This window comes from Spodoptera frugiperda, chromosome 27 (genome assembly GCF_023101765.2).
Source record: "Spodoptera frugiperda isolate SF20-4 chromosome 27, AGI-APGP_CSIRO_Sfru_2.0, whole genome shotgun sequence".
Taxonomy (NCBI): domain Eukaryota; kingdom Metazoa; phylum Arthropoda; class Insecta; order Lepidoptera; family Noctuidae; genus Spodoptera; species Spodoptera frugiperda.
The window spans coordinates 11,668,816-11,740,904 of record NC_064238.1 but is presented as its reverse complement, the minus strand read 5'-3'; the positions used below and the strand labels follow the sequence as shown (position 1 = coordinate 11,740,904).

Below are 72,089 nucleotides of genomic sequence, written 5' to 3'. Positions count from 1 at the left end.
CTTTTCGTTTAAAAAAGTCAATTTCAAAACATAGTTATTCGAACAAAAAAAAAGCAAATCTATTTTACGAATCAAAATTTCGCAAAATGACGCATCAATTGGTCGCGGTACGCACCAATAATCGATTGATCAATTAGTAGGAGACCCGGCGCCGGCGCTGGTATGCGGTGCAACGCTTTCTATGACCACACGAGCCTAGATGCTATGTGGAGCGGTGGACTGATGTAATGTTTTGTTTTTCGCTATTTACATGTGCTAGGGTTTAAAATAGTTTGTTTTACGAGTATAATATATAACTTTTTTATTAACAGACTATCTGACCTGGCAAAGTTTGTACTGCCTCGTACATTTCTTACCCGACTGCGCCAGAAGGAGGGTTATGTTTTTCAAGAGTATGTATGTATATATGTATGTATGTATGTATGTATGTATGTATGTATAATTGTTTGGCACGCCCTGCAGCCTAAACGACTTGATGGATTTTGGCTTGAGAGGTGTCGTTGGATTCGTATTTACTGTGAGAGTGACACTATTAATGTGTTACATTTCTTTTCTCACCTTTTAAACCCTTCTTGAACTTCCACAAATAATATTCAAGAACAAAATTTGCTAATTTGCTAATACTAGAGACTAACGAATAGCAGATCAAAAGATGGCAAGAAGAGATGAAATACCTAATCATAGTTATTTCTGCCAGTAACGCATTAGTTTGCGTATTTTTGTAATGATCAATATCTTCTCAATTTTTATACTCATCTCTCCAAGTATATCTATCTCACATAATCTCTCATTATAATCTCGTCTCTCTACAAATATACTGGTACATTTTTAGCTTACGCAAACTAAAAAAAAGTGTGTTCATATTACGGTGTTTAAAAGCAATTGTCTTTTATTTCATTTACAATTAGTCATGCCAGTACCTACCTAATTATTTTAACAAACAAAGGACACACTCCCTTCCAAACACAACAAGGATACATGTATTACTCACTCCAATATATGGATTTACCCGTAATCCCCGTAAGTAGAACGCGGGCTTTTACCGAGGTAATCAAGTGGTAATCGAATAACTAAGGAGTTTACTAACTTAGAATACATTATCGTAATGTTTCAATCAGGTATTTGCATAGCTATGTCGGTAGTTGAGTGATAAAGGACGATCAATCAAGTAGTCGAACACTGAAAATTCTTCAAGGAAAAAGATACAGCACACATTGGTTTACCGGGGCTCCGGCTCGAAAAGCAGCAGTAGGAACGGGGTGGGTTTTAATCAGTAAGAGTCTGACACTGATTGGATAATTTTCTCCCCTTTCTTTCTTTTTTTTATATTCAAACATTTAGTAGACTATATAGCAGTCGATCTCATTTTCTATATTTATTTGATTAAATTGTGGACTGTTAAGAAAAATAAATAAAATCTTAATATTTCGATGTCCAACCGAATAAAGAGCCATATCGCATTTTTTTTGTAAAGTATATGACACTACATCTTAACTCAGTAACCACACATGCGCATGACTAGATGATCGAGCCACTATCCAGTCAATTAGCAATCGCTTAATTAGGCTCTAAATTAAGTGCTTATCCAGTCGTCGACTTCAATGTAATTACTCAACTCATACATAGATACATTTGTGTAGTTGCATTTTGCTCTGGAATCGCTGAAATCCATGGAGAACAGAGATCGCTTATGAATTATGCTTATGGGTCCTGTCACGCATTGAAACTAGTCAAGTAGACTCGTAGAACAATTACGATATGGGGGTAAATCATATTATGTGATGCATATTATTGTTTTGCAATTGGCGTTCCATTGTCTCTGCCTACCCCCATGGGAGACAGGTGTGAGGTTATGTATGTACGTATTATTGTTTTGATTAACGGCTTACATAATCAAGTACTGATTTAGCTTATCCGGATTAGTACCGTAACTAAACAGAACAGACTATAATTACAATCCACTAAAATACAAGCCAACATGGCCATCAAATAAACGTGAGCTGCGCATACGCATGCCTATTGTCAACTATTCAAGTTTGGAATTAACAAAAGATAGCGATCGATCACAGCTGTTCGAATAAAAAGTTTTTAAAACGTAGCGGTTAAATAGACAAAGAAACTGCAAAAACAATGGGTACTAAGGAAGTAGGTGGATTGAATAGGGATAGCTTAGTACTATAGTACAGACTGCCTCGATGGTCGAGTGGTTGTAAGTGCGTCTGCCGGGCAATAGGTCTCGGGTTCGATTTCGAAAACGACATCCATTGCTTTGTTATGTCAAAACTAAACGTGTAAAGGTACAGCTGTCAAAGATTTATAAGTGAACAAAATCAACTATTTATTAGGTACAATAAAATTACACACAGAATTAAACTGAAAACCTACCACACAGCACGGTTGGCGCGGTGGCGAGACAACTTGCAGCCGCGCAACGTATAATGAGTTAGATTCCCGCACGAAGCAACTCTTCTTGTGATCCACATATTACTGTTTCAAGTTTGGATGTCATGTGCATGTGAAATTGTATGTTTGTAAACGCATCCACGACACAAGAGGCAATCCTATTGTGTAAAAAGATTTTAAAAAAGTAACGTCGTACTAACAACATCTACAGCAACAAGATTGTCGAAATAACTTTGAAATATTATCACGTAGTACTAGAAAACGTTATTACATTTTATTGATTACATCCAAGTAAAACGAAGTGCGATCATAATTATATCAATTTGTGAGTAACAGCCTTACTCTTAACACTTTCACTGTTAACTTTAAGTGCAGGACAGATGCATAGGTAAGAAAGAGATGGATAAACTACTATTATAATGTAGATTAAAGATAAATATTGTAGGAGAGAAAGAGATAGTTTAAGTTATTGGGACGATAAAAGTGCAGTTTGGTATGTGCGAATTTGATGTTGATTGAAACTAATTATTTATGTGTACTACCACAATTGGCCACAGTGCCTTAAGATACAGTAAACAGGATAATATCTTATTTGACGAGGAACTCGACTAGTTTCAAGCCATGCTAAAGGCTCATATTTATGAACAGTATTCTGCTACACACAACGCGGCGACTGTCGAGTTTAAGTTCAAGTTCTTCGTCAAATAACCACGTGAGTAAGCCGATAACATAATACTTAATTTAGTATGTCACAAGAAAATCATTCTGTCTTCAAATTCCTTGATAAACATCAATCATTCACACGAAAGTAGAGTGCCTTTCCGTCACCATTAAGTAGTGACCGAAACGATATTAAAATTTAATGTATATCTGGGACAATGCACATTACTATACAAGAATTTTTGCAACGCCTTACGTAAGTCGAGCCGATCGGTCCGTTATACATTTAACACCGACACCGTGACGAACGCGTTCGGTGCGGAAGTGTATTTGTTTCCATTGATTGATACAAATTAGTTGGTGTTTAATTACTGGTTTGCTGGTTCAGTGGTCGGAAATATGTTTTAGTATGAGGTACTAAGTTATGTTTATTTGTGTGGGAAAATACTACTTTCTTCAGCGATGCAGGTCTATAGGAAGCAGTGTTCCACAACTTTATTTATGTTATAACTTTAGTGAGGCATACAAAATTAAGTATTATATTATCGGTTTACTCACGTAACTGTTTGACGAGGAACTCGACTAGTTTCAAGCCATGCTAGAGGCTCATGTTCATGAGCAGCATTCCGCGACACACGACGCAGCGATTGTCGCGCTGCTACTGACAATTACGTGTGTAAGCCGATAACATTATAATTAGAATGATAGTGTGTGATGAACAGTCTGTCAAGTCATTTAATTGGCTGCTAAATCAATTAAGACTTACAGAAGATATGGCAATAAGTGTCAATTTAGCATATCAACTATAACAAAAATGTCACAATCGATCTTTAGTTTCTTAGAACTTAGTTGTTTGGTATGCAGTCTAAAAACCTTGGCAGGCTGTACTTTTTGTTGATCATGATTTAAATACTAATTTTAAGTACCTAAAGAATAATATATACTGAACAAAATTCTTAATGACATTGATCCAGTTTCGACATTTTACACTGATCACTGATTTTGATTCCCACATCGGCAGTGCGCTTTGGGGATTACTGATGAGAACATTATCAATAGCAACATGAAACTTTTTTTATGGGTGAAAAATCATCCAATGACTTTTCCCGCCTTGGGCGAGGCGAGAGGTAGTGTCAGGCTCTTACTGACTAAAAACCACCCCGTTCCTACTCCTGCTTTTCGATCCGGAATAAACCCACCAAATAGTCCACAGCTCCAGATCAGAGCAACATGAGACTAGAATTAAACTCAGCAAAAGGTTACGTAAAGCATGTCTTGGCACTATTAATTAAAAATTCTCAGATCTGTACAGCGACAAATCCCACGTTATGTCGCGTGCTAACATTAAGGTACACAAGTATTGAACAATTGTCAATGCAACTGAACGGAACCGGAATACCGGCAAATGTCACGGACAGTGAGCTCGGAACTTAATATGTTATTAAAAAGTATACACAAGAGAATATCACGTGTCAAACGCAACGCTGTCGAAGTAGGAATTTATTGGTTGCTTGAGATTCGTTTACACTTGTGTGTTTTGTTAGAGCCTATACCTAAGTACATGGCTAATACAAAAATAATGTAAAAGGAAAATTACATAATATCTAACTAAAACACGGTTTGCTTACGTAAATATACGGAGAAAATCTCTACTAGTTTCAAGTCACAGAGGGACGTACTTATTAAACCGTGATTTTTAGTTCATTAAGGTAAATTTTGTTTTAGTAAAGTGAAAAGTGAATGAAGATATAATATGAAGAATTAGGATCGATCATTTGGTCACATATTTCAGATGTAGTAAGAAATGTACACTAAGTTTATTTCGAGTTTCAAAGAGTAAAGATTTTCGAAGATGTAATATCTAAACCTCTAAGCAGATATAAGATTAGCAGATATGCTATATCAATATATACAAGAAAACAAAACTATAGAAAACTGTAACAATAAGAAAATGCACAAACATTTTAATTACATAATTAAAAATGATAAGTGCACATTTCACTCCTATCTCTACCATGAATACTGCGTACCATCTCTGATACTAAACATTTTACTTACATTGTTGCATTCATGTAATTACTTAGATTAATCATGTTACTACTATTTTATTGTATGTGTTGTAAAATATAGTTATTTAGTTCAACTACAATACTGGTGAGAGTTGCAATTGTATGAGTAAGAAAAATTCCGATTTGCACTGTCTAAAATTGCACATACGTATTTACCCCAACGCAGATCTTATATACCATCTACGAGGGGTTAAGATTCTATAAAATTATAATCTCAAACCCACCTCTAGTCCACTGGACTATGAGTCGCCTACAAAATAGGGTTTATTCCAAATTCAATACAAATCTATACGTTTGACGAGCGAGCTGGTGATTTTATTTTATAAGTTCACATTTGTCAGAGAGCGGTGCTGCCTGGTCTGAGTCAAATTGTATGTATGTAGTAATTAATAATTGTTTTACTCTTTTTCTCTTAAGAAAAATTGGAATTGATAAATGAATTTATCACAGCCGCGTAAACTTGACTTATTTGATTGTATCATAATGCTACAGCAGTTTCAAACTTAGTACGGACATAACATACATACAAATGCACCTGTCCAACACAGATTACAAGAAACGTTTCATTACATTGTCCACAGACAATGTTTTCACTTCCCTTTGACGATAAGATTACCAGTTTTTTGGAAATGTTAAAGTGTTAAGTAGATGTTCAAGTTTTCACCTTTTTGGTAAAGGTTGCGACAAATTAAATAATTTCACCTTATACGAGTATTGTGCAGCTGTTCTTCTGCCTTACAATTTGGACCTGAATTGCACAAGAGTACTCAAAGATGGACCGAAGTTTTAATTCCAACTATATTTTGTGAGATATGACATTTAATAGTAGCTTCATCATCATCATCATAATCAGTCACAAGACGTCTACTACTGAATATAGGCCTCCCCCAATGACTTCCAGATAGGTTAGGACCTCATTGCTGTGGGAAATGTTGAGGAGAGAAGGGCAAGAGGACGATCCCCAACTAAATGATCCGACCAGCTAAAGGAAAACCTAGTATCGAGGATCTACACCAATAAAAATGTTTTTCTCTATTAATGTACGTGAGTAAACCGCGATTTAGTTAATTATCATTAAGGTCATCGTCCTCTTCCTCATAAACCGTAAGTTATCCACTGGTGAACGAAGATTTCCTCCTCTACAAAACACCGTCTTTACATACTACTAAGAATGTAATAGCAACAAATTATACATTTTGACTGACTTGCAAATGAAATTTAAAAGCCAAATGCGTTCGCAACCACAAGCTTTAACACAATAACTTTTCTTTTCTTTTTAAAAACCACAATTACTTTCTTCGGACACAATTTCTTGCGATTCGCTTCGCTAGTGGACACGTAGCTTAATGTAGGTACGCACATAGAACTAAACAAACCAATTTATCATGGTCTCGCTTTGTATGAGCTATCCACACAATAGACGGTCAGTTTATACTGGTTTTGCATAACTTGATGTGTGCCTAATGTACATAGGTATATACTTATGTCGGCACGGAACATAGTCGGTGTCATTACAATTAATTGCATAATTATGAGCCCCATGACGACTGTTGTAGTGTTAGTGTAAAATTAATTAGCCATCAGTAATTCAGCAATTATTGTAATTTACGGCACGTCGCCGTCGGCATGAGAAACGCAAAGATAGGCTCATTGCGTTTGTCGAATTAGCTTTGATGATGTTATGTTGATGTGGGTAATTAATGATTAAGGTACTCTAACGCTAATTTGGTTTGAGGATAAGGTTCTTTGATGGTAATCATTAGTTCTGTTGGATTGGAAAACTCTGAACCTGACTTGACACTTCTTCTAATATTCCCAACAACCCTTAAATTCCTTAGTGTATAAGTGGGTTGCGGGCCTTTTGCCCCCAAAAATTTCGGGTGTCCAAGGAAGACACCGATAGCCTAGCAAGTGAAAAAAATGTCGGTTGGTTGGTTTTTTGGCTACTGGCGTTTATCATGAGCTCTCATGCGACTAGCAAATTACGTTAAACCCCCACATTAACATCAACCGCTATCAAAACACCCATTCAACTTCACAATACAAATTATCGCAAGTACTAAGCTTAGCGTGCTTATCCATAATCAGATTAAATATGCAAAACCATCTCCGACCAGCCCTAACAAATTACTGAACGCCTTGACCGAAACACCGGACCATGCAAAATACTTCCCACCAAACACAGATGGTCATCTGCCCTGTAATTTGCTACTAAATTAGTATACAAATCTACATTCTATAACCTTGTGAGATGAACTGCATTTAGTTTAAGTAGTGCATCAAAAATGTATCTACTTTTTATAGCAGTAAGGTGTATTTATTATTGCGATGATGCTATAAATAGGGGCCCATGCTGTACCTATATGTTGGTGTTGCAATTAAAGTGGCTAGAATATTCTAGCCACTTTAACTCACTTAAAGAAATTGGCGCCAGTATCGATATCGATACTGTCGCCAACTCACTTAAATAAATGTGTTAATACTATAACCTGTGTAAGTACCTGTGAACCTTTGCTGTTCTTTTTACAGCCTTAGTCACTTTCCCATTTTTATGGAGCGTATATCAAATATAGAAGTCATAGTAGAAGGCAGTGACGTCTAATGGCTTATACGTTGATGATGATGATTTCAAATATAGCCTAATATCCAAAAAATCTATAGACAGAAAGATTATTAAGAATGTCTATTACTAACTATACTTAGATACATACCTACCTACAACTCTCCTAAAATTTAATAAAATATAGTACAACGTCTAGCTAAATCTAACAACTTATACCTGACCTAGCTAACACAAGGTCAGGGGAAAGAAGAAGATCATAAACCTTGCACGTACATACAAACATACAATATATAATTACACTAATCGCCTGACGTATGAAGAATTGAGATCAATAAGATAATCTCAAGTCATCAGCACGCGTATTGTTCTAAAGATCAGATAGGAACTGGTAATCTGTGTTTGTTTTATAATAATGTGTTATTTTGAAGGCGTTCTGAACTTGATTTTGAATGGTCTATTTTGGTAATGGAGTTTAATTGAAATTGGGGCTTTAACTCGACCTACAAAGAGCTATTATGATGAGTAATACTAATGTTTGACATTTGACATTTTTGTTACAGTTTAACAAATAAAAAATATCACTCTAGATACAACCGAAGACAAGATTGGGGCCTGAGAAAAAAATTGTGAATCTAATTCGTAACAGACTAATAATATTTGTTTAAGCAAAGCCAATTCAGCGCAAAAACAGCAAATTAACTATTTAAAACAAAAAAAAACTCACCTGAACTTTTTGTCACGACAAAATTATACCAACGTTTTTATAAATATCTAGATCGATCTTAGCATACCAAGTAACACTGCAATAATTTTACACCAGTTTAGACTACAAGATGATTGCGCTTCACAATCTGCACATTCGATATGGTTACAGTGTCAAGACCTAAAATAAAAATCCTCTGACTGATCGACACTTTAGCAATATCTAACATTTACGACAATCACGATCGTTAACTTTCATCATCGTTATGGGTAAAGGATCCCTCCTCCCGAATTCACGATTGTTACAATACAAAATACTTTCTATTTCAAATCGTGAAAGGTTGTTCTCTAGTCTGAACAATCCTTTTGACACTTTGATGTGTAGTTTCTATTATAAGTTAAGAATATGTAGAGATACTTATGAGTTGTTTCATTATTTGGGTGGTCGAATATATGATTAACAATATTCTATGACTTATAAGGAGGAAAGAATCCTATCTGTATTTTACAAGGAGTCTGCTACATGGAGTACCACAGGGAAGCGTGTTAGGACCATTTATTTTTACTTTGTATTATTAGTATAGTATCAGTAATTCTATTGAAAGGGGCGAAAAAAGTAACCACTACTTAAAATATATATTTTTTCATACACCAAAATTGCATACAAAACATAACCTTGACTATGACGGATGTATAGTGTCTGAAGACTAGAACAATTCTTCAGATACGAAGATAATAAGCTATTTGACACTTCAATTATAACAGGAGAGCAACAAGGTGGGCCTTTGTATGTTAATGGGAGCCAATCTATGTAACAATGCAGGAAGGACTTATGACCTTTTTGATTTGTGCTATGATTGAATAGCTAAAATATTATAAGCTATAATTATGTGGCTAGTATTATGTTTGTTTGTTTTGGGGATAATTTATTATATGTTACCGCGCCTCAAATATCGCATACAATTTCAAGGTTAGTTGGCTGGTGCAGCGATAATCGAGTTTGCTGCTCAATTCCCATTATGGGCCCCTAGAATGGCTTGAAACTAGTCGGTCTATTGAACAGCTATATAAAAAAACCGTACAACTTAAAATATCCATAATATTAAAAAATATTGAAGATGGAAAACTCTGCAATAATACTCTATTTACTTTGCAGTTTCTGCGAGACAAGGGTAAAGTAACGCTAATATTAACATATATTTATTTATTTGTGGCAATATTATAAACATTATTTATTTATTTAATTACAAACAAAAAAATACTATAAAGGCGGACTTATGTTTTTATATTATATTAAATATTTTTTTTTATTATCACGTGTCACAAGTTGAGTGCTTGATGCATGTTTGAAGTCGTAGTCCCTAATTAGGCGCGAACCATTGACTCATTAACATATAGCGCGTGAATGGAGGTTGTATCCATTAACCGAGCAAGGAGGTTTGAAATGCGGATGTCGTTCGCTTTCCTGGCTTTTCCCAACTGGTATGGTATCGATACTAGAGGTTAAGTAACTTACTTTTATTTATTTCTTCTGTTTGCACAAAACGGAATCTAATTCTTGAGGCATTTTACCTATTTAACCTTTTGAAGTTTAAAACAACTTGGGGACTTATTTTAGCCGAAAGCAGTAAATTATTATTCTTTATACTTTTGTCAATCAATTCAAGTGTTGAGAGCTCAGTTACACTATAATGGAGAAGCCAGCAAGGACGAAAACGAGACAATAACAGGATAAAGGTATTGATGATGATAAAGTTATTGAAAACGTCAATGTAATACAAGTATTACACTGACTTTTATACACAATACTCGGTCCTACTCCTCCTAAACTCAGTACCTTACTTATATACTAGTGAATAAATGACCAATAAGGTAGCCCCAATTTATCAATTATTCTTTTTGTCAAATATTCAACTTCCTTATATAACAATGAATAAAATTCACGACAATCTAATTTATCTGTAGAAATAACACAATTCCAAATACATATAAGTCACGGATTACTAAGTTCGAAGCGTACCTAATGAATTCCGCCGCCGTTGGCAGCTGACTGGCGATAAATGTAACCGCAGCGTTAAAACTAACTGCTATAGTTATAGTTATTTGCAGTTATCTGCAAACTTTGTGTCGATTGTTGCAATTCTTACCAGTTACTTTAGTTGTTTATTTGTTTTGTGGCTTTGTTATAATTTTATGAGTTTTACTACGTCTTACGTCCTTAATCGAGGTCTTTCTATCTCTTTGCTAAACTAACTACATCAAAATCTTAGTTTAAACGTTAAAAGAAACAGAAAAAAGAGGAAAATAAATAAAAAGCTAACTTACAGCGTCGAAGAAATAGTCCTCATCGGAGTCGTTTAAATAGATAGATAGTAAATAATGTTATTAGAGAAAGGTGTGTATTGAAAGACGATGTAGTGACAAGGATTGGAAAGGAATGTTACGATGGTTTGGACAAGTAGAGAGGTGATTGAAAGTAGATTTACGAAAGAAGTATACAGAGTGGATATGAGTGGGGCCGTCGGTAGAGGGCACATATTGACCAGATTGGCGATATATTAAATAAGGGCCAAATTAAAGAACCCTTAACCAACAAGCATATATGAAAAGACTGATGACTGTTGATGAAGCGTAAGAAGTATGTAAGATTCATAGCTATTGGAGTTCCCTTGTCTCTGCCTACCCCAATGGAAGACAGACGTGAAGTTATGTATATATGTATGTAGTAATAGACAAACGTATATAAAAACGAAGGTAACCTTCGTATTTATAACATTAAGTTGGACTTTATGGAAAATTGTATAATGAGTTAGGCTGATTTATTTGTTTAGGTGTCGTTAATCTATAAATGGATCCATAGTGGGTGGCGAATGAGAGATGACGAATGTTCTACCAGAACCGAATTAACTCAATGATGACCTTAAATTATATAAGTTGACAACAAGAAATACTTGTAATCGGCGACGTTTGTACCCAAAATCTTTTAAAGAAAGAATAGAATCTGGCGTTACTTTGCCGAAATCGATGCTACATTAACAATACAATATTTTTATAGTTTTTATTCCGCTTGTAGATGTATTTTCAGCATGCGGTGTGCAGCACCACCCTCCCACCCGCAATTAAATGCTCACGCAGCAGGAATAAAAACTAAAAATGTATTGCAATGTTAGTGAAGAAATACTAACTTTGATTTTATAGTAACTTTCGTGAGACATACTAAATTAATTATTATGTTATCGGCTTACTCACGTAATGTTTTGACGAGGAACTCAACTAGTTTCAAGCCATGCTAGAGGCTCATATTCATGTTGCAACATTCGTCAAAACATTACTTGAGTAAGCCGATAACATAATTTAATACTAACTTTAAACAATTTTCACTATAACCACAAAGTATTTTACTATGACTGTTATATAGTTACTACACAGGTACACAGCTAGTTACATCACGTTTTTCCTCTATAAAACCATTTGATCTAAAAAACGTTACAAATAACGTATAAACAGTAATTAACGCAATGGAATGTCCAGTAATCCCAAACGAGATCAGTAACGTTGTATCTTGTAACGTAAACGTTAAGTTACATCACGTTTTTCCTCTATAAAACCATTTGATCTAAAAAACGTTACAAATAACGTATAAACAGTAATTAACGCAATGGAATGTCCAGTAATCCCAAACGAGATCAGTAACGTTGTATCTTGTAACGTAAACGTTACCGTAGGAAGTCTGCGTAAAGAGTTCACTTTCTAAACCAGAGCGGCGCAAGCGCCGGTTCGTGTCACAGACTAGAAAAAAGCAGTACAACAATTTAGTTTATTTACAAGCGTGGTTATTTTTGTAAACAAAGATTTTGATTGAAGCTTTTTATCAAGGAAGGAATTTCATTGTTGGCTTGTTTAATTTAGTATTAAAAATACTAACACAATCTTGATTGCGGCTATTAATGCTGTATCAAAAAACCCAATAATTTATTCAATAATCCGTACAAAGCGTATTTCTAAGATTTTTTCTAAACTCTTTCGTTAATTATAATTTGATTTATGTGTACTTATTTACCAATAGATATGTATCTTCACGCATGAATATTTATTCTCTTTTGCGTGCCTATTTGCCTATTAATAATCGAATTAATGAGTATTAGTACTAATATGATGTGTTTGCTCACAGTTTTGCATAATTATTTTGCAATCTATCTAGAAATCACTGTGTAAAAAATTCCATAGTTCCTTAAGTTAGATTTTATTTCTTTTAAGTTGTAAATATATTTGTTATATAGTTACTATTATATTTAGTTTAATTATTTCTCACTATATTTAACTTACAAAGTATCTCGTAAATAAAGTGATATTCCTTTTATTACAACTCGAAACGGGATATTTACCATGTTTTTCTATTTTTATGAGTTTCCGATATTTCGGCACTGTTGCAAATATCCCATTTCGAGTTCTAATAATAGTGTTAGTGACCATGTCAGTTTAAAAACTGATATTCCTTTATTTTAAGCAGGAAAAAGTAAAAAATCTGACCAATTAATTAACAACTACTTTAGACATACTGCAATATAATATACTCTGTGTTCTAAATCAACCACCGGAGCGCGGCGTATACTTTATTTTACCGTTTTAACATATCAATGACACTTTCGCCAACGTAATCGTAACGTAATACTGACTGGACGCGCACGTGAAACTGACAGTATAATTACACATATGTATGTATGTATGTATGTATGTATGTACGTGGTCTTTCTACTGAGCATTCTCACGGCTATCACACCTTTCATCTAGTTTGTCAAGTGCATTATTGTTATATTTTTAGTGAATATTTTAAATGTCTTTTTGGGTAATAATGTTGTCAACATTACGTTGGAATAGTTCTTTCTTTCTTTTACCCAATGACATAACTGCCTTTTTATTCCCGAAGTGGTAGGCAAAGGGGACATTACGGCAGGTAATACCGCTATACAATGTACATAAATTTTGCACCAATTGTGTTATAACTCCCCTGTAATAGGGGATAAGCTGGGTATATGTAGAATATTTGTATCACATCTTCTATTACATGTCTGACTACCATACAATAACTAATTGCATAAACACTTAGCTTCACTAACGGACAGACTATTTATTTATTGACGTTTTAAAAGTACCTGATAATGGTTTAATTCAAATAAATGCTTTTGACTTTGCAAAATCAGAGTATAATTGAATAAAATACACAATCAAATTACCTAACACAACTACTCTTTTTATACCTACTAAACTTCACACATTATCCTCACAAATAACTTGTAATATAAAATAGCATTGAACACCTGTTTATTGCTTCACGAAGCGATAAATAACAGCGGAGAGCAATAGCCGAAGTATTTGGAGTTAAATCAGTGAAGCGTAATCCAATAGTTCACTCCTATTGTTGTTACTTATACTATTGTGTCATTCAGTTTAGATTCAGACTGATCGGTTAAACCGGTGATTACAGGCGTGACTGCTAAACTTGAAATACTAGATCGTTTGACATCTTAGTTAGTGCTGTTTTAAAAGACTAGGCTTTTGTTCCCTAAAGAAAAAAATCAATTTACAATTTCGATAGTGTTGCAACGAGAGCTTGACTCAACTTCACCACGGGGCGCTATAACCCATCTTCGTGAATTCGATACAGTTTATGAGGATATTGATAAAAAATCTCGTGAAAAAAAATTAATTATCAAGCGTATCTCGAGAAACAGTCAAGTTCACGGTGGATCATTTTTGCAATCCTGTGTTATAGTTATTTATTTTGCCTACTCGCCCGTGTAGAGTCTTTGTTAAAATACAAAAGTTTACTTGCTAGCTTCCTAACAATGTGAGTAACATAACTATTCCTACATACCTACCTCGCTTCATCAACAGTCATCAGTCTTTTCATGTATGCTCATCGGTTAAGGGTACTTTTAATTTGGCCTTTATTTAATATATTGCCAATCTGGTTGAGGTATGTAAGATTCGTAGGAATCGGTGTTCCATTGTCTCTGCCTACCACCATTGGAGATAGACATGGGGTTATGTATGTAACATAACTATTATAGTGAAAAGTGTAATTCGTTTTGAACTGAGACAATTAAAGCAGTATTTTACGATTTTACCAAAAACAATTAGAAATAATGCCATTATAACATAAGATATTAAATATAATAGTGTAATGATAGTAATTTCAGTAATTTCAAAGTGTTATGATAGATTACAGATGTTAATTTCAATTCGTTTCTGGGTCAAGTTGAAGCGACGCAATATCTAGTAGAAAGTCGATTACGATAACTTGTTCCTAACAAAAGGGGTTTAGTTTGAAGCCTAGATTTGAATACTAGAACTGGTTATTTCTAAAACTAGTGGATTGTTACTAGTCATGACTAAATTTGGAATATTAGTTGTTTAGGATTTTTAAATAAGTATAAAACTGCTTATAGGATTTCTTCTGCTTTTAGTATAATAAAGTTTGTTTAATTAGGTCAGTCTATAAATCAGTGTCTTAGATATTGTATTGGCATTAAAAAAATAATTTATTAGACGTATTTTTATAATATCACGATTAACGATACGAAATAAATAAAGATTTCTATTATTTTTTCTATTTCTAGTATATGTGTCTAGCCTTTGAAAATTATTAATGGATTCGTGATAAAAAGTAAGTATTTAATCACAAAATTTACATTTATATTTATCTAGAAAAAAAGTCATAATTCAAAATGTTACATTTTTTAATTCTAGATTTGAATAAGTACGGTACTTTTTAATTCTATTAACTTATTTACTCACACTTATTATACATATATGTTTAGGAAAAAATATTTGCATAAATCTATCTACTAGAAGGTTCTATGTAAATATATTCTTGTTAGTTCAGTTTTTAATTAAATCCTACTAATATTTTGAATGCGAAAGTTTTATGAGGATGAATTCTTAATCTTTCTAGCATTAACTACTGAATGGATCTAGCGAATTGGACACAGCGTTGCATTATCGGACAATTATCTTCGTCGCTTCTCGCTTCTTCAAACAAGACGCAACCACGCTAATTTGTCACCTTGAAGCAAAAATATAAAAAATAATACTTAATAAAAAAGAGCTCTAAGTCAAAGTCAAATCATTTATTCCAATTAAACCATAAATAGGTACTTTTCACTACAGGACTGATCGACAGATAGACATTTTGAATATTATTATATTTGCATTAACGTCCAAAAGAACGTTTGACGTTTGAAATGTCAACAAAAAAAGAAATAAATATTAGTCTGTCCGTCAGTGAAACTAGGTGCTCGTTCCAAAGTGTAGCTTTACTTCAGTTAGATTTCAGTCAGGTATTCTATGTATTATAGTAGGCTATATTTTTATACCAGTAAAGCGAGTGAAGCTACTTCTATAAATATGGAAGTACGAATAATACAGGTAAAGCTAATAACAGAAGTTTAATACAACCATAAAAAATACTTTCGTTTTCAATCTCACAGCATTGGACAGCCACATTCTTTCTCGTTGCTATCGGTCAATAGAAGCAGAGCAACCTTTTTTGTTGGCACTACGTCACTCGGTTCAGTTTACCCAACTCGTGACGTCACTGGCCAGTTGTTTTTGTTAAATAACTTACAAAATTAAATTCAGTCGACATTTATGTAATTTTCGTGTTAATTAATGAAGATTGATTTATAATTTTGTGTGTATTGAAGTGTTTATGGTAGTTTTAGATATGTATGGGTTGTATATCCATACATACACTGGGAATCGATGTATCTTACTAGTATTATAATTTCGATAGTTTGTGTCTGTGTATGTTTGTTACTCAATGACGTCGAAACGGCTGAAAAGATTGGGATTTAATTTGAAACAGGAATAAATTGTGATCTGGAATAATACATAAGCTAATTTTTATCCTACAGGAACGCGAACGAAGCTGTGGGCAGAAGCCAGTATAAAATAATGTACGTGATATATTAATAATTGATAGATAGATATTATAGAATAATTTATTCAAAGTTTGTCATGGAAGTCTTTGATTTTAATTGGTCACTATGTGTTTCTAGTAAGTAAACGTACATACTAAAGTCGTAGAAAAACTTTTAAAGTGATAATTCAAATATTTTAACTGGAAACACGCAACAGCACTACTTACGACAATAACACAAGAAAGAGGTTGTTAACTCGCCGCCTACAGCCTACAGCCATTACTTATTTGTTACAATTCATTACAAACAATAGACGTTTAACTTTTACTTTAGCAAGGAAATAACTTCATTAGGAGACACATTAATTTGACTTTTTTTAAACTAGTTTGAATATTAACATGCTTCGATGAATATTAATTAATACACAAGCAATGTGACAGCTTTATAAAGCGACGCTTGAATTTGCAAGGGAAATGAAGAAAGTGGTGAAACCAGTGACCTTGACTTGTATGTATAACGCGAACAAAAAATGTAGTATGAGCGAAATGACTACGCGACGCGATTAGCGCGTTGATGTCTTTTATATGGAGGAATCGCGAGGAAGATTCGTTTTTAAATGTGTGAAAATAAAATGTTGGTAAGCGATGGTATCGCATTGAATATTGTTATTTAGGTCGTTGAATATTCTGAATACAGTGATGAGTGTAAATATAACAGTTTATCAGGTTACTAAAGAGCAAAAATGTTACTGATATTTAATGTTATTATTATTACCTTCAAAATTGGATTTAATCATGGTCCAAGGCTATTTTTATTATATTATAAAGTGTTAGATAAAACCGTCCTGATAGAATCAAGGAGAATTGACAATCCACACTCAATCACAAATCATCACAACCTGTTCCACATTAAAAATCTCCATAAACACACACAAATTAACTGTTAATCTTCTTAAAAAACCCGCCTCAAAACGTGGGACATCATTACCAAGAATGTTGACTTTTACAGCAATTCCAATGACTGTGAGACTGAATAAGGATGCAGACGAACTTTCACTTACTTTTTTTTTATTTTAGATTCTGTCGGACATTTTAGACTTTGGGGGCTTTACGTTTGAAAGGCTTCGAGGTAGCTTTAAGATAATTTCTCTTTGGTCATCGACGTCTATGTGTTGATTAAATAAATATATTGCATTTATTCTAAAGAGGACTTGAGAAGGCTAAGTCAACATTACGTATTACATTTCAACTTTTAATTTTATTATAACACTAGCTTTTGCCCGCGACTTCGTTCGCGTGGAATAGTGACTTCCGGCAAATTTTTGGTTTTAACCATATAGTTCCCAATCTCGCGGAATCTCTTCAAAAATGAGACGTAAAAGATATTCCAGGGAACTCTTCAAAAATCAACATAATGAGCTCTGCGTTTGAATTTAATAGATGTATACTCACTTAGGGCATTGAAAAAATTGTTTAAAAACGGACTTAAACTAAAGAAATATTATAATCTTTCCGAACTTAAGATGAAAACTAACTTAAAACTAAAGAAAGCTACGAATTACGAATTTATAACAATTAAAAAAGAAATTATATTACAACCTATCCTCTATGCTATAATAACCAAGCTTAAACTAAATAATTTAAAAGTAACGACTTAAATCTAATCTATCTAATTAATTAATAAATTAGACTTACAATTTTATTAAAAAACTAACTACAGTAACTACTAATAATCGATATCAAACTAAACCTACGTTAAATAATTTAACCAGAAAACCAGAAAAACCCAACAAATAAACTTATTAATTGACAAATAAAACGAAACCAATTTATTTAGAATATACGAAACAGCAGGACCACTACAGACAAATAGTCATACGACTGATAATACACTTTTTCTACGATAGTACCGAAGCGCTCGGCCGATACCCAACCAAATGAATGTAACGAAACCATAGCGCGATCTATTTCTATTTTTATTTTTTGATTTTTGAAATAAAATATCCTATGTCCTTTCTAAGGTTCTAAACTATATCTGTACCAAATTTCAACCAAATCCGTCAAATAGTGGCGGAGATTAATGGTATAAGCATAGAATAGTGTTCGACGTGATTCTTTAATTTGACATAACTTTTTTATTTATGAACCGATTAACATGAAACAAACACTAAATGTAAATTGAAGCATACCACAATATATTCGTGAAAACCGCATCCAACTCGGATCAGCCGTTTCTGAGATTAGCGCGCATAGACACACAGACAAACAGATAAACAGACAAACAGACAAAAAAAAGTTAATTACATTTTTGGGTTCGACATCGACATAACAATAACCCCTGCTATTTTTTTATTTTTATTTTCAATGTACAGACAGCACTTTTCTACGATTTTATTATATGTATAGATTTAGTAGGTATGTTGGTTTATCACACTATTACACCTAAACTGCTTGACTGATTTTGATGAATTTTAGTTCAGACATAGACGAAATTCTAGCAACAATTTTGGAATTCATTTAATAGGTGTATAGTCAGTAAGAGTCTGATACTCCCTCTCGCCTCCCCCAAGACGAGAGAAGTCATTGGATAATTTTAACTCCTTAATAAAAAAGGTCCAATTTTGCGAAAACGTTAGGTGCTGTAGTGAGTGAAAGGGATAAAGAATATTGTATTCGCAGATAAACTGACATATATTATCCATCATGAGTTGTATATGTATGTATTGTATGAGAATTCAGAATGGCTTTGTCCGGTCAATACCCGTGTGACTGACATTTCTTTGAGTATATTATGTATGTATTATTATTATGTAAAGTAATCAAATTCTCTCTCCACGAAGTATATAAGATAAGCTTCGTCATAATCTTGTATGTATGAGTGTCCATTCATTTCTTCAACAATACAATATGCGTAAGTAAAAAGTTTGTCGCGTAAAGAGAAATTATGCCTTTACGGATTGTTGTTAGCATTTTGCGAATAATGCTGAGTAATAGGAACTTTATATTTTAATGTAATTTGATTAAGATTTTACTGAGTCACTCTTTTTGTTTTGTTATTGTTAACTTTATGATAATGAAAATAATAATAATCACCTTATTTACTTATATAGATGCTTATATTTAGTTATTCATTAATTATACATAAAATGCAGTTGAGCTACGTCATAGATAAATTCAAATGTATTGTCTTTATAAATAAATATCAAGCTAAACATGGTTCTAGACTACAGATTATAATCAATTTTAAATGAAAAACTCATTTCATGAAAATGTATTTCATTCACTTAGTTTATGTGACTAAACACTTATTATAAAATAAATGTATTTGAAGTTATGGTTTATTTTATTACCTAGTTAATTGGAGTTATCCGTTCTACATTAGTTGTAACTCTCACTGCAAGTGACACAGTTTAAAGGACATTTGTATTTATTTATTTAACTTTCATTTTAATTTGCTTCGTGATACTACGAATATGGAGTCTCAGATCCAACGTTGTATGTTGTGTGTATGTTTGTATGTTTTAAAGAAACTTTAAACTTATTAGGTATTTGGGTTTACGTTTAGGTTTAATATGTTTTTAGCTTTTTGTGTTCGTAGTCGGTAGGCCAATAGACTGAGGTGTTAGAAAATTCACCCATTTTTTTGAAAATCATCCCATGTCTTCTTCCATCTTGGGTGAGGCGAGAGGAGTGTCAAACTTTTACTGACTAAAAACCACCCCGTTGCTTCTCCTGCTTATCGAGCCGGATTCCCGGTAACCCGCTAGGTAGTCCGCAGCTCCGGGTACATACATACCCTGTCTCTCAAGCTTCTGATTTTCACGTATACGATTCAAAAATAAAATCTTATAAAAATGTCCAAAGTAATGTATAATAGCACAAAGTTTTACAAAAATAAACAAAGAAACAGAAAGAGAAAGATTAAGTATTACCTACAGATTTAAATTGAGTCTAGTTTTTATTCAAAGCATGCTTAGATTATTGCGAAATCTGAAACACTTCCATTTCCTATTTAAAATTTCAGTGAATGAAATCTTCCTTCATCATTACGTCATATTATATCTATAGCTATATTTATATCATTGCCTACCTAACTACCGTGAATACAACAATATAATAATACCTTAAAATCAGTCATACTAAATGAGAAATGATATTTTTGTGACTTTCTTGTGTATGCATTGTTTTGTCTCGGTTACTTGGTTCTCTATCGGTGACGTCTAGTATATTGTTGCGTAATGATAATACGGTTATAATTATGTATATGCTTACGGATTTATATGTACGGTAAGTATGGTAATGTTAATTACTTTTGCTTTAGATTTTTCGGATAAAGAGTTTTTGTTGATTACTTAAGAATGTATTATCGTAATTCTTGTCTGTGGTTTGGTGTATGTATGAGTATTATTTTGAACTATCTTTTAGCTGCGGCTTTGCGCATCTAATAACCTGTATTCTTTTCCGTACTCCCAACAATATTTATGCAAGATTTAGTATAAAGAATATACTGTAGCATTTATAAACGTAACAAGCCATCATCCTTTACTAATGAGTTCACAACAACTATAAGAGACCAACAACAACAATTCGGCTTGTTAAGCCGAATTGTCCCATACAAAGTCATTGGGTGGAATTAGCTATAGGATTATGTAAATAAGTACTAATAACACTAACATAGCATATAAGCATTTTCTGTTACTAACTCACTAACAAAGTATGGACTACTATTGAGTCTGAAATAAAGATAATTTTACTTTGTTTTTTATTTTTAAGACTACTGAGACAGTAGTATCCAAGTTTATCAAACCGTGCCACTGTTAATCTGCACAATTCGTGCTCACTTGGAGTAATATGTTACAAAATATATGTTATAAGACATAATATCCTCAATACTACAGTCTGATGGATGCGTGGCACGCGACTGTTATCTGATGCAGATACTAACATGCTGTATGTATGATACGTTTTATTATTTTGAAGATAACTTTGTGGCTTGGAAGTGTAATACATAGTAGGCTTTTTATTACGTTTTGTAAAATGTAAGTTAGACTCCTGTCTTTGTAGTTAATTTGTTCCACCTATTATTCAATTTACTGTAATTTATATAAGGCTTACAAAAGATTATAAAAAATAGCTGTATCTATCGGGTCGCACTATAAATTTTCAGTAGGTAATAACTGGAAATCACTAAATTATCAGTAATTACTAAATGTTGCCCCACACTACGATTTTCTCCAGTGTCGAGGGTGCGTTTACATGCACATGATAGCCAATCCCAAAACAACAATTTGTGGATCACACAGAATTGCTCCGTGCGGGAATCGAACCCGCTATACCTACGTTACACACATTAATGACTTTGCATACTACTTTTAAGAGGTCAATGAAAATGCAAGTAAAATATCACTCACTATTTGAGATTATAGTTACCAATAGTAGGTATTTGAGATTAACCGAAATAGACAGATTACTTTCTTATTACGGCGTCAGAAGACGTTGACGTGACACGAATCAGCAATGATTTTGATTCGATAACAAAACAGCATGACGTATACCTACTGCAAAGAGATCTTGATAGCAATATATTTGCTTTTAAACTGCTGTCAAAATTAATATTTCTGATGATGATAGAATAATTGATGTGTACATGTATTTGGTAATTAGTAATAGTTAGTGAATTAATCATATTTTATTTCTTTTCAACAGTTAATTAAAACGTAACCGTTAGTTTTATTGTCAATCAAAAATCAGATGACAAGTTGACAGAAATAAATCTTAAATACTTTTATGTAAGTATAAGTACCTGTCGAAAAATATGTAACTACATTTTGACTAGTCAAAACTTCAGACCATTTATTAATTAAACACTTAATGATTCGTAATAGTTTAAGGTTCATATTTTGAATTGACGAAATTCGACTGTATAGGGCTTTCGGTACATTTTATTAGGGCAGGTAGAAACCACAGAGCCTAATAATAACCTCTTAGGATCCTTAATACTCTAGTTCCTAGATCATAAATAGTTGTTCAGCTACACAGTATTCATGGAAATTAACATACATTTCTGAATATACCTGTACAATAAATATTAATGAATAAAAACAATCGATTAACATGCAAAAATCTAAATCGTTGTTTAATATCAACACTTGAGTGAAATGTTTGCCGTTTGCCAGTAGCCGCACTCACGCACTCACTTTCTATACCAACTCGATTTTAAATCGATACATGGAATGTCGCTTTTTTATCCTACTTCGTTATTACAAGTAATATGTAACAAATAAATCTATTAAACTTAATTTTTCGAAAGCTAACATTGAGTTTATTATGTAATTTAGTTTTAAAAACTTATTTTGGATTGCTCACTGTTTTGTTTCGGTTTTAGTTGAGATTGGTGTTTGTGGAGTTAATTCTTATTATATTAAACGTAAATCTTATGAAATCAATAAGAAATATGTAAGAATTACAGCAATTGAATAAAATAAACAAGAATAAAAAAATGTAAGAAAAAAAACTGAACGATAAATTGCAATTTATAATCTGTAAATTGTATGTTTATTTTAAAACGGTCATTGTTTACTAGACACAAACAAAGGACTGTTTGAAAGCAGGAAACTTATTTAAAAAAGTAAAATTAACTTCGGCTACGTAGAACTGTATTTTGTTTATAATTATAAAAAAGGTTCGTATTATTTATTTGTGTAACACGTGCCCAATAGACCGCTGAAACTAACTGTAATATATTATTTATCTAACCACTTCTACTTACCTCTTAAGAGATAAAACGCATGATAGCATGTTAGGACCACAATAAAAAAAATCATACAAGATCTATATCAAAACAGATCTGAAACGTTAAGCAATATCTTGTTCCAAAAAATGAAAATATTTGACATTGAATATAATTGCCCGCAAGGTTCGTACATTGTTGAGTTGCTACCTTTTGCTACCATTTCGGCAAATGGCGGCACTAACCGACCGATTAGATCTAATTCTTGACCAACGACATTTGAATCGTGTAATAGTTTCTAGATCCGGGTATTTGTATAGGCAAACTGTAACGCTTGCGTTTGATACAGTAAGTAGGCGAGCACGGCAATAACAACTTTGTTAATTAGGGTTTTTCTCGTAACTGTTCGAGGGCGAAGTATTATGAGACCCTGTTATATCTTGAAACTAGTCGAGCATGGTCGAAAGGTTTAGTGAATAAGCTGTATTCTATATTTAACTTATTATGTTTATAAATAGCTTCATTTTTTGTCTGTGTTATTGTTATCTAAATAAAGATGTAATCAACCTAAGAATTAATGATAGTGTTTACAAACATGCTATGCTTTTAGTAATAGAATTATTATACTATAGTTATTTGATAGTAACTTAAATGTATAGTAGTGACTGCAAGTCGAATTAGTTCAATGAGTTGTTACTTTTACTTTTATCATAAAACATAGACTTGTTTAAAAACAAATCGGTAATACCAGTGACATAATTTACTAAGAAGTTGGTTATATATATTTTTATACGGCGGTTTGGTTAGCAAATTCGGTGATAGATTGTATATTATATTGCATAGTGTGCAACATGCAACATGCAACATTGTATGTATCGTAAATCTAAAGTTATTTATTACATGTTGATGTAACCTACAAGGAGTTAAACATTTATATTTTTACTATTTTTCTACAAAAGTTACCCATCTAAACGTGAAAGTAATTTTGCTTTGATTAAAACAATATTTAATTATCTCAGAAGTGAAATGTCGCAACGCAGCGCTGTGATATAGGGTACCACCGTTTACTTTCATAAAACAAGTTTTTGCACAAGCCTCACTTTGCAAAATGTTACCGAAACATATCATTTATAATTATTTCGCATACCTTGAACGTTTTAACGCGCGATATGATTTACTTTTGAACAAAATTAAGCTATATCTAGGTATCCGCTCGGACAGTACTCAGTCGTGACTGCTGCCACACTCATGGTCGAGACTTTAGAAAGCGAAAGATTTATCATTGACTCACAAATAATTACCTACACAAAATTATATTACGTGAAACTCACCTTTCAGTAATAATAAACTGTCTTCAACGTCAATTTGTTCTAAAATATGCACTGATTAATTTATTACGTGGAATCCACCATTATTCCATGTCACTTGTTGAAAACACCGATACCAACTTCACTGTTAAGTTTGAAAAAAAAACTTTAACACAACACGCACTTCCCGCCAAAATTCTACATTATTCGGAAAATTCAAATCGATATAGATCGATTTCCGTATCGATTGACAGATGTCAACGTCCTCGACGCAATCCGGACACTGGCGGCAAGTGTCGCCGTCGGTTCGGACTTTACGCGCGAGTGCACATCGATTGCAATGAAGAAAAATAATTATTTCGATTATTCGAACGTAGGGTTTGTGATGTTTGAATTTGTGGCGGGAAGCGTGTGTTACGTTGCGAGCGTGCGTTCGGAAATGTACGCGGAGGCCGGACGGTGCGCGAAAAGCGACTGCGGCCACTGGTGCTCTCGCGACACTCTCTGCCCACCGCTGGCCGCATGTGTAAATGTTAATCCGTGATATTATTTAGTTTAACCGATAAACGTTGAGCCGCTGCACTCGATACTACAACCCTTCTACCGTCGGCTTTTTGCCACATTTCGTACTTTGAGTAGCTCAATGAATATTGGTCGGTCTCAAAAGGAGATAGGCCATTTTGTTCGCACAAAGCGCGCATTCAGCAGCGATTTTTCAGTCTAGTTTTTTTTTAATGAAAGCTGACAGTTTTGTAAAATATTTTACATGCTACACATGTCCTTTGTTGTGCAAGTAAATGGGTAAGCACGTCTGAACATCTAGTGTGCTTGGAACACAGAACATGAATCACAAAACGTTCTACATAACCGCATTAACCTAAATAGGAAATATGTCTGTTGCATTGAAACTATTTCATTTTTCTATTCCATAGTGAAATATTTCGACAGCTTGTCCTAAAAGAATATAAATTAAGTTTTTTTTCTGAAACTTACTTATAGGTATGTAAGTTTTATGCCTAAGTCGTGACCATTTCGTGTCTTTAGCGGCTACCTAGCTACCAACTTCAGTACGTGAGATATCAACTGCAGATCTGATTTTAAACTATATTTATTTTTGTTACTTTACAAGAAAGAGACAATATTATATGTCTAAGTATAGATTGTCCCATATTAATTTGTCTACTGTTTATTGTGTACTAAGTATGTACATATATTGTAATATTTATTGTATGTATTGTGTGTTAAGTAAAGACATAATTACTAATTAATTTGTGCTGAAAGATTTCAATAATATTTCAAAATTTTTACACCTACTCTAATGTTACCCGAGAGCCCACAGCGCAATACCTGTTACGGCACATCCCTAAGGAGTCGCGCATTTCCCCATGAGCCTCGCTATACACGGTAATACTAGACTTGCGTAGATAATTATTTATACGCATATTGTACATTGATCGAGAATTTCTGTCCATAACTATTTACTTATGCTCAAAACTCATAAATGAAGCATGGCTCATGCTTCGGTACGAATGGTTCTGCTCGACCGGAGTGATACCACGGCCTCACAGAAAACCGACGTGAAACAACGCTTGCATTGTGTTTCGTTGTGTGAATGAGGTTACCGGAGGCCCAATTACCCCCTTTCCCAATCTTCCCAATCTCCGATTCCCCAACAACCCTTAAATTCCTAACCCCCAAAAGGCCAGCAACGCATTTGTAACGCCTCTGGTGTTTCGGCGTCGACGGTTTACCATCAAGAGTCCGTCTGCCCGTTTACCGGCTTACACTTTAGAAAAAACACACTTTATGACCACTACATAGAAATAAGGCAAAGACTACTTATAACTACTTACTTACACATACTTGGCAGTTATCTAACGTCGGTGATAGTCTCAGTTCTGTAACCTTAGTACGAGTTTGCTTTACGTAGTAAAAGGAACGAGAGCCCATTCGGCGCTCTGATTGGTTGGTTTATTTGAGTCAGCCAATCAGACATCCGGACGTGCTCTCTTTTAGCATACTCGTAATCTTTTTTAACATACTCGTATTAAAATTACTGGATATCTAAGTACAAGTAAACACGGCTAAACATGAAACTGAAATACCTAATTTATCATGGTCTCACTTTGTGTGATGTTTCTACACATTCAACGGTCACTTTATACTGGTTCTACATAGCTAAGTTACCATATAGCCCATACGTTACCTCCCATGTAGGTACAACATGATAGTTGACATAACCAGTAACCACAGAGTATCTAATCAAAGCAACATACTGTAACACACGTCATAATGTACGATTGGCGGTTGGTGCTGGCTGCTGGTGTAACGCGTTGTGAGTTCAATTCTCGCACGGAACAATTCTTTGTGTATACTACAAAATTGTTATAAACTACAGTAAAACAGAAATATACATTTCAAGATTTTTATAAAATCATCCCATCCTATAAATTCATTACTTGACAAAAAAAGAATAGTGGTTGAATCTTCCACATCACGCACACTATCACACGGGATATGTGAACAGCACTCTTGCTTTCCCAGTTTGTGATAGAGCAAAAATGTTATAAATATTTATATGTAGACCATAAGTTTTGTAGACTGACTACAATAGATATTTAATTTTGTTTTTTACACGTTAACATACTCTAAGAGACAAAGTCCTTTAATAAATAAAAAAAGCACAAAGGAGATTGTAAAATTTGAACGAAACATTTCTTAACTTAAGAAATGTTTCGATCAAATTTTCCAAACAAATACTCTTAAGGGTTTTAATTACTGCAATAATTTAAATAATTACAAACTAGAAGGTATAAGAAAAATAGAAATAGCGCCTGCACGGATGTTCGATTACCAAGTTTTGTTTAGTAAAAACCGTTTGCTCATATAAACCTAATAGGCGTTCTAATAATAATTGTTCAATCAAATGACTCCTGTTTAATAGGCTAATAAATAAATGTATTTTTTGTACGAAATATACTTTAAATAAATAAATATTATTTAGTGAAAAATTACACAATTTTATTTACAATATAAAAATAACACAAGTCTTATAGTTTTTGAACGAATATTTTAAGTTGAAGTTAGACAGAGTTTAAATTCTGAACGCAGCTGTAACCTTCAAGTCGAAGTCATCAAACTGTCATACACAGATGACGTCAGTCATAATACTCTGAGGTCACAAACATTTGTAGTATTTTCAAAATATGAATATTATTTTTGTCACTAGGAAATAAAAAAAGTGCTGTGTAATATACATTTTATTTTATTTCGAAGATTTTAGTAATTTTAAAAGTAAAACGGCTTTCAATATATATATTTGTTAGAAAACCAATTATTTGCCAAAATAGTTCATCTGTACTGAGTTTCAAACTACTAGAATTAGTTTTTTCAAAACATCTAGATTTTTTATTCAAAATAAAATTATAGATTTAAATTAAATCAAATCAAAATGTATCAAATGTTGACAAGCACTTAACCACTTGGTACCCATTACGTCACTCTTCCTGAGATACCTATTTTTTTAACGCAAAGGGCCTTGAACCAGTAGAGTAATTACCTCGAATGAATCGAGCATTCGTTAATCCGGGTTTCGGAAGCCTTTGTTTAATTCATTAGCGCTACATCATGTACCTCCCGAACATCATTTCCTAAAAGAAACAAACAATTTTAGTAAGTAAAGATTTCACTTATCCCAATGTAAAAAACTTCTAAAGGCCTTGCTCGCTCAACCGTGAACGACGATTCACTGTCGTCGGCACAACTTTTGCCATGAAAACAGTGAATTTTTATAATGCAACCTCTTTTCGCAACCGTCAAAACAGTACTATTATAAGCGTGATATTTTATTATCTTATCGGCGTAGATTATGTACACAAGTGTTGGTTTTGTACCGTGTAATGGACAACACATTAGTTACCAGCACTCCAATGGGTACCGTGTGATTACTACTGAATACCGAGAAAATAATATAACCAACAAACGTATGGAACGTAAGGATTTAACATTGAGTTCCCATAACTTAATCATACGAGGTACAGTACAGTGTTCTATGTTTGAATTTTTTTTATATTTGTTTAATAAGTGGCCAGTGTCTTTATGAAGTGAGTGATGGAAAAGGTTTTATTAATGGTGTATTAACTCAGTGTTTATTAGGCTTTGGTGTTTTGATTTTTTTTATTTCTCTCTGTAATGTGTGTGAGTGCTAGATTTTAGATTAATAGTGACTGTGGCCTTCAGAGTATTTCATTGTTTTCTTTCTTCTATTATTTAATCAAAACAATTCATCTAAGTAATTCCTAAGGACAATAAAAATTATTCTGTCCTTGGTCATACTATTTCCTACCGTAAGTACTTGCTAATGCTTATCCAAATTGTAACAATACATTTGTGATAATTTGTATAATTTTATCAGATTATTGCTATGACACATCTGCAAACAATTAAACTGGCTTTTGATCAGTGAATTTGTTTTTTTATGAAATGACACTGAACAAAAGTTTGGAACTTTTCTATTCCTATAGGAAAATAAACTTCTCATGAAACTAACTCCTAAATTCTTTCCACATAAAGAAAGTTAAAATAGCTGACCACTAGATACAGTGTCAATATAAGAATCAAACAATTATTAATGCAAATTTTCATCGTAATGTTTTTAACTTATGATAAAGCCTACCTTAAACCTAGAATAATCTGACAACCAATTATTAATATAAAATATTGTATTTGTACTTTGCCGTTTGTGTCTTACATATTATCATTTGGTCGCTCCTAAATATTTTTATTATCATATTAACTTGGTAAGCTTCAGATAGATTGCGGTAAAACTGTAATTAATCCTTATGATTATAGTGACTTCACCTAATGTTAATAACTTTTTAATATGATGTAATGTTACTAAAATTTCATACTTACACATATTATCTGAATAGGTTGCTTGTAGGCAGACATGCTCTATCATAGGCCGCATCATCGCTTACCACTAAGTGGCACAGAGGCCAAACATCGACACATAAATAAAAAATCTTCTACAGTGGTATTTGCCACTGAATAATATTTTCCTAAATGTTATTGTAAATTAAGGGTCTCTAGGTTTCACTGATAAGTGTTTAATGGTACTTTTGAAGCAAAATGGTCAAAATATGTTATATAAATTTATACAATCAGTAAAATCTTGGCTTCCTTTTTTTATAGTCCTTAATATTTTTTAAAGAAATAAATTAAGTATCTTTGACATTAAATAAAGAACAATCTGCTATTGAATATTACCATTAAACAGATCTTAAAAACAAAACAAAGAGTTTGCAGTGCAAGATATAAAATGCTCGCAAATAACTGTAGATATATACTGCAGATAATACAGCTAGTAAGTCATATGTTAGCTATTTATGGCATCTTGTGAGGACGCTAGTTAAATAAATTGCTCTTCTACTTCATGGTAAAGTGTTTCATCCTGTCTTGTAATGTCTTGGGTTCTAGTTACCTTTTGAGGACTTGTTTGGTACTTGATACTATAGTGGTAGAGTGGTATCAATGTTCATAGTTCATTATTATACATAGACTTTAATATGAGGTACTACCAAAATTTGTATTTTATAACAAATTTTCAACTTTGTTCTTGTTATGTCCATTAAAATACCATATTTAAGTAAATACGTTTATTGTGCTTTGTAGCAGAACCAGTACAAGAGTGAACTGAAAATAATAGGGTTGTACAATACAAAGGTGAACTAAACTAATAGTGTTGTACCCTTGACTTACATACTAAGATTTGACAAGTACCTACAATCAGTACACAACATACCTTTCCCCCAAGTATGTAAATTACACAAACAAAAGATATACATAACAATACTTAAACTAACACCTTTACTTAATCAGTCACATCAATTAAACTTATTATAAACTTATACATTAGCTTATATATCTATTCACTACAGCTATATAATGTGTATAATCATTAAATTAACAATTGGAAACATCTTAAAGTACACTACACTTACAGCAAATAGTTACAACCGTTAGTCGGTCTTGTATATGGAGTCTTACCATGTTGAGCAGATATTATTTTAGTTTTAATCTTCCCACCAGCAAACTCAACCTCAGACTCTCTAGGTATCCCTAACATTTCAGCCCATTTATCTGAACTTGGTATTTCTATAATTTGGTCACTATCCTGACTAGATGGTATTTCTCCCATAGCCTGATCTTGTCCTTCCCCATTAGTTTGTTCCACCATTACCGTTTCCCTATTCCTATCTAATTCCTCATTTTCTTGTTCTGTATCTGTGTGTTGTGAATGCTGTTTAATCAATTGGTCTATGTGTCTGTTGACTACAGTTCCCTCCTTAGTTTTGACCCGATAACTGGATGGACCTTCTTTGTTAATGACTGTACCTGGTAACCAACGTGGTCCACTACTAAAGTTTCTGTACATAACCTTTTCTCCTATGTCTGTCTGTCTGTTTTTCTTATTAATATTCCGCTCCACTTGATTTTCCCGAGTTTTCTGTTGTTTATCCAGTGGATTAATAGAGTCTAATAATGTTCGAATTCTTCTATTAAACAAAAGCTCTGCTGGGCTCTTGTTAGTAGTTGTACATGGTGAAGCTCTAAGTCCTAAAAGCATGTTCGGAATTTTAATATCCCAGGACATACCATCCATTTTACGAAGTTTATCCTTCACCGTTTGCACCATTCGTTCTGCCAGCCCATTAGTAGCGGGGTGAAAAGGAGCCGACTTAATATGTTTAATTTTATTAGCCTCTAAGAATTGTTTCATCTCAGTCGAAACAAAAGCTGTACCATTATCAGAAACCAAGGTTTTACACAGGCCGTGAATAGAAAAAATAATTCTTAAATACCTAATTACAGTAGCTGAAGTCATATTGTTAACAATAAATACCTCAGGCCACTTAGAATATGCATCAACAATTATAAGAAACGTTTTATTTTGGTAAGGCCCTGCGAAATCAATGTTCAACCTAGACCAAGGTTTTGTTGGCAAGATCCACTCGTATGTGGTCTTAGGTGGCATATGCCTGCTTTCTAAACACTTATTGCAATTTTTTACTAACGACTCAATGTCATTGTTCAGCTGTGGCCACCAGACATAACTTCTTGCCAGTGCTTTTGTTTGAACAATACCACTGTGAGCTTTATGTAAAGCACGCAGCACAGGTTCTCGTAGTGATGATGGTACCACCACACGACAACCTAACAGAACACAATCCTCATGCAATGACAGCTCAGTACGATGCAACCAGTATGGACGTAGCTGATTGTCTGATTCTTTAGCTGGCCAGCCACACAGAATGTGATGACTGACCCGGTTGAGGACTTTGTCACGTTTTGTGGCGTGTGCTAATGTGTCCACGTCAACAGGAAAATCTTCAGGAGCTTCAGCCATAAGTAATATATCAGCCATCATTGGCTCCGGTTGTTCAGGGACAGGCTGTGGCCAGCGACTTAACCCGTCAGCGTGACCTATCTGTGGCCCTGGCTTGTACGTAATGTCATAACTATAGGAAGTGAGTATCAAAGCCATTCTCGTCAGACGAGGTGACAAAACATTGGGGATAGGGCGTTTTGGATCAAATATGCCTAGTAACGGTTTATGGTCAGTTACTATCATAAATGACCTACCCATTAAATAATTGTGAAATTTACTTATGCCGAACATTATAGCAGTCGCTTCTTTATCGAGTTGGGAGTAGCGTCTTTCGTGCGTGTGAAGTGTCCTAGAGCCCATGGCCACAGGGCGTTCCTGTCCGTTGTCCATCACATGAGACAAGACGGCTCCCACTCCATATTCAGAACTGTCACAGGTTAGAACCAACGGCTTATTTAGATCATAGTGCACCAGCGTTAAATCACAAGATAGAAGATGCTTAGCAGTATTAAAACTGCTCTGCTCTCTATCTGACCACACCCACTCCTGGGATCTGTCGAGCAACCTATGTAAAGGCTCAAGGATAGTAGCTTTATGAGGAACAAACCGTTCATAAAAGTTATACAAGCCTAGAAAAGCTTGTAGCTGTTGGACATTCTTAGGTTCTGGTGTATTCAGTATCGACTCCACTTTACTTGGTGCCGGGTGAATTCCGTCGGCGTCGATAACAAAACCTAAAAATTCCACTCGCTCCTTAGCGAACTTACATTTACTCATATTGAGACGCAAACCGGCCGTCTCTATTCGCTGCAGGACCTTCTCCAGACGTTGTGACATCTCTGGCATAGTGCGTCCACTGATGATGACGTCATCAATCAGTACAGCGACACCGGGTACTCCGGCTAGCAATGCCGTCATCAATCGCTGGAAAATGCCCGGGCAAGCCTTCACCCCAAAAGCTAACCTGTGTACTGTGTATAAGCCCTTACATGTGTTTAATGTTAAGAGTCGTGCTGTTTCGTCCGTGACTACCACCTGTGTATATGCTCTGTCTAGATCCAGTGTAGTGTAGAATTTACCCCCAGATACTGTTGCGAAAACCTCACTAGCAGTAGGCATTGGGTATGTGTCAGACTCAGTAGCCTGATTGACCGTGCTTCGGTAATCGCCACAGAGGCGGATATCCCCGTTTTTTTAATAATCGGTACAACCGGGGTCGCCCAGTCTGAATACGACACGGGCTTCAAGACATTTTCAGCTACCAAACGGTCAATTTCTTTTTCAACCCTATCTTTAATAGCATACGGTACAGGCCGTGCTTTTAAAAACTTTGGATGTGCATTCGGTTTTAAGTGAATCGAGACAGGCTTTCCCCGGTATGTACCGAGTTCGTCCTTGAACACCTCCCTATATTTCGTTAACAACTTATCAATCACAGACATATCGACATCAAAAATTTTATTTACACTTACCGATATTTCTAGAGCCTCAAACCAATCACGACCTATCAGATTTGGCCCCGAGCCCTTAGCTACCACTACAGTCAAGTCGCGCTTAATGTCCTTATATTGTACCGTAACTGTCGCTTGGCCGATGACCAAAACCCGCGAGTCGTTCCACGTGCGTAATCTTGTGTGTAACGGTCGCGGCGCGGCGCGCGGCGGCAAGCGGTCCCACGTGCGCTCGTTGATGATTGAGAACGCGGCACCAGAGTCCACTTCCATCTCGGCGGGCACACCGTCCAGCAACACACGCAGTTTGTATGCCGGCACGTGCGACTGTGTACCAGTCACCTTGTAGATTCCATTCAGTTGCGCATCAGATTCGTCACTGGCGTAATTCACTTTGCTTAGGTTATTTTTCTTTTTAGCTGAACAGATCTTCTCAATGTGACCCTTCTTCTTACAATACCGGCAAACTGCATTGACAAAACGGCATTCACCACCATGACGATCGCCGCATCGGTAGCAGAGACGAACGTTCGCTCTGATTTTCATTGCGTTCACATCCATTGGTTCCTCCGTAGACGGCAGAGACAAGTCGGCGCTGGGCGACGACGTTGTCGCCTGCTCGTTGGCGTGTATCATACGTGCATCCTTCCCCGCAGTCTCTGATGACACCATGGCGTCTACTACGTCCTGATATTGCAAATCGTTCTTCTTTAACAACTCGTACTGCAGCTTGCGATCGCTCATGCCGCATACCAACCTGTCTCGCAACATGCGTTCCAGGTTTGGAAAATTACAGTCTGTACTAATTTTCCTCAGTTGAGCGATATATTCTGATGCCGATTCATTCGCAGCTTGATCACGTTTGTAGAATTTGTAAGACACTGATATTTCATTAGGCTTCGGAGAATAATGTTTGGTCAAAATGTTTGTCACTTCAGCAAAAGTCACATCGCTAGATTTCCGTGGAGTGATTAGCGCGAGAACGGTCTCAAACACCTCAGCACCACAAACAGTAAAAAAGTTAGCTTTTTTAAGCGAATCATCGATGATTCCACTTGCTTCAAAACAATAATTTAGCCGAACTATGTAACTGTCCCAATTGTCATTTTTCACATTGAACTCATGATATTTCACTAATTTACGCTCCATAGTATATGTTTAACCTTCGTCGCCACTGTTATGTCCATTAAAATACCATATTTAAGTAAATACGTTTATTGTGCTTTGTAGCAGAACCAGTACAAAAGTGAACTGAAAATAATAGGGTTGTACAATACAAAGGTGAACTAAACTAATAGTGTTGTACCCTTGACTTACATACTAAGATTTGACAAGTACCTACAATCAGTACACAACAGTTCTATTTTATAAAGTTTAAATTGTTTTTTTTTTAATAAATAATAAATTTTTTGATTGGTCTGTACAGTTCTAAATCCAAAATTAAACCTGATTGTAAATGGAGTTCCCCTGTAACATAGTTGGAACTAAAATTAGGATGGAATAAGTTTACCTTCCCAAAGATTTATCTAGGTACCATGGGAAACACCGTGATATTGTTTACATTATATATTTCATGATTCATCATTATAATTTTGTTTTACACAATGGTTTGGACTCGATACAATACTTATTTTTAATTTCAATTGCATTATTAATATACAATTTTGCCGAACAATCTGAATGATTTAGGAGAAGGTCTATATTCAACTGTGGACTTGTGGTCAACAACAAGTCCGTTAACGTCAATGTTATGATAATTTTTGGTACATATTTGGTGAACCTATTTTTCAAGTGTCCGTGACTCATTCATTAGTAAAATATTTAACGTAATTAGTGCACCTAATTACGTTGCACTACATTGTTATTTGACATTAATGGAAATCCCTCTTGTCATTGTTTTTCATTTATTTTTATTTTTAGAAATAGTTATTTATTTTTAAGGCAAAAGTGAAGCGGTTACTCATGAACCAATCACGTCATTCTGATTTTTCCCCAAATTATGTACCTAGTCAGTATAGTTCTAATAATCTAATAATTAGGTTAATTTAAATAAAATTTTATTATAAAATGGCTAAGTAAAGCTATTATTTTATTAGATTTAGCTTCTCACTTTGGTACCTAAGTTTGACGCTAAATCTGGTTTTGTATTTGTGAGATCTTATGCATACCTACTTAAAGTAGTTACTCGCTTGGTTTATCACTAAGTTTGCAGGGTTTTCTCATTATGAATGTATCTTAAAGAAGTCTTAACTCTTACTATATTAGTTAACACATTGAAGGCCGTGGTGGTCATCGTTAACCGACGTTAGCGGAGGATTTGCCTTCAACAGTTTTCTATTAGCAGTCAAAGACTTAAGGGTTCTCATAAGCCCCAATCCCTAAAAAATCGGGGATGCACTTGTAACTCTACTATGCTAGTGTTGCGGTTATACGTAGACGGTGCGAACAGCTAGGTATATTGCTTACCATCAGCTGATCCGTCTCTTCGGTTGCCTGTCCCATGAAAAGTGATGAAACATGCAGGCCCTAAGTATTTTTTTAAATATATAGGTCCATGGGCAGCGCTGATCGCTTACCATCAGGTGACCCATCTGCCCATTTGCCCCCGATTCCATAAAAAAAATCTGAACAAATAATATAACTGCAATAATTTTACAGATGAACAGCTTTACGGGTATACGAGCTACACGAACTACGGGATGGATACTCCTACTCCTGCTCCGTCGGCCTCAGGCGACTGCCTGGCCGGGTTCACATTTCCCACCATGGATTCCCTGAGTCCTGTACTGGACTCGGACTTCGATGAGAGCCTGGCTGTGCCCGAGTCACTGTCCATCATAGACGGTGACAAAGTCGATAATAAGGAGGAAAACGGTGTTATTGGTGAGTTCTAGAATTTTTTTTTTAATTAATGTGCCCAATATATGGCAATAGGCTCACTAGGGGTGAGCAGAAGTAGGTAGAAGTGCACACCCAATCCCTATTGCACTTCTACGTTATACCCCTTTGGGGATAAAAGGCATGACGTTACATTGCATTTTTAATTAATTAAAGTAAAAATCTGTTTCGTCATCCCTCGAATGCAATTTTCTGATTGTGAATTTGTTGAATCATCCAATTCGGTGCAGTCGTTTGGAAGGTATGCTGCCTACAAATATTTTTGATGAATTTGCATTTAGATAGATACCTACACATAAAATACTTCACTCCACCTTATTTTACTAATCACTCTTCTCTTAGGCGCTTTGCAAATTTTTTTCCGTGGAGGAATTTTTTTTCCATTAGTTAGATAATCAATGTCAAATGTCTATCTTGACCGGGCTAAACATAAAAATGCACACAAGTATTATCTAGTTTGTCGCATGAATGATACATTAATAAATGAACGAGCAGCTCGAAATCTGTTTATCAGGTTTATGGTGGTCCTCTAATGATTTATCCACAATCATTCACTATCCTTATCTTTTCAGACAGATAAACGTTTATATAAACTTTAGAAATGTTTTCTGTATAAAGATAAAAATGATCATTCATTCAATCTGTACGGAACAGATCAACTGTTATGGTTTTTAGATAAACGGCTAATGCTGTTTTGTGATAAGGAAGTGTATGAAAATGTTTACAACTTCTAGTAATATTCCTCTCCTGAAATATTTTGATTGTACAATAGGGATGATGACGGGATATGACAATTAAAAATGTATTTAGTCCGTCAATTAGGCAATGAAAAAATATTAGACAACTATTTTTTAATTTTGTCATATAAGAAAACAATATTTATATAAAACGAATCAAAATTTAGGAATATGAGAGAGTTACGTAAATACGTCATATCACTACGTATAAAAGGTACCTAGAAGTGACGTCACACGATATTTTAAATCAATATATCGTGTTTTCCTAAGATAATATAAAATACGTGTCGAATGTTTTAAAATAATTTACCTACAAGACGGACATTAAAATAAAAATTAGTCATCATATTATTAGCGTCATAGTACTAATACTATGACGCCTCTACGCTAACGTAGAGGCTGTTTTGTAGAAATTATTATTGTATGCTCAACAAATTGTTATTCGGAGTGTAGGTCTAAGTGTGACATAGGTAAAATCCCTAGTGAGAGGCAACGCTTTTAAAAAATATGAATGAAATAAAAAAATATTAATTTCTGTATGATTAGATAGGGAATAGGTAAGCATATGGCCTTCCTATCATATCCTAATGCAATGGAAAAGTCTATCTTTTCCTTATCTCGTTAATTTTGATAACTAATCTCTGATTCATATGAAAAATGCATGTTTAGGTAAATTATAGTGTATGAGTCAGTCCTCGAATCCATTTGAAGAACGGGTGTACCGACGGAAAAATTGTTTAAACGTTAGTTCTAATCACTTTATATTAGATAATTATAGAGATAATAGTAATTACTATTACATACCGGACTAGCAACACCAGACAAACGATAAAACACCAATGTTTTAGGCTGTTTTTCCACCAGAGATGTTCTATGTAGCTATGCTACGAAGATGTAATAGCTAAGCTGTGAAACTATGCAACCGTTTCCACTAATACTGTGCGAGGAATATGTGCAGCTCGCGTATGCAATGTATCGATAGTAGGGAGGCACACATCCATAGCACGCATCTTTCCATATAAAAAAACATAGCTTAGCTGAGTCCATTTTCACCAGTGCCAAATGATGTGTACCAATTATTATGATTGGTGGAAGCTAAACGCATCCATAGCAACGTAGCTTACAACATCTCTGGTGGAAAACCACCCCAATGGTGGATATTTCACCCATTCCTAGACTTAACTTTCTGTTTCTTAGTAATCTTACTAGCCTATCTAGGTTAAGAGTACAATTCCTTCCCAGAGTCTGTGTTTCCTGAAGGATATAAAACCTGTCTTTTAGTCCTGAGTGAATGAGTTGCTTAATGTGGACAAGCGTGCCATATGTACATAGGACACCCTTACGGTGTTGCCAACGATGGAGCACGCTTGTACCACCAGACGATAAAAGTTAAGAGGCCTAAGAACGATAAGAAGTACTTCAAGGGCCGAGCATTCACATTTGTAACAGCCGACCATGGAAAGGGAATGCTTATTATAAGCTCATCTCAACTAAAATTAGAATTTCGTAATATTTAATAGCGTGATAGCATGGAATCTGGACATTTGCCCAATGTATGTGGTAATAGGCTCGCCCTTTTTAGGGTTCCGTAGCCAAATGGCAAAAAAACGGAACCCTTATAGATTCGTCATGTCTGTCTGTCTGTCCGTCTGTCCGTCCGTCTGTGCGTCCGTATGTCACAGCCATTTATTTCCGAAACTATTGGACCTAAATAGTTGAAACTTTGTAGGATGAAGTATTTCGATAACCGCTATTCGAATTTTGAATAAAAATTAATAAATTTAAAAATTAAAGGGCGGCACACATGGAATTGATTCAAAAAAAAATTTTTTTCAGCTAACATATCCGTGATGGGTGTCTATGGATAGGTATTTAAAAAAGACATTAAGGTTCCTAAAACCACTTTTCGTTAAAATCAATTGTTTGAAAGTTAGACGCTTCCAAAGTGGAAAAATGAGTGTCCCCCCTCTAACTTTTAAAATAAGAGTGTGAGAAAACTGAAAAAAATATATGCTGTAGGTTTCAATGGAAACTAACAACGAAAATTGGTTTGAACGAGATATCATTATTAGTTTTTAAGAAATAAAACATTTTCAAAAACCGCAAATATAACTTTGTCGTTCATACAAACACTATGTAAAACCAAGTTATTTTACAACCTTTTATATTATGTCATCTACTTGCTGTTACGGAACCCTTCATGGGCGAGTCCGACTCGCACTTGGCCGGTTTCTATAGAACTTGTAACAAACAATGGTAGGTGAATCGTTAGGTTATTATTCGTTAAAAATATAATTTTCAAATTGGAGATAGTGCTTCTTACATTAAGGGCTGATCAATAGATAAGTTTTATTTATAATAAACTAGCGACCCGCCCCAGCTTCGCATGGGTGCAATGGTGATATATTATGCTTGTAAAAACCTTAAAAAATAAACCTTCCTCTTAAATCACTCTATCTATAAAAAACACGCATCAAAATCCGTTGCGTAGCTTTTAGGATTTAAGCATACAAATGGACATGGGGACAGAGACAGCGACTGTTTTTGAATTGACGTCTTCGTCTTACAGTTTTTGTATGGAAATTTTTGTATACATTTTAAATTAATCCTCCGATAAAGTTATCTGCCGTTGGAAAAATCGGTCTTAAGTACATTTTCTATTTTATTTGTATGTTAAAATAATATATTTTGTTCCAGCACCAAGACAAACGACAGTGCCATTTAAAAATATCCACAATGCGCCGGTAAAATTCAACTCAGTGCGGAGGCAAGTGTTCATTCCGGGCGTTGAAATAAAGGTCAGATTCGTAGAGAACGAAAGAAGCGTCACAACACACTTGCTGAATCCTAATTTGTAAGTACTTTTTTCTTATTTATTCTTGTTTATGTATTATTTATGTAAATGTTGTATGAGTACAATGAACTCTTAGGTAAATGACTCATAGAACTTCCTCTACGATAGTTGCCTAAGTACTCTTACCACATACCGCCTCTATATTTTTTGAGTCAGGTCAACACCCCTAAAACCTTCTCTTAAGTCTGTAACGTACTATTCTGAAAACTGCATCAAAATCAGTCCATCCATACGTGAGATACTCTCGCACAAATATACAAACATACTGATCAAACGGAGAATCTTCCTTTTTTTGAAGTCGGTTAAAAATACTACTTATTAACGTCTAAGTAATATCTAAATAAGATTCGGATAATCGGAAATCCCACAAAAACATTTCATGTTAAATGTTGCCAAGACGAGACCATATAGCTCGCACTGTCAAAAAGTAATCAGATCCCGTGTAGAGCCAAGTTTCTAACCCTACATGCCCAGACCTAAATCGATAAGCCCTAATTTCACACTCAAGTTACGGGGAAATTCTACAGCCATAGCTCGTACTGCGTAGTTCGTAGCGCGTAGCAGAGTTTTTACGCTATAATCTCGTAGGCGTGCAAACCTTGGACGTAACTGGCGAGTTGGCCGCACGGAAAGAGTTTAGAAGATTGAATAGATTTTTAAGCTCAAGCCCATATGACGAATAGCAAAAAGTCCGTGCGGCCGACTCGCCAGTTACGTCCAAGGTTTGCACGCCTACGAGATTATAGCGTAAAAACTCTGCTACGCGCTACGAATTACGCAGTACGAGCTATGGCTGTAGAATTTCCCGTAACTTGAGTGTGAAATTAGGGCTTATCGATTTAGGTCTGGGCATGTAGGGTTAGAAACTTGGCTCTACACGGGATCTGATTACTTTTTGACAGTGCGAGCTATATGGTCTCGTCTTGGCAACATTTAACATGAAATGTTTTTGTGGGATTTCATTTCTTTTTGTAGGTTGCTTATGATAGAAAGATAAAATGAGCGACAAATACAAGTATTTTTTTGTCGCTCATTTTTTTTTTCTTTTTTTGGGGTATACTTTTTATCAATGAAAATTAAAACACTAGTACCTAACTAAACCTTCACCTACTAAACTACTAAATTTATAAGAAAATTGCAAACGTAATCCTAATACTTTTTATCAATGAAAATTAAAACACTAGTATCTAAACCTTTACCTACTAAACTACTAACAATTAAATATTAGGCAAATGGTTTTTTTCTCCGCGATAGCAAACTTTTAAATCACCGAAATATTCCGAAAATTTTTCATTCAACGAGACAACCGTCAACGACGTCTGCCCTCGCGCGTCTGCCCGCGTTCGGGTGCCGCGCTCGCTGACGGGCCGATTATTTTTAGCTACTGCGCGGGGACGAGGGGGCAGGCGGCGGGCGTTGGCGGATACTATACTTACGATGCTTATGTTCAAAAGTATAGGTTGATTAATAAACACTTACCGAAGTGAAGTGTAGTAATATCATTCATATCTAAGTACTTATGGGTAGGATAATGTTTTGATTTGATGAAAAGTTTGTGTTCTATGTACTTGTGTATAATTTTCAGATCTCAAGCAGGAAATAGGGAATTAAGTTTCCCTATTTCAGATTTTTACCCCTCCGCGGCCGCATTCAGACCTCTAGCGTCAAAAGTTGCGGAAGTCTCGAACAAACTTTCACCCCTAGTTTAAGGGGTTGGGGGGTAAAAGTTCCAAGTTTTAGGATTTTTTTGTTGTTTGGGTACTAATACTAGCTTACATACCAAATTTCAGTTTTCTAGGACTTCAGGAAGTACCTTAAGAATTTTGTTGATCATCAGTGAGTGAGTGAGTGAGTGACGAAATCGGGGTATTTTAGATATCAATAAAATCTAAAGTATAAGAGCTATGCAATTGAAACTTTAGAGGTTTATTAAGTCTACCACTGACATTATATCCTGAAAATTTTGTTTATCTGGTATAACCCAAACTCAAGGAGAATATGAAGGTTCAAAAATACGACGAAGCGCTTCGAGAAAAGGTAGGTAGTGCCCTTGCGCTTGCGCTTCGCTTGGCTCGTCTTGGCGGGGGCACTACCGTGCCCCCAGATCCGTATTTATAAGATTAAGGAAATATGTAAAAAAGAACAGATTTTTCCTCAGCTTTGTACGAATCTTCTTTGTATTTCGTGATTATTTCTAGCCTTAAACAACAATACCCCCTAAGACTAGACAAGGCGAACATAACAATTGCCTCAATTGATTGATTATAATAGTGTCTAGAAATAGCTGAAATAGTCGTGCTCTATCGTCTTCGCCTTTAAATCAGACGATATTCGGTTTTATCTCAAAGATAACAATGTCTATATTTCACCACCCAAATTAAACTTATTGATTAAATTGTTAAGCTAAATTGTACTTTATTGTTAACGTATTTGAGTAGAATGTTGAATAACTGGATGCTTTTTAATGTCTTTCATTAATGTGAAAGTACCTAAATGTATGAATACTAATCAGCTGATCTGGAAGTCATTGAGGAAGGTCTATGGTCAGCAATGGAAGTCTTGTGGCAAATATGATAATGAGGAAATGTATGATATGAGGGTCCATAATAATCATTATTGCTTTAATGCCTTAGAAAAATATTTATGTAAGTACATGAGTGTAGTGACTTTCACCTACTTGAAGGTTGAATGAACGTTTTACAAGTACCCCTGATTACATATCCTACTAATATTATTAATGCGATAGTTTGTATGTTTGTTTATTACTCCTTCACGTCAAAACTGTAGAACCGATAGAGATGAAATTTCGAACAGGGATATATTATGGTCTAAAATAAATACCACATAAGTACTTAAGCGTAAATATATCCCACCGCCGAAGCCGCTGGCCGAAGCTAGTGTATCATAATATTATGACGCATAATACAATAAAAATACTAGATATCATGATTTGATAAGTAAAAACGTTTAGAAAAGAAAGTAATTCCCTTGAGTCATAATTACGTTTCATATAATCAAATAATACTCACGACTCACGTCTATCATTCTTACACAATTGTTTTACTCTATTTCAATTAAAATTATGTTCAAATACGAGTAAGCTTCGTCAAACAAGTACTAGATAAATTGAACCTATTAAAAATCCTATAGATAACGTAATCACTTGATGTTATCACGTAAAATGTTCGTCATGACACTGTATCTTTGTGACGTTTCATTGGTTGCAATATTACGACTTTGCACCTAGGTTATATAGGTATTGTTAAAAGATAACTCGGATAAAGTGTCTAAAGATAGGTTTATTTAAATATGAAAGTGTTTTGCGTATATTCAATAAAATTAAACGTTGTTTGAAGTCTATAATTTCTGTCTTTCCTGCCCCCTTGTGTTATTCAAAGTCGTATTTTAATAAATAACTTCATTGTTTGAATCCCGCACGGAGCAACTCTTTCTGTGATCCACTAATTGTTTCTAAACGCTATACAGGACAACCCACGACACAGGAGAAATTCCTAGTGTATGGCAACGTCATTTAAAAAAATATTCTACTGATAAAATTTATCACTCACAAATTTTACATAGCTGACTCATAAAAAATCTCTACAATATTACTAAGTAATATGAATAGTAAGACATTTCAAGGTCCCTAGCTACAAATGTATTAGAGACAAGCTACATACATACGCACTAAAAGCTACATAAATACTTATGTACATACACAAGATTAAATAACTAATCAACCAATCAGAAACGCAGTCCTGACAACAGACCTCAAACGTTGTTAACTTGAAGAATACTGTGAGGCAAGGTTTACAATTTTGATTATGTGCTTTTTCACACAGATATTAAAATCGAAATTTCGTTGACGATAAATTAAGTTTATTCCGAATTACAATAGGTATCAATTAAATATCGTTATTTTAATCTCTCCAGTATGAAACCTAAACGAAAATAATATCAAAATCAGTCAAGCCGTTTCGGAGAACGGACACCGAAACTTATATCACAAAGTGTTTGTAGTTTGATAACCTTTAGAGATTACGGCCCACTTGGAAGATCAAAGACCTAATTTTTTTATCTAACCATTGAATATTAATAGCCGTAAAAATGTGATTGCCGTCAACGTTTTATCTATGATAACGTTTATAGTGTATTTTACCCTCATTTTCATATGGTCGCGATATAACTATGAAGTACAAAGGTATAAAATTATTTTATTAGTGTAGTAAATACCGCTAATTTTTTTATTGAATTTTTATGAGTGGATATTGGCCTCTGATCATATGCCACATGATCAAGGGAAGGGATAAGTGGATTAAAAAGGTTACACAATGGTTGGATATAGGTAAGAGGCAGACCACAAAAAAGTTGGGACGACGACATCAGACAAGTCATGGGAATAACTCGGGGATGAGTGGCCATAGAAAGGCCCGAATGGAGAAGATAAAGGAGGCATTTGCTATCTAGGCATGTGCAGATAGGTTTTGAAACAAAAGAAATTTATAGTAGAATGAAACCTATTGGAAATGGAAGAGAATATGCTAAAAATGGAAAAAAATAAAAATTCCTCTCCATCCGAGTTCGGGAAGTGGGGGGAGGGAGGTTTTAAGAGGAAAAATCGGTTTAGCGCAATTTTCGGCGAAACTACAAGTCCTACAAAAAAAAGTTCAACGGCAAAGTTGTAGGTAATAAAAAGATCTACAACTTTTGTATTTACACTTTTTTTGTATTACCTCAAAATTTTGTGAAAAATTCAAAAAACTACGATTTCGGTTTTTTATTGTTATCTTCGACAAAAATATTTATTTTTTAACGAAATTTTGTGAAAACGTGCCTTTATATGTATCAAATACATTGTATTTTTTTGGAATTGTAAAATTATTTTTTTTACCAATTATTGATTAAATACCGAAAAATTATCCTAATTTTCAATCGAAAATTCACGCGTCAAAATATCAGATTTTTTATAAAGTTCGGTGGGCTTTTTGTTCGCAGAAATCTCTACTTTTCGATAGTGTAAAAAAAAATAACGTTACTATGGAAAATGTTCCCCCACTTCCCGAACTCGGATGGAGTGGAATTTTTATTTTTTTCCATTTTTAGCATATTCTCTTCCATTTCCAATAGGTTTCATTCTACTATAAATTTCTTTTACTTTTTACCTTTATTAGAGGTATCTGCACTGGCCTAATCTGGCAAACGGACACTCAGAAGTGGAGAAAGAACGCAATGATAGCTTTAAATAGATTTTGTCATGTCCGAATAAAAAGCCTATCAATAAATAAATATAATATCGCCTCTGAACAAAAGTAAACAATATTTCAAGTATTCATTAAATCTTTGAACTGTCTGCCTCGAAGTAGGTGCTCGTTCCAAGATAAAGATTTTAATAAAGAGGTAGATAAGTACCTATATAAAGATAGGTTCGTCATATTACAAACGCACGCTACAATTTGATAAAACACAACATAAGAAAACGTGCGTAAAAACGTTTTCATTCATATTTCTTAACGCATAACGTTCATTATTCATTATGCAACTACATAATTAATTTATAGTTCTATTCACCTTATCTCTCAGTTCATTAAACCTGTCATGTGGCTATAAAATCTCCACTGATGATGACGATACCTGGCATAGTGATTCACAGACATAATTGATACTCTACTACACACTTGAACTACACTATTTCTCATTTATGTCCATTTATTATCTGTCCCACAATCTAATAACATGATATTTATTGCGCACACGCCGCCGCTGATTGGTTGAATGGATTAACATTGTAAATGTTTATTGTTTTACACATCAAAGTATTTACTCGTTTAATGAAAATATGTAGATAAGCGACGGCTAATCTCAGTCGCTGTTGATTTTCAGTCAAATGTAATTTTGTAAGTTTTTCGCAAATTACAGTAAATACTAAATTGGATGGCTTAACTCTTTGCGTCATAGGTTTCATAATAGTCACTGTGACGTTCGGCAAACGAAAATAATGATAATGAGTATAAAATTTTATACTAAATGCGGTTTTTCACACTGAATCACTGTGAAGGAAAAAGTGTAAAATTATGTTGAAAATATTGTATTTGTCAATACAACTAACAGGTATTTTAGATAGCAACTATAGAAATATGAGAGATGCGTCAGACAGCCATGCTTCAACAGTATAAATAACAATAACATGTATCTTTGTACCCTACCATCCTATAAAAATAAATACATTTGTGAAAGGTGTACAATAAAGATTATTTAATTATAACAATAGGTACAACCTAGGTGGGTTCAAGTCTCATAGGTTAGTGAATAGGTTGCTTAAATTCTTATGGGTAGCCGTGCTCCATCGTAGCCCGCATCATCGCTTACCATCAGGTGATATAGTAGCTAAACGCTGACTCATCTATACATACATATAATAAAATCGTAGAAAAGTGCTGTCTGTACATTGAAAATAAAAATAAAAAAAATAGCAGGGGTTATTGTTATGTCGATGTCGAACCCAAAAATGTAATTAACTTTTTTTTTGTCTGTTTGTCTGTTTGTCTGTTCGTCTGTGCGCGCTAATCTCAGAAACGGCTGATCCGAGTTGGATGCGGTTTTCACGAATATATTGTGGGATGCTTAAATTTACATTTAGTGTTTGTTTCATGTCAATCGGTTCATAAATAAAAAAGTTATGTCAAATTAAAGAATCACGTCGAACATTCTATGCTTATACCATTAATCTCCGCAACTATTTGACGGATTTGGTTGAAATTTGGTACAGATATAGTTTAGAACCTTAGAAAGGACATAGATATATTTTTATTTCAAAAATCAAAAAATAAAAATAAGATATTCTATGTCGATCGTTACACGACTTCGGTTCATGTTATTGTTTTAATTCATCGAAAAAAAGTAAATAAATAGTAAAAAGGTATGAAAAAAATAATATCAATATAATAAAACATTTAGTACAAAGAAAATGCTCTAACGGAGTATAGATAATTCTATGTCGATCGTTACACGACTTCGGTTCATGTTATTGTTTTAATTCATCGAAAAAAAGTAAATAAATAGTAAAAAGGTATGAAAAAAATAATATCAATATAATTAAACTTTTAGTACAAAGAAAATGCCCGAACGGAGTATAAATAAATAATCCAAGTTGTCTTTATCCTCGATAGATGGCGTTGGGATCGAAATAGATCGCGCTATGGTTTCGTTACATTCATTTGGTTGGGTATCGGCCGAGCGCTTCGGTATTATCGTAGAAAAAGTGTATTATCAGTCGTATGATTATTTGTCTGTAGTGGTCCTGCTGTTTCGTATATTCTAAATTGGTTTCGTTGTATTTGTCAATTAATAAGTTTATTTGTTGGGTTTTCCTGGTTTTTTGGTTAAACTATTTAACGTAGGTTTAGTTTGATATCGATTATTAGTAGTTACTGTAGTTAGTTTTTTTAATAAAATTGTAAGTATAATTTATAAATTAATTAGATTAGATTAGATTTAAGTCGTTTCTTTTAAATTATTTAGTTTAAGCTTGGTTATTATAGCATAGAGGAGAGAGTTGTAATATAGTTTCTTTTTTAATTGTTATAAATTCGTAATTCTTAGCTTTCTTTAGTTTTAAGTTAGTTTAAGTCCGTTTTTAAACTATTTTTTCAATGCCCTAAGTGAGTATACATCTATTAAATTCAAACGCAGAGCTCATTATGTTGATTTTTGAAGAGTTCCCTGGAATATCTTCCACATCTCATTTTTGAAGAGATCCCGCGAGATCGGGAACTATGTGGTTAAAACCAAAAATTTGCCGGAAGTCACTATTCCACGCGAACGAAGTCGCGGGCAAAAGCTATTACCAATAAAAAACTAAAAATAAACCTTATCTCTACCTGATGATTACCACAAGAACACACTTCTGATTCATCTGGTGCTGCTCGTGTTACCAATGTCTATGGGTGGTTCACATCACTCTATTAATTAATCATGACGGTACCCTAAGTACGAGTTTACATTACGTTTAAAGTAATCAAAACGAGAGCAGGTTTGGCACTCTGATTAGTTGGTTTATTGGAGCCGGCCAATCAGAGCGCTACTATTTTTTTTATTTCCCTTAGCGATACTAGGGGTACAGAATGCCAAACGCGCTCTCATTTCGTTCGTTCAACATAAAGCAAACTCATACTAAGGGTATCGTCCGCTTGTCTGCCCAACAAAACTGCACCATAGTAACATTATGAAATAGGTACTCATTGTTGTTTGTGTGTGAAGATTATCCCATACTTACCGACCTATATGTATGACTAATTATGGATGTTATTATACTTGCATTATTGTTATCCTTATTTTACCTTGTTATGGTAAGCAAAAGTAGAATAATTACTGACTGTATACCACATTTACCGACATTTATCTCTTTAATGACCAGGTAAATTGTTAAGTTTAATATTTTCGCATTGCTTTTAAATTTTTCCTTAACACTGGAAGCGTAGAATTTCTATAAAAGTGCAGTTTAGTAGGTACTGAGAATTGAACAACTATCTATTTTGAAATTCCAATTCGAATTGATTTATAATGAACGATTTCTAATGATCGATTTTTATGAGTAAAAACAATTTATAAAAGATACACAAAGAGTTTCTCCTATTACCAGCCCGTATCGTTAAAAAACCAATGCTTACTTTATGGTTTTAAAGAAACTTGAACGCAAAACCATGTTTTTTAGAAGGTAATGTGGAACTCTTCATAAATTCTTTACGATTATTTAACTCCGCGTTTCCGTGGGATAAAAAGTCAACGTATCCTAACACCCAAGTCAACTCATACCCTGTCTTTATACCAAATTTCATCAAAATCCGTTCAGTAGTTTCAGCGTTATTGACAGACAAACTTTCACATTTATAATATTAGTTTGATAGTCTACTTTCATCGCTTTGTATCACCTTTCCTTGATACAATAACTTTGTTTTGCCACTACAATAGGGTAGATGACATTTTTTTATTTTAATGTACATTATTTTAAAATATTAGACACGTATTTTAAACTTTCTTACTGAAAAAACACTTTCTGATTTGAAATGTCACGTGACGTCACTTCTGGGTACGTTTTATACGTAGAAATGACGTTTTTGCTCCCACTCCTAAACTTTGATTCTTTATTCTATGTATTGTTATCTTATATAACAAAATAAAAACAAAAATACGAGTGTAATATTTTTTCATTACATTTTTAATTTTCTTACCCCGTCATCATCCCTATGGGCAATGTACATATTATTTATAATTTACTAGCAAACCCGGCGAACTCCGTTTCGCTACCAATGACTTTACCTGTTTTCCTGCTCTACTCTTATTTTTTTCCTGAATTTTCTTTGCTACCTCAAACCTCACGGAGTCCGCGACCTGCGCAACGAATGCAAAACCGCGGAAATCGGTTCGTGCGTTCTGGAGTTATAGCGTCAGGAAGGAAAACCCGACTTATTTTTATATAATAGATTTTATACCAAAATTAAAACATTGATTCCAGGTACACAATCTACCTCCAACATGGTGAATTCAACTGGACGATCAAGAAGCGATACAAACACATCCTATACCTTCACCAGCAGCTCACACTATACAGAACCTCATTGGACATTCCCTTCCCCACGAAAACCCATAAAACTAGAAGAGCCAGCTTCAAGAATACTGTTGATACAGAAGAAAAGGCGGAAAGGGTGGCCATGCAAGCTGTGCCTAGAAGTAATTCAAGGAGGGCTGTGAGGCCTAGGAAGAGGAAGGGGGCGTTGCCTAGGTTAGTAGTAGTTGATGTATTTGTTGATTAGACCATTATTATTAGCTACAAATTAAACGTCACAAGTTTTATACTCTCTAACGGATAAAACTAACGTTCAGTTTGCCAATAAGAGCCCCGATATAATAAATAGGGCTTCAACTTATTGCTTAATGTCTTGGATGCTCGGAGGTTAAGACGCCCGCTCCTTATGCATGAGAATTTATTAACCTTTCGAGTAATATGCACATCCTAACATTATTTACTTCCTAACTTTCTTCGAATAATATGTACTTCCTCAAACCTTCTCAGTGCGAGAAGAGGTCTTTGGTCAGCAGTGGCTACTTATAGACTGTAAGATAGAAAAGTGTCTCAATATCTTCAACTCAGTAACCCACAATACCAATTACTTAGTACCTAATAAAAATCCTAAAATTCCAGGTTCCCAAAGAAACCCGAAGTAATGGTGACTTACGAGGGCATCCAACTAAGAATGAAGCAGCTTGAGGAGTATCTATACAACCTCCTAAACATCTCAATATACAGGAACCACCATGAAACGGTAAGTTACCTTCAGTAAAACCTTCAAAGAGTCACACATCAATAGTTAGTAAACAATAACACAGCCACACGATTTTTTACCTTATCTTCTTTAGTTGAAGGTTCAATTTTAAATCAAGGATGTTAACAATAATACAGCCACGTAATTTTTTACCTTATGTTGTTAAATGGAAGGTTCAATTCTCATTGAAGGACGTTTTTTTACTATGATTCTGTATTACCGGATATACCTTACTGTTAGTAGTAAATTGAATTATGTAGGTAATTGCTATTGTAGGTTTATTATGAATGGATTTGTTTTTGTAGTAAAATGTTTGTTTTATAGTTTCTACGAACTTTGTTCGGGTGATCTGTAGGTCATTGGGGCAAGCCCATGTTTGATGACAGTCTAGTGGCGGACTGTAAACCTGAGTATGGTTTCATGGGACTTTTTCGTTTTATCATATTGAGTTAATCACATTAATTTTCTGTATTAAATCAATTATAACCTATTGAATGACTAAAGATCTGATACTAACTATGTAACAATGACATGCCAAAAATTGTTGTAACTAAGCAGATCCTTATAATTATTCTAATCGCTTATTTGACCACTATCAAAATATGTATAATTTTAACTTAGTAATAAATATGGACATAAATCCAGTGTAAAGAAATCAATGTAGATAACTTTATTTATATTTACTTGTCTACAAAACAATGAACTGACATACTTTATAAGGAAAAATAGTTACAATACCATGCAATCAAGGCTGCGGTTTCAAACAAAGATATATCAATGTAGGCCGAGGAGAATAATTTGTTTTTAATATGTTATATTACGCTATTTATTTCCTGAAGGGGTAGGCTGCGCACTCAATATTGACATAATTGGCGAAAAGTATTTAACGTATTAAATATAATACCAACGTTTTACCCATGTAATTGAAGGCGAGCCTATTGGCATACGCTGTATACAATTCTGTAATTTCCAAAGCACCGAATACACTACAATACTTTGCCCGACTCGGTATCTGATACCCCCTTTTTTTCATTTTTTTTTTTTGAGGGGGTTAGTGAAAATCATCCACGGAACGAGACTTTACCTCTTACACAATCATATTATTCTTGTTTCAGGTGAAATTTCTAGAAGTATCAAATCTATCGTTTATATCCGACTTGGGCGGTAAAGGCAAGGAGGGCATGATATTGAAACGCACCGGCTCCACGCAGCCTGGCCAGGCCGGGTGTAACTGCTTCGGTCTCCTCGGAAACATGGTTTGTGTGAGGTTAGATTACGGTAGATTTTAGTTACAAATCATTTCTGTTTGCTGTTACAAAATGATATTTATGTAAATGAGTCAAAGTTCATTTTTGAACTAAACAAATTTTAGATCAAATACGCTAAAATATTCTTTTATTTAAACACCACTAAAATAAGGTGAAAAAAACATCGTTTGGAAACCTGGACTTAGTAATTTCAGCGTGATGATAAATGCTCATTTCTTCTCCGTGTGTGAAGAGGCCTTTTATATGCTGATGATAATGAAGACCCAAACTACACAAATGTTTGCCCAAATACGCCAAATATTAAAGCAATATGCTCATGGCCAATGTTTGTATTACAGGTGCAACTACTTCTGTACTGGTCTGCTGTGTGCCAAATGGCAGGAACGATGGTTCTTCGTGAAAGATACGTTCTTCGGGTACATTCGACCAAGGGATGGCGTCGTCAAAGCCGTTATGCTGTTTGATCAAATGTGAGTTCTATTTTATACTGTTATTTTTGGGAGTAACTTTTATAAAAACTGTCAACTTTTTAGACATTGTTACTACCTAATTATAATTTAAAAATCGAAAACTGTTAGATTTAGGTAGTAGTCAAATCGATAAATAATCTAATTACGATTGTGTTGCAATATTCTATATTGGATTCTACCAAGTCTTACCGCCGCACTCAGAGTCATTTAATGGTTACTTAACCCAATCCTTAGCAATTGTTTTCGGAACAAAATCGTTACTAAGGAATACTTTAAGTAATAATTAAATATATCTGAGTACAGCAGTTTAAGTGTAACACAATAGAAGAATCTGTTGTTACCCACTGCTATGTGGTGACTGATCAATGACTAGACAAATATTGTTGACTATGAACTTGACGCTGTATTTGCGTCACGTACGACGTAAATGTTCTACGTATCTGGAAGGAGGGCTTCCTGAAAAGGATGAAGCAAACATAATAAAAAGATTTCTATATGATCAGCAACGTAGTTGGGAAACTTTAGTCTAGTGTTAGACCATTGGAACGTCCGAACTGTCATAAGACATTTTTATCGGATCTGTCGCTCACACTTATGTACTCTTAATACGACTTTGGTTGGTTTATTCGAGTTGGCCAATCAGAGCACCGAATGCGGTCTCGTTTAGGTTACAGTGATAGCCTATCATCTGCAAAACGTAGCCTTTGTTGCTACATATATTTTATTTCAGTATAAACAGAATGTTTTGTAATGAACAAACTTTTAAAAATTACGCATGTAATTAATCTATCTTCTTTCGTTCCACGCAGCCCAAACTGTATAATTAGTAAGTATTTCGTTTATGTGGATTGTGCTAAAATTGTATTAATAGTGTCGAAGTGTAAAATTAAAATGTGCATTTTTAAAATTGTTAATAAAAAGCTATAAAACCGCTTTAGTCATAGGTTTTGTAGCCAAACTCGATCCATACTTCGAGTTTAATGTTTTCTTTCACCATCATGGGTTTTCTCATTAATTGTGTTTAAATGAAACAATTGTTTTTCTTATCACACATCACAGTCAACATTCACGTAACTTACATTTTTAATTTCCATGTACCATAAATACAATGAAAAGTAACTTACTGAAACGTGTTCTATACCATTGTAACAAGGTTTATTTCAATACATCATCATATCATTTTAATTAACTGATGCTTGATTTTATAATTTAAATAAGTCTCTCTCTCCGTTTTTCATGTTAGTGTCAAACATTGCATGAATATTAGAGAATTCATTGCGTTGAGTGAATTCTAATTAGCTTCCTTCTAAATCTACAAGTCTTTGCGTAGGCGCTGGTTGATTAGACAAACCTGATTAGTCTTTAACACATTAAACGCCATGGGCTCAATAGTGCCCAGCGCTAACAGAGGCATTGCCTTCAACAGATTTTTGTTGGCAGTCAAAGTCTTAGGGAGAATTCACGTTGGGGTAAATTTTTCTTCTCTAATATTATAAATTTTTCTCTCCAGGTTTGAAGTATCAAGCGGAATGTACTCAACGGGAATGAACCATGGTCTTCAGATCCTCAACCAGAGTCGACAGATGGTGATCAAATGCTGGACGAAGCGAAAGAGTAAAGAATGGATGCAGCACCTCAAAGCTGTTGCTAATCAGACTGGTAAGAAAAGAAGTTTGTATTGTTAACGCAAATATTTTAGAGACTTTGTATTCTCCAATATCTACATTTATTGAAATGAGATTTCCGTGAAATATATTAATGACTACCCCCCGACTTCGTTTCCATAGAATGAATAATGACTTCTACCTCAGAATTTGGGGTCACATTTATTTATTTTTTGTCTTAAACTTACTCCATTATACCTAAACTAACTGCCAATAAAATTCCCGTCAAAATCAGATGTAAAAACTATTATTTTGCATGCAGTAAGAAGCGACTATTTCAATATTACAAACTGATACGTCCTATGGTATTTTTGCAATTTGTGGTTTCCTGAACAACTCTTTAGCTTGAACTCTATAATAATTATTAGTAAAGATTAACTTTTCTTTCTTCAGCCCGAGACTTCACATACCCAAACCTGCACCACTCCTTCGCTCCGCCTCGAGCGGCGACCCCCGTGGGTACACTAGTCGACGGCTCTGCATACCTCTCCGCTGTAGCTGACGCCATGGAACTGGCCAAGGAGGAGATCTTCATAGCAGACTGGTGGCTCAGTCCGGAGATATATCTGAAGAGGCCAGCGCTTAATGGCAGCTATTGGAGGCTGGATACTCTGTTGAAGAGGAAGGCGGTTAGTTGTATTTGGATTTTGTGTATAGTGCATGTGTGTTTAAGGTTTTTAATCAGACTTATCGGTTTACACTAGCCTGAGACGTCCTTTTGAGCTTGTCTGAAATCTTTGTGTTGTTGACATTGGCATTAAAATTGAAGGCATTAATAATAACTGAGACTGCCTCGTCGGTCAAGTTGTCGCAAGTACGATTGCCAGACAAGAGGTCTCTAGTTCGATTTCCGGGTTGGGGATAGTTTTACTGGGTATTTTTCGGATTTTCGAAAATTTCTCAAAAGTAGCACGGAGTCTGGTATTGTGAACAGTTGTGTTGTTGTAATATAACTGACTTGGAAATAAAAAAAAATGCTATAAACACTCAATAATCACATTGGTAATGAAGATACAAAAACATTTTTACGTAAATACAAGAAATAAAATGTGATCTACTTTCATTTCCAGGCGCAAGGTGTAAAAATATTCATAATGCTGTACAAAGAAGTGGAGATGGCGCTCGGTATCAACAGTTTCTACAGTAAAAGTAAATTAGCTAGCGAATATATTAAGGTAATTGAAATATACATACGATACAATATATGTAGTTAGTACAAAATAATTATGGTGCACATATAAAACTCTTTAAGTACTCTTAAATGTGATGGTAGTGTGTGTAGTATACCACAGAGGAGGCCTAGTAGGGCTGAAGCTTACGGGTTTACCGGGGCTCCGGCTTGAAAAGGAGGAGCAAGAACGGGGTGGTTTTGCCTCATCTAGCTATTTGAAATATTGACGTGTAAAAGTGTTATTTTATAATCTATTTACAGAAATAAATATCATTTATCATTATTTATCATTTATTTAGTTAGTAAGAGTATGACACTCGCTTCGTTCAAAACGGGAGAAACCATTGATAGATTTTCCCCCTTAAAAAAGCGTGTGTATGTGTATATGAGACATTCTGCATTTTAGTACTCGACAATTTTTACCATTTTAAAGGTGCCTGTGTTCAATGAATTAAATGGTTTATCGTCGAGAATAATTTCTTGAAACATTCCTTTCAGGTATTCCGACACCCCGACCATGCGAAAGCGGGCGTGTTGTTCTGGGCGCATCACGAGAAGATCGTGTGTGTCGACCAAACTGTCGCCTTCGTGGGCGGCATCGATCTCTGCTACGGAAGATGGGACGACTATAAACACAGGTAATATCAATTATGACCATCAAACAAAGTCAAAGTCAAAAGTTAATTTATTTATTTCAAATAGACCAAGAAGGCACTTTTCAACGTCAAAGCAAATATTACAATATTAAAAAAAGAAACAAAATGTCTGTGTGTCGGTCAGTCCTCTAGTGAAGCTATTTGCTCGTTTTAATTCTACAAATATTTCTTGCAACTGCAGCTTCCCCAAAGTTTTATATCTTTAAATAAAAGTACATAGCGTCCGATTTCAAAATGGATTTTGAAATCGGACGCTATTATGTACTTTTGTACATACTACTATTTTTAATAGTTGAGCATGAGTGTGAGAATTAATTGAAATTACTCACGTGAACCATTCAAGAACAGCTGTACAAGTCCCGATGTGACTTGAAACATATCGAGCTTTTCTCAAATTGGTATAAGTAGTATATCTGTAACAGTGTTAAAAAACAAACACTGTTTCTCAATGTGGTAATGTAATGATAATTAATATTTTAGATCAACTAAGAAATTAAATTCTTTTTCATTTCCAGGTTAACAGACCTGGGCAACGAAGTCCAACCAAAGAGCCTGTTAAGAATGAAGAAGCAAACATCGTCGTCTCCCGGCGGTGGGCCGTATCTACCGTATGCTAATGGGCTGGAGGCTGCCCTGGAACTCGCTAAGAGCTCCAAGGATCTAGTCATCAGTTTAAACGAGTAAGCTTTGAATGTATTTTAATGGTATTAGTATAAAGTTCAATTTTGCCTGTAGTTAATGACATGACGCCTTAAACCACACGAGCATTCTAGAACTAGACGCTTTTGCGTCTGTTTTTGTTTTTGGTCAAAGCTAAGTGGATTATAGTTAAAAGCAAAATCATTAAAAATACCTCATATAGTAAGCTCATATTTCTTATTCAAACCTTTCAATTCACAGTGCGACACTCAAAGAAGAAAACGAACAAACTGAAAAAGAGAACAACAACGAAGTTGAACCAGAAACCAGTCCAAAAGAGAATTCAGATAACCTACCAGTCTTAGAACCAGGAGACCAACTTCTCATAAGGAGTGCCAACCCTCAAATAGACCCAAGCAAACGAGAGAGCGCACTCGACACTCCAGAAGTACAAAGAAGGAATGTACTGGACAAAATAACTGATAGAGGAAAAAACATCATTAGTATTCTTTACCCTCCATATGAAGAGGAAAGAAATGAGCAGAAATTCGATGATTCGGAAAGAAAGAAAGCTGAAAAATATGCGTTATCTACTGATCAGATTCTATTGACTGATGCGCTAGGAATCAAACCTGTTGAGGTGAACAGCAGGCATGTTAGTCAACCGACTCCTTTGGCACAGGTCGTCGAAGGAAGAGTAATTACAGAAGAAACGAAAGAAGAATTAGAACATAAAGAAGGAAACTCGAAGCTCTGGATAGGAAAGGATTATACTAACTTCATTGTTAAAGACTTTAATAATTTAGATCTGCCTTTTGTAGGTGAGTTTTTTTTTTGTTGTACGATTTAGCCAACGAAACCATAACCAAACCATCGGCTACTGTTTATATGCTGTTCTTTGTAAACGTACCTACAACACAACATCATTTGGTCTTAATGTAACATAAACTACCGTGCGTGAGGCACGTTGCGTTCCGCGATCGCCTCAAAGAGTCATCAGACCACCACAGACGGGGCCCAGCAGGGTGTCCGATCCGGAGCTGCGGACTAAATAACGGGTTTACCGTGGCTCCGACTCGAAAAGTAGAAGTAGGAACGGGGTGCTTTTTAATCAGTAAGAGTCTGACACTCCCTCTCGCCTCGTTCAAGGCGAGAGAAGTCATTAGATGATATAACCCGCTCAAAAAAATGTAACATAAACTATACAAATTATATTATTATGTATTAAACCGTTCCGTGGTTGTCTATAGACCTGGTGGACCGCAACACGACGCCCCGCATGCCGTGGCACGACGTGGGCGTGGTGCTGCAGGCCGCCGCGGCCCGCGACGTCGCGCGACACTTCATACAGCGCTGGAACGCCATCAAACTCGAGAAGGCTAGGTTCGTATCCACTAAACTAATTCATACATAGCTACTCATAGTGACTGCACTGTTAAATAATAATTATACTGCACTAATATTGACTGCACTTTTGGTTTCGGGTTCGATTCCCGCACGGAGTAACTCTTTGTGTGATCCACATTACCGATAGTTTTTTTTTTTTTTTTTTTGAGTTTACAATCTTTAATCTGCAGCACATTTGGTATAGTGGCTTCTGTCCAACTTATCCCATTTTCGATTCTTGCATGTTATATAGTTTTATTTATTCCGCAAATTGTTGTTCCGCTCTTGAATGTGATGTGTATTTAATATGAAATTGTACGTTTATACCCAAACGTACCCAAGATACAGGAACAAAACCTAACGTGTGGTCACGATTTTTAGAAGCAAACTAACAATAATAAAGTGGTCAACACCAGTATATAATACAATGGTAATTTATCTTGTTTCAGACAAAACCCGAACTACCCGTACTTATTACCGAAGGCTTATTCCGACATCAAACCTCTACAAGATCTGGACAAAGTACTAGAATGCGATATTAACCCTGTCTCCTGTCAGGTAACCATAACTTGTATTACATCATAGTGGTCTATCCGACCTCTACCATACTTATAAAATCCAAATAACAAAATAGCATGGTTTAGCAAAAAACATAATTATGACAGGAATAAACAAAGAAAGCCCTAAAATTACAAATGTTACCGTACACTTTAAAAGCTTAACACTTTATAAGTGTTACACATAACATTTTACTTTTACACCTGTTACTAATAGCTTTTGGGAAATGTACGAGCCGTCCATTTATCACGTAAGGCTTTCTTAATTTTTTTTAATGGCGTTTGAAGAAAAAAATATTGTATGTCCCCCCTCGTGAGGTCCTGATTTTTTGTCGAACCCATCCTCCCCTTTTGAGTATCACGTAATTAATGGACGTCCCCTTTAGGCATTAAGTCCACCTTCTTTATAAAATAAATTAATTTTTCTTTTTACGTCACTTCTCAGGTACTCCGCAGCCTATCAAGTTGGTCGGGTGGTTTCTTGGACCCCGACACAGTAGAACAGAGCATTCACGAAGCGTACGCAGACACTATCACTCGCGCACAGCACTACGTGTACATTGAGAACCAGTTCTTCATCACACAGTCTCGCTCCAGCCAGGCTGTGAGGAATCAGGTGAGTTTGTGGCATTTATACCTAAACGGCAGACTGATCACTTGATGGTGAGCAATTAGCTGCCCATAAAGATACACAAAATTAAAGAAGTTACAAGTGCGCTGCCGGCCTTTTGAGAGTTTGGGATTTTTTAGTGTTGAGCCTCCGGTAACTACAATTACACGGCTAAATACAGTGTAATTATTGTTGTTTTGTGCTGGCTTTATGTGAGATTATGGTATTCCTCCGGTCAAGTCGGCCCATACGTGGCCAAACATAGCTCTTCCACGTTTCTGCTAAAAGAAATGATTTCTCATTATTTCCCATAATTGTAAATACAGATAAACCTAAAGTAGTATGTAAGTATGTAATTGTTATTTTTATTGTGCAATATTGCTGTATTTATGTTGGTGACACTTAATAAATAAATGCGTATTACGAATGCGTACAGATAGGCGAGGCGCTGTACAACCGCATAATGCGCGCGTTCCGTGCGAAGGCGACGTTCCGCGTGTTCGTGGTGATGCCGCTGCTGCCGGGCTTCGAGGGCGAGGTCGGCGCGCCCTCCGGGACCTCGCTGCACGCCGTCACGCACTGGAACTACCAGAGCATATGCAGGTCCGCTTCAACTCTTATACCGTTTGAACAAAATATGGTAGTCATTTTATGTCAAAATATCTTAAAATAAACGCTTAATTTACACTCATTCGATCGCGCACTTTTATAGTGCTGGGTCCTACTCATTCAGTCACTAATTTTTAGTGAAGTAGCTAAATAAATATGAAAAATAATACATTTCAATACAGACTGTGATACCTGAAAATGCGGATTGAAAAATCCGCATTCATGTCCCTCACTACACCACATCCTTCTTACATAATTTTTACTGTATATGGAAAGTAAACTATACCATCTGATATTCAAAACTGAAATTAAACTTGAAACACATTGATAGAACATATTTATATCTGAATTTAACCTAACCATTCCCAATCCACAGGAGCCGCGAAGCCATAATAACTCGTCTATACGAGTCAGGCGTCCCGGATCCCTTCGAATACATAACGTTCCACGGCCTTCGAACGCACTCAGTATTGGGCGGAGAGCCGGTCACTGAGCTAGTGTACGTCCACTCCAAGTTACTCATAGCTGATGACAAGACCATCATTTGTGGCAGCGCCAATATTAATGATCGGTCTATGATTGGCAAGAGGGACTCGGAAATTGCTGTGCTGTTGCAGGTTTGTTGTTTTGTTCTTTCTTTTATATAAACCTCATAAACTCAAAAATCTACTAAAGTAGATTTGAGTCATCTGACCTACTAGTTTCTGTACTAAATGTTGTGCTAATTTGAATTTGAGTGAAGATGAATGTATTTGAATAAATAGGAAGTAAATCTGTGTGTAAATCTAAAAAAAAACTGTCATCATTTTTATAACATAAGTTTAGTACGACCTCAGAAAAGAGAAGAAGAGTACGACAATCTTTGTCTATTAGCTAGTTTTATGACGTCTCTGTTCAGACATTTTAATTAATATGCAACGTCATAAACGTAATTTTTAATAGTAATTTCAAAAGTTTTTGAATGTCTATTTATATAAGCATATTTAGTTGTTATGTAGCAAGAATAAAATAAATAAATTAATTTTATCTTCGTCCGTCATAGGACGAGCAATTTATAGACGGTACAATGAACGGCGAGGCGTACCCGTGCGGTAAAGTAGCGGGAGCGCTGCGCAAGCGACTGTTCAGGGAACATCTAGGTCTCATGGGAGAAGACCTGGAAAAACTTGGCATATCACTAGACGACCCCTGCAGCCACGAGTTCTATAGAAACTACTGGAAAGCCATATCTACAAGGAATACTGATATGTATGAAGAGGTAAGTAATATATTGTGTTTAAATTAAAAATCACCTACAAAATGTTTATTTGAGGTATAAATACGTATCGTCAAGGGATAGGGAGAGGTGCACATTACGGCGCGTAATGCCACTGTACAATGTACACCCACTTTTCACCATAAGGTTCATGTAATAGAGGATGACCCTATTGCCATATGCTGGGAAAAAATCCAGATTCCATGCTATTAACAAACTGTAAAATTTTTGAAAAACTGCAATAATCCAGCTTTACTAACTACCCTAGACCCCTTGCCCGACAGTCGCACTTGCGATTACTCGAAATCTAGGCTTATGACTTCATCGCCAGCCCGCATTAAACAAGCATGGTGATTAATACTCAAACGTTCTTCATGCGAGAAGAGGCATTGGTCAGCAGTGGCCACTAATAGGCTGTTGATATGATATGATCTTAAGTTATTCTTATAAAATTCCATGTCTTTAATTTCAGGTATTCCACTCAATACCAACAAACTCAGTGCACACCTTCGCTGAACTAAAGAAATACCAAGAAGAAAACGAATGCCTTTGGAACAAGGACCCAGCTCTAGCAAACAGAAAAATAGACCTTATACAAGGCTATTTAGTCGATATGCCGTTGGAATTCCTTTGCAACGAAACTCTAACACCTAGGAATACTTCTATGGAAGGCATGTTGCCGACTGCGCTCTGGACTTAAGGCCATTGAAGAAAAAACTGCCATAAATCGTTTAAGAAGAAAACTAATAATAATAAATGGTAAGCAAATTCCATCATAAAAACTAATAGGGATGATGACGGGGTATGACAATTATAATTTGGCCCGTCCGTTAGTTAATGGAAAAATATTAGACATGTTTTTTTATATAAGATAACAATACTTAGATAAAACGAATCAAAGTTTAGTAGTGGAAGCAAATACATCATTTCTACGTATGAAACGTACCTAGAAGTGACGTCACGCGATATTTCAAATCAATATATCTCCGTAAGTATTTGATTCCCTACGAAAATAAAAAATACGTGTCTAATGTTTTAAATAATCTACAAGGCGGACATTAAAATGGAAATTAGTCATCTACCCTATTCTTTTAGTTTCCATTAAGGTTTTAAGTGAAATCGAAGTAATTTAGTCTCAAGTTAGGTATATAATTGAATACAGTATGTCATTGTATTGACTAACAATCATACACTATCTAGAAAGTGGGATATCATTTATTAGTTGTCTATTTATCAGTTTCAAACTGAGTTATAGCTAAGCTTATAATTTGTAAAACTCGGGCACAAATTCGACATTCAGGCCGCATTACACTTTTACAATATAGTGACATCTGTTACTTTTGCTAAGAACTACTACACCAAACTGTGTATAAAAATAGTAAAATTCACCAACTGCCTTGATAAATTGGCCTGAATGTTACAGCGAGTATTCAAATACGATTAAATCATTTAGGAGTGGAGTTAATTGAATTACAAAATGTTGGTGCGGTTTATATAATTTTAACCTTTTCACCGTTTGTAAGGACTGAACCGGGAAAGGCTCCAGTATAACTTAAGATTTATTAGTCAACGACCTATTTCCAATTTAAAAGCTTATGATAATTACAGTGATTGGACAGATTGGACTAGTGTTGCCATATGCGTAACTAACGCCATCTACTGAACGCAAAGATGAAAAGTCAATCTATGAAGTGTTGTAATTGGGATAAAGTTGACTTCTCATTTCATTCAATTGGAAATGAGAAAAACATTAACATCTGTATGTGCTTAATGTATTTATCAAAGACAGTTTAAAAGTTTTAAAAATTGAAAACAGTGGTGAAAAAGTTAAAATGATTGAAGAAAAAATCAAAAGCCCTAATTTCGGTGTTGCTTTTTAATTGTTTATCTAACACTAAGTGTAAAATGTTAATAAATAATGGATTGCATAATAAATGGAATGCTAAGTACGTACCTCATGAGTTTGAATGATAAGCAATGTTTGTGCAATTTTATTTTTCTAGTTATTTTACGTAATAATCTTGTGAAATGAGTAATTGTTGATCTGAAGTAGTTTTCTACAGAGATTCCGTTTTTTTAATATTATTATTTAATTATTTTTTTATTGTAAAGTCTGTCCATATTGTAGTTTTTGTTGTTACTTGTCTATATTACAGCTAAAATATGACTTTTTTTTAATAGGGTTGTAGGATTTTTAAACTTAGCAAATTGATATTCAGTTATTAGTTCTCTTGTAATATTTTCCTGTAGTTACCACGACACAAAACTTAATTTATGAATATTTATTTTGTTACTGTTTTTATTTAGTTAATTTTATTTTTTTATTTGTGTTTTTAAATGACATATTTAATTAATAGCAATAATTAATAATTTATTTTTTAATAATAGACTCCATTCGCTACTTTTAATAGAAATAGTCATAATATGTTACAAAATAGTTTCTAAAGGTGCATTTATCATTCCAAGTGTTGCTATCAATAAAAACAAAAATGTAGTATTGCCAGACAGAGACTAATTTTATCTAGTTCTGGACCAAAATAATCTACAATGTACTCAGAAACATATTCCTTCCTCTAAAAGTTAAGTTGTTTAATGTTACTTAATAGTTTTAAACTTTTTACTTTAAAACTCTCCTGTCCATTACTTAGTTGTCCACTGCTGGTCATGTATGAGATTAATATTAAGCTTATGATGCAAATCGTGGAGTATATACATACTAATCATAAATGGTAAAGTAACATTTAAGTCTTGTCCTGCCTTCATCCCGATCTATTTTGGGGGTACGTCTTATTTTTCCGTTCTCTCTATACAATTATTTATTTATTTCTGCCTGCGGCTTCGCCCACGTTAATGTGGAATAAAAAAATCCTAAAACCTATAAGTCCTCCAAACAATTATACTTTCACATCTATAATATTAGTGTGGTTAATTTAAATCCATTGAAAACCAACAGCTGTATAATTTGTTTAAGAAGATTGTTATTTGTGACAAAAACCCAATAATAGGATTTCACGATAATGCACCATCTTTTAACAAACTCCTTTCTCCATATAATTCTTTTCACAATCTATCTACTTGTTTAGTCATACTCTGCCCTATTTAGTGTTACTTTTAAAAAAACTAATTCCTCCATTTATTCACTACTCCGTGGTATCATTAAACTTTAATGATCATGATTACCCTATATATTCCATCCTAGCCTATGCAGTATTATAAAATATATTACATAGGAAATCTTATCAATATCTGGGCACTTACTCTTGAAACCAATCTCAATGTTAATGCGTTTTCAATTCTCCTTGGGTGAAGCGAGAGGGAGTGCCACACTCTTACTGACTAAAAACCACGCCGTTCCTACTCCTGTTCATAGCTGCAATAGGCGCTTCTGTTGCAACTCCAGAGAACCAATGTTGGTCGATCCGAATTGGATTCAAGAGTAAGCCACTTGAACTCTCATTCCTGAGTTAAACTTATCATTCCAATAAAACCACCGTCTTAATTTGCAAAAGCCTTTTCCTATCAAAATTTCGTTTTTCTTTTCCTTTAATATTTTTTTGGTTGGGTCTCAAAATTTGTTCTGAAATCGTTACCTAATATTAATAATCTTGAATTATGTCTTTCTTGCTTTAGAAAACAAGAATTTCCTAACATCAAGTATTGAATTTTTGGCTACTAAATTAAGAAATACTTCTTTGTATTAAATTTTTGAAATTTTTGACCTACTAATGAATAATGTTTTGGAAAAAGTATTTTATTAAGAGGCTTCGCATACTTTTGACTCGCTATGACTTTTTCCTATTTTATGCATAGTAATAAAATATACATGACTACTTACATAAATAATACTTGTTAAGATTGTAAATGATTTGTGCTGTGCGGTGCATGATAACTAATTATTATTTATTTCAATTGTACTCTAGACTCATGTATGGTGTATTTATGAATTATTTTATTTTATTGTCTAATCTTATGAATAATAATTTTATCAATGTTTGTGATGAATCTGTGTTATCCTGGTAATTGTGTTGTATTGTAATTAAAATGATATTTTTATGAAAATAACGCTTTTTTTTCTAAGATGTTATATTCTAATTCCCAATATCTCTTCTAAATTATCAAATAATAAATACTTGTTTTACCACCTTTATAAAGAGCATCTATCGATATTTGAAACTTAGTATTATAAGTATGTACTTACAATTTTGCTCAGCGCGTAGGTATACGAAACTGATTGCTTAACATTCACTTGTGGGCCCGTTAACTTTTTCTACAGTGCCGCCATCTCTTATCACTCAACAGAAATAAAAGTCACTTGAAAGCTCCCAGAAATAAAGGCGGGAACATTAGTTGTCATTAGTTTACTATACAAGCTACTAGATGGCGGCAGTGTATCTAAGGTTAGTGAACGGTGCACGTGTATAGAGGCATGCAACAAGTGGTTGGTCTCTGGTGTGAGGTAGGTAAGTAAATCGGTTGCTAATAATATGAATGTAGTAAGTATTCAGTCGAATTGTGTGATAGTGAACTTTATTTCATTAGCCATAAATATAAATATCTATTAATTATTCAGCTTTGTGGTAAATGTAGGTAGATTAGTATGTACCTAAGTAAGAGCCTATATTTAGGTAAGTACCTACCTGTGTTTCTTACGATGTTTTGCTTTAAAGATTTTTATGAATAAAAATCATTTTCAGTTCCTAATTTAAAAATTTTGTTAATGGTTTTAGATGGCCATTCAATTTAGACATTTACCAGTAGGTAAATAAATAGGTAAGTACCTCAAATTTCGAATGATCTGTAACAAAATCTTTAATAATTAGACCAACTTGACTAGGCTATTTACACAAATGTGTATTAGGTGTAGGTACAATATCCAGGTATCTATATGGTACTTGTACCATTTATAGATAATACTTATTTATGCCTAATCTATTGAAAAAAATCAAGAAGAGGAAAACTTGAAAACAATATGTGTGTGGTACGTGACGTAAGTCACGTACCTATATGCTCCTACATATATCCATAGATAAAACAATAAATAAATCACCATTTACCTAAATAGGTAGAAGTAGAACGGTAAATGAGTGATTAGGTAATGTCTTCCCGTGACCTATCTACTATCTGCCTATTCTGGCTTGTATTATATGTTTATTGACCTTTTTGTGGTTGGCTGAGGCGAGAGAGATGTCAGACTCTTACTGAATAAAAACTAACCCGTCCCTACTCCTGCTCTTCGAGCCGGAGCCCCAGCAACCGTGAGTTCTCCACGACTCCGTATCACAATGTTTATTGGCCTACCTATATTTTTGTTAACCGACTTCAAAAAAGGAGGAGGTTCTCAATTCGACCGTATAAGTATATGCTTTTTTATGTTTGTTCGCGGATAATATTGGAGGGCATTTCTCTATTTACCTATCTACCTATAATTGACATCATACATTTGACAGAGCAAGCGCGTCTCTCTGTCTGTGATTGGATAAAAATACTTTCGTTAGTAAATGATAATGGGCGTCTTGTAGCCGTTTTCATCAACCACTCACGAATCCTTTCTGTACTAAAACTTAGTTAGCGTGACGTATCTGATAAACTAACTCCTTGCACTATTAGGTGTCACTTATACGTTGGTGAAAACAAAATATCGCATCTTTATTAGCTCAGTACCCTTGCGCGTTCGGAGTTCTGATTGGTGGGTTTATTCGAGCTGGCCATTCAGAGCGCCGAACGCGCTCTCGTTTCGATGTTATTAAACGTAGGGACCTAAAGCAAACTCGTATTAAGCCCCCAGAATTGTTTTAGTTTTTTGTTCGAAATCTGACCATATTTTTGAAAATTAGTAATTAAATACCTACCAACTACACACCACACAGTAACTAAGTTATCAATTCTTATATGATTAGCTTAAGTTTTAATTTTATCTAATACTTAAAAGATATACAAATACGTGCCTAAAAGAAAAGAAAGACCAAAACTAATTTAAAGAGGGTAGGTAGCGAGGTAGGTTACGCAAACCATAAATTAAATGCAAATGACAGTTGACAGAAGGTCATTGACATTTTTATTTTTAGACACAAATCTTGAAACACGTCGTCGTATGACGCAACTATTATTACTTGGTCTCTACAAGAATACGAATATTTTACGCCAGGAAATACGAATAACATAATATATTTATACCTATCTATTAGTATTACCTACTTACCTACAGTTAAGTTTTGTAGGTACCTAGGTTAGTACCTACCTAAGCACCGTACTGACTGGAAAATGAGATATAACAAAGCTTAGATATTCTCTATGGATGATTTAATTGAACTGTAACTGTAACTACCCTTGCGTTCGGCGCTCTTATTGGCCGGCTAGAATAAACCAACCAATCGGAGCGCAGAACGCCCTCCAATTTCAATTACTTTATACGTGAAGTAAACTCATACTAAGGGTAACTGATGTGAAAACGCTTGACTTTTCTCCTTGCCTAACTCACTCAATCAAGGAATTCATATAGGTACAAAAGCTGTTTTATTTCAGTTAAGATCTTATACCACAACTCATATCACATTAAAAAAATCTAATCCACACACTGTATCTACCTACATTTCATACAAAAACCATTAAAACAAAAATTAAAATGTATTGTCCAGCTGAGCAAGCATCATTACATTACCTACGTTTCGCGCGCATTTTTGGGCGGGAGATCTGTCAGAGCGTGCGAAAGAGCCAACACTATGGGGTGGATTTGTAGCAATCACGTTGACAAATTACAAGGGAAAATATACCATGTTATCATTTACATAAAGATTCAATTAGCATTGGATTTTTTTACTAAACAGGAAGCAATACAGGCCAATCAGGTAAATGGCCCAATGTAACAGCTGTAGATAATAGCGGGAAAATAATACCTAAATATCTTAGAAAATAAGTGATAAGTACCTAAATAAATATTTACTTATAGTCCAATGGGATGCTGGGTACTAGGTTGGTGATTAGGAAGATGCCTAAGTTGTGATTTAATTTTGGTAGAGATAAGGTAGGCAGATACCTTCAATGGGAAATTTGATGTGGTAGGCAGGCACTAGGCACATTATTGGTGTAAGGTATAATGTTCCTAGGCAATCTAGGTAGGTAAGTAGATAACTCTTTATTGTGAAGATGCCTTTCATTGCAATCTCAATGAGTTTGTGGTGGGTAGATGAACAATCTATTTACTTCCAAAAATTACCAAAGTTTACATAGGCAATTACTGGTGACAGTGACAAACATTTTGGTGCCTATGTCCATTATCTCTACATTAATTTCTATGAAAACTTTGAAATCACTGTCATCATAAGTGTGTAATCGGAAATTATGATAATGTTCGGAAAGCTAGAGGGTGGAACGTGTCATTAATTTCGATGCACTTGTTAGTGTAGAGCGAGCGTGGTCGCGGCGGCGGTGTGCGCTCGTGTGTGCACCGTCATTACGCTGCATTATTTGTTACGTTAGGGCTGGGATGGGCCTGTCCCTATCGCTGCCGAGTCCTACGCCATCCTATGCTCCCTTCTCGCGCCGGTATTTGAATAGGCTCGCGTTGCGTAACGCGCGGCCAATGACAGCGCCCCTGCACATGCACGGGGCGGAGTCGTTACGTCACCGCGGTCTGCCCCCGCGGCCGCGCAGCCGCCGTGACGTCACGACCGCCCCTCGTGCCGCGCTCCGCACCGTGAACGCGCGACTCCAGCGCCCATGCTGTCCGTGGCGTCGCACGGAAACTTGCGACAAAACACTCGTGCGCTCAAAGATGGCGGATGGGTCGCCCGAGGACCGTGCCGGCCCGAAACAATTGAACGATTTAACTTTTTCCGCGCCCGATACAGGACTTGGTGACACAAAAAAGTGCAGTGGCGAAACATTTGACGGCGAAAGTGTGAAGTTATCGTTCTACAGAGAACTAGAAACGAGTGAATCGTGTGAGAAAAGTGATACGCGCGGCGTGGCTGCTAATCGCGCCGCGGCCGTAGAAACGTATTCCCGAAAATCGTCTGATGCGAACACCGTGGACGGCGACGACAGGAAGAAGAGATGTCTGGACAGATACGACAGCTCCGAGTCTTCTGACAGGTGAGTTGTTGTTGAGTTATGTTAGCAAAACGTGCGCTCGCGTCTGTTTCGTAAGTTTGTTTGCGACCGCGATGTTCGGAGAGTCAATGCTCCAGTGACCGGAGGCTGTTTGATTTCGATGTCATGGCCATTGTGAAAAACTTTGGGTGTTGCTAAGCGGCTCTAGTTCGGTTGAACGCCCTCAGAATAGAATGCTGAGCCGCGGTGCCGCGACGCAACGTATTACCATTGGAAATTGTAGACATACAAAAAGTCGGCCTCGTAGGCTCGTAGTTACGTTTTCGATGCTCATAACGACGGGTATTACGAATAAACATCATACTTTACTGATAACATCTCTGTTACATGTTCTCAGCGTTATCTAATTGCTACTAGATTGTTAAGTTAGTTACATGTTTCCTCCAGCTAGATGGCTGCCAAAAATAATAACCTTGGCTTTTAATTAGCTTCGAGCTAACAGTAAAAGCTAGTCTAACGTCTAGTTTTAAACTCTTTTACGACAAACTTGTTTAGTGTTAGTTGTCAACTTTCGTGTTGCTAAACATTAAATTACGGAACTCTAGGACATGATTTGAAATCTGTTTTTGGTAGTTAACATGGCAAATTGACATTCTCAATTATTTCCCAGTTATAACTTACTGCACACTGCATAACTAGAGTTAGTTTATAACTTTCTTCATTTGGCTCTATATCTACAAACAAGCATACCCAAGTTAAAAAACTCTTGTTTTGGTTCATATTCATAAAGGTAACAACTCCTCATCCCTTTAACAGCATACAATACAACCAAAAAGTATTCATAACTATGAAAAAAAACCAGCAACATTTATTTGTGATGGAATGATGAGTAACTAATGCTAATGTTATCTTTACTCAAATGAGATTTCATAATCAAGATATTTTATTTTACACACCTTTATTCTCCTGATAAACTTTTTCTAAGTATAGATAAAAATAATATATAACAATCAATGTGAACATCCATTTTTTTATCACAATGAAACTTGAATTTGATTTCTTAGTAGAACCTCACCTTAACAGTAAAATAAGTTGATTGAAAAAAGTTTGAAAGACAAGTTTTTTTTCATAATTTGAAACAATTGATTGTTTGTTTTATTGGCTGTGTGACTGCTTTTGTTTGTGTTTATGTGTATTAACATTGTTTTGTAAAAATTAGAATGAATGTAGAGTCAGCCTTTATATATTTATGTTATAAGCAACTAACTTTTTGATTTGAATAAAATAGAATAGTAGCACAGATACAATTAAATGCATGCATTTATTTATTTTGTGTGTGAATTAACTAGGTATTTGAATGTTATTTAGCATTTTGGTTTGTATCTATTTTCAAAATTAGAACATTTTACTGTATGTAGTTAAGGTAGGTGCCAGTAGTCTAGTAATTATGGTGAATACCTATTTTAATTACAATGAACTTGAACATGCATACAAATATGGCCTACTTATAATCTCTACAAAGTTATTTCTTTTAGAAAATTAAGATGTAAGTTAATCAATGCATGATGACATTAGTAGTTAATAAGAATTGTGCAACAAAATGTATGTTTGTTGACTTTGTCAACCACTTGCATGAAACATGACTCTAGAGTTGACTTTGACATTTAGTGATGCGCCAAAAATAAGGAACTAATAATGTGAGACATACTGAATTTTTATTTTATGACTTGTATATCAAAACACGCATGTATTGAACTTGACTTCTTAATTATAATATCAAGGTAGACATTTTATCTTATTATGACGTAAATTTTGTCACCAGATATGATAAAAAGTATTTAATCTCTTTTTGTCTTTATGAGTTTAGATGTTATCAAAGTTTGCTTTTGTTTTTTTGTTATCTGTGGCATTACCTAGTGACTGGTTGGCTTGGATTACTTAGATACAGTGCCCTTGTACACAATGTGTATACACATGAAATTATTATATTTTACTCCTATAGTAGTTTATTTAGTCAAAAAATTTTAGAGTTTTACGGTAGTTCTTCATTTTGCTTACTTCTGCTCATGACTTATTTTCGTTTAATCTTTGTTCACTTGCATCTTGCATGCCATTTATGCAGTAACTTTGAATACTCATCCTTTTGTTTTTGCGTAGCCAATGCCTAAGTTCATCTAGTCATACTTTTTTTATCGACATATACATAATTATTTTAATTTTGTTATCACTGAAGTGTTTTTTTTTATTTTACATTCAAAAGTATTTTCCTGGTTTATTTGAAATAAATGATTTTGGACTTTTGAATGTAAATGTAATTGTTAATTTCATTGCTATGAAGTAATATTTCCTCGGTATTGTAATGAAATAGATAGGTATTTAGAATTTTAGATGTAAAACATACACATTTTATTAGTGCTTATTTATTTAGGTACCTATTTCATAATAGATTTAAGCAGACTGCTCTTGTTTTACATACAACTTATTAATAAGATAAGTAATTACCTGCTTACCTTAGTGTGCAAATGTAGAGTTAGCATTAGTGTATTCTAGAACAGTGTGTCATTTAATTTAATTTATTTCAGTTCTAAGTAGGACTTGTGCTAAGTATCTCTATACTGAATATATTTTCTCTACATCATTCAAAATTATGGTTCTGATATGTATTTCCTTAATTTCTTATGAACTTACTTAATTTTCAGTAATGGTAGTTAGTTGTATTAACTGCATGTAGCTCAACTTAGTACACAGTACCTACCTACTTAATGACAGATTATGACATGTTTTTTATAGGTATTTACAGTATCTATATCTAGGAACAAAGTCGACAAGCTGTCTTGTGGTGACCGATAAATATGGGTAATACCGATAAATAGGTATTTACTAATCTGTTTCTAAAATTATTTTTAACTACTTAGTTAATTTCCTTTAAAATCTTACATCTTACACTATTACCTACGTAAAGCTAAAGAGTGTTTGTTTGTTTTAACACACTAATCTCCGGAACCACTGGTTTTAATTAAATAATTATTTCGGTTTGGATAGGCTACTGACTAAAAAAAGTCACCCTACGATTAATAGAAGCCGAGCAGAGCAGGTGTAACTAGTTAAAGTACCTAAATCTGTAAAAAAAATTATAATAATCACATTTATTTTGTAATTTTATTGTACATTACAATTTAACACCAAACACAATAGTTACATACTTACATAACACGTAACTTTACAAACTTGGCTACCGATTTAGTAGGCGGCCTGTAGAGTATGATACCACAGTTAGATAGCGTCAGTTAAGTGGTGATATGTGGGTCACCTATTACCGTGATAACAATATGGCGACTAAGTACAAAATGTACGAATTTAGGTGTGGTTCAGGACTTGGTTCGTGCTCCAATGCGTGGTAGTTACTTTACGAAGTTGCTTTACGTCGATCGATTGTTGGTAGATAAACAGGTATAGTTTACTTGCCTTGTTTTGTTTTGTTGTATTTAGAATTAGAATTAGTGAGATTGAGTTGGTATGTCTTAGTTAGTTGATTTATGTCTTAATTTGCTTTTTGGTTAAATAATGATGTAGTTAAGTGTCTTTTTTCTTTTTTGAATGGCAACTGAGTTTCTAATACAGCGATGTTGACTATACTGCCAGTGTCGAGTGTGACGGCAGACAAAGTAAAAAATATGATGTAGTTTTAGTTATCAATATTAGATTGTGTAATATACGTACTAAGTACGCAGTTTGTAGATAGGTAGTTTCG

The 72,089-nt window shown here is 34.7% G+C and overlaps 4 protein-coding genes across 49 annotated transcripts in view; 2 read left to right on the top strand and 2 right to left on the bottom strand.

The window, feature by feature from the left end:
- The window catches only part of LOC118263930 (mucin-17), a 135,261-nt gene extending 110,382 nt beyond the window's left edge, over positions 1-24,879 (bottom strand). For 42 of the 45 annotated variants that reach the window (XM_050705555.1, XM_050705559.1, XM_050705558.1 and 39 more), the window contains exons 1-2: positions 24,729-24,874; positions 24,380-24,500 (exon numbers count right to left, since the gene is read on the bottom strand). The gene's annotated coding sequence lies outside the window, so the exon portion shown is untranslated. Of the gene's footprint in view, positions 1-24,379; positions 24,501-24,728 lie in introns of all 45 variants that reach the window. The other 3 variants (XM_050705517.1, XM_050705549.1, XM_050705540.1) reach the window with 1 other exon arrangement.
- A 2,930-nt stretch (positions 24,880-27,809) lies between these two features.
- Positions 27,810-64,351, top strand: LOC118263587 (phospholipase D1). Of its 2 annotated transcripts, none has more exons than XM_050705564.1 (20): positions 27,810-28,027; positions 35,855-36,079; positions 39,529-39,685; positions 49,197-49,463; positions 49,884-50,004; positions 51,120-51,271; positions 51,611-51,742; positions 53,253-53,401; positions 53,800-54,035; positions 54,477-54,581; positions 55,076-55,215; positions 55,749-55,913; positions 56,134-56,693; positions 57,123-57,255; positions 57,708-57,816; positions 58,261-58,431; positions 58,862-59,028; positions 59,411-59,651; positions 60,077-60,292; positions 60,762-64,351. In XM_050705564.1, the coding sequence occupies exons 2-20, from the start codon at positions 35,896-35,898 to the stop codon at positions 60,987-60,989; spliced, it is 3,633 nt and encodes a 1,210-aa protein (XP_050561521.1). In that variant the 5' UTR covers positions 27,810-28,027; positions 35,855-35,895; the 3' UTR covers positions 60,990-64,351. The 2 variants fall into 2 exon arrangements, with proteins under 2 accessions (XP_050561521.1, XP_050561520.1); XM_050705563.1 differs by lacking the exon at positions 27,810-28,027 and adding an exon at positions 28,063-28,389.
- On the bottom strand, positions 29,971-34,556 carry LOC126912608 (uncharacterized protein K02A2.6-like). The gene is given in 2 exon segments (XM_050705562.1): positions 29,971-32,929; positions 32,932-34,556. Coding segments are annotated over 2 exon segments (3,990 nt in total). The 5' UTR covers positions 34,346-34,556; the 3' UTR covers positions 29,971-30,353.
- Positions 64,352-67,786: 3,435 nt separating the features above from the next.
- LOC118263739 (uncharacterized) overlaps positions 67,787-72,089 on the top strand; it is a 134,202-nt gene continuing 129,899 nt past the window's right edge. The window contains exon 1 of the mRNA XM_050705513.1: positions 67,787-68,380. Within this exon, the coding sequence (XP_050561470.1) occupies positions 67,869-68,380 (512 nt within the window). The 5' untranslated portion in view covers positions 67,787-67,868. The remainder of the gene's footprint in view (positions 68,381-72,089) is intronic.

Bases quoted from the DNA above. Each gene is read 5' to 3' on its own strand.
- LOC118263587 (XM_050705563.1), top strand. From the start codon at position 28,224: ATGTACACAAGTGTTGGTTTTGTACCGTGTAATGGACAACACATTAGT. The intron at 58,432-58,861 runs GTGAGTTTGTGG...GAATGCGTACAG, and splicing joins GCCAGGCTGTGAGGAATCAG to ATAGGCGAGGCGCTGTACAA. The intron at 59,652-60,076 runs GTTTGTTGTTTT...CGTCCGTCATAG, and splicing joins AAATTGCTGTGCTGTTGCAG to GACGAGCAATTTATAGACGG.